Raw genomic sequence first — 72089 nt, forward strand, 5'->3', positions numbered from 1 at the left:
TGTGAGCCCCACGTGGGACAACCTGATTCCCCTGTGTCTACCCCAGCGCTTAGAACAGTGCTCGGCACATAGTAAGCGCTTAACAAATACCAACATTATTATTATTATTATTATATCCATTCCATTCCTAGCTTGGGCAGGGGCTAGCAAGTGGAAGGCAATCTGTTACAGGTCAAAACTCACCTGTGCTGGGCAACAGCATCATAGAAGAGAGTCGAGGGCAGAGACTCAAGCTTAATGCATGGACAGAGACAATGATAAACCATTTACATATGTTTTTACCAAGAAAATTCTATGGATTCACTACCAGAACGATTGCAGATGGAGGTGGGGCATTCTGGGAGAGTTGTGTCCATGGTATCACTATGGATCGGAGACAACTTGATAGAATAGGACAAGACAAAAGGAGTCCATGACTTGGAGTTATCTCAAAAGTGCACTAAACTGCAAAGTAGTTTCTTTGCAACTATTGTGGAATTTGATCAAATGGAGGTTTGGGTTATAAAGAGTTCATTATAAACAAGCTTCACTGTAATTCAAATTTCACTCCAGGTCAACTCCATTCCAAAATTCAACTAAGTCATCTTCCAAATATGTGAATTGGGCAGTTCTGTAAAAAGCTAGAGATTGGAAAAGTATCATTTTCATCCTCCTTGATCAATGAATTTCAAAAATTGTATTTTAATAAATAAATAAAACAAACCACTATTTAATTTAAACATGTTAGCTATAATTTCACTTGAATATTTCATACCCAGCTTCTATCTCTCGAAGATCACCATGGAAACTGCATTGAATCACTATTCAGGCTTTCCTGAAGCACAGTTAAGTAGCTAGCCAATAGAAAATATGAAATAAACACTAAAAAATGATAAAATATGCATCATTAGACTGTAAGAGCTATAGTTTTCTTTTGCATTAATGTATGTTTCATGAAAAGACGGGGTAGTAGGGTAAATGAAATTCATTATCTTCAAAGAAAACTATATAGTTTGAATACAGAATTATGTGATGAGGAGATGGAGCTCCATAAACTCAAAATTGGTGAGAACAAAAATAACTCATATAATGAGATGGCAAATGCATGTAGGCAGAGAAAGATGTATTCTTTTAACTACGGTATTCCCTGGAAAACCAGTGAAAGTCAATGTATTTTAATTGAGGCAAATGAAAAAGTTAAAAGTTGAAGTCTAAAGCATCTCTAGTTGAGAGTAATTATAAAGGGACTCCAGGCTTGTCTGTGTACTGCTACCCATGTCTTGTTTTATGCTGTCGAGTCATCTCTGACCCAAAGAGACTCCAAGTACACATCTTGCAGAATGCCTCACTTCCATCTGTAATCGTTCTGATAGTGTATCCATAGAGTTTTCTTGGTAAAAAAAAATGGAAGTGGTATACCTTTGCCTTCTTCAACACAATAAACTTGAATCTCCACCCTCGATTCTCTCCCATGCACAGGTGACTTGCAACAATTTGCCTTCCACTCTCTAGCAGTTGTCCAAACTAGGAATGGAATGGTTATGCCTCTGCTTGACTCTCCTTCCCATAGCTGAGACTGGAAGAGTAATAGAAACTCTCCAAGTGTTATCCTGAGAGGGCACTACTACCCTTAGGTAGGCTGAATTCATCTGACTTCATTAGCAAAAGACATAAAAGCAGAAATTTTATTTTTCTAACAGTGAATAAGTGGAGAAAAGTGATATTTTAATTAAACTGTCCTCTTACCAAAGAAAAAGAGGATGACTTAAAGGACATTTCAAGTTAGTTCATAGATTTTTCCTGAAATTAAGAGACTGAAAATTAAGAGACTCTTAATTTTAGTGTTTTGCTTTAGTTGGAGCCTCCTCAGCTTAATACAGTTCTTTGCGCTCAGTGAGAATTCAGTATACCACTGATCAAATCAATCAACCAATCAGTGGTATTTATTGAGCGCTACTGCATGCAGAGCAATGTACTGAGCACTTGGGAGAGTTGGTAGATACATTCCCTGACCACAAGGATCTTACAGTATAGAAGGGGATGATGATTTATGATGATGCATATTTTTCAATAACTTTATTCACAATGTAAGTTAGTGCAAATTGGGACTGAAGATGGTTTATATATACATGTATCTTCATATATACATTTATACGTATATTAACTTCGTATTCACATGGATATAGATACATATATATATAATTTACCAAAGCTTTATTTAAATTTTGAAGTACGAGTTTTAAATGGACCACCTATTCAAGATTTTCTCTTTCTAAAGCTTGATGCGATCCTGATCCTTGCCAGGGGGGCACCTGGAGGAATCTAATGGAAATAAGAAATTCCCTTTGCATAGTCAAACAATCAATGGTATTTATTTGGTGCTTACTGTGTGCAGAGCACTATACTCAGGACTTGGGAGAGTACAATTCAACAGGGATGGTAAACATGTTCCATGCCTAGAGGAGCTTGCAACCTACAATTTTGAGTCCAATTTAGAGCCAGATTTTGAGCCAAATCTGAGTTCTTCACTGCTCCAGGAAAACAGTTCTCATTGCAAAACTGCCATGGACTTTCTGCCATTCGAACTGGAGCATCTCCCTCTGGCAGGGAGTGGGGCTAGGCTGTTACTGTCTCTACATTTGTTGTCTCCAGCCAGTGGATGGAGGGGTCTGCTTGTCCGCAAAGGTCAATCATCCCTCTCCTTAGTCACTTAGTATTGAGTTCACCATGGCCAAATTTGAATTACAATATTTGCTACAATATTTGCTACCCCTCAATTTTTTTTCCCAAAAGATCCCTCTCCAAACAGACCCAGTCAGAACTGGCTTAGTGGATATAGCATGGGCCTAAAAGTCAGAGCTCATGGTTTCTAAGCCTGTCTCTGCCACTTGTCTACTGTGTGAACTTGGGCTAGTCACTTCACTTCTCTGGTCTAGTAAAATGGGGATTGAGATTGTGCATCCCACATGGAACAGGGACTTGTCTAGCTCTATTTGCTTGTCTACCCCAGCACAATCATCATTATTATAATAAATGGAAGGAAACAGAGCTTTCTCTCCTTCTGTTAGTCAGTTAAATAAGAAGACACCACCACCACAAAACATTCAGCACGTCACCCACCTTTTAAAAAATTCCAGTGATTGCCCATTCACCTCCACATCAAACAAAAACTCCTAACCATTGACTTTAAAATATTCCACCACCTTGGCTCCTCCTACCTCACCTCACCTTCTTTCCTTCTCCCACCCAGCCCACACACTTCCCTCCTCTGGTGCTGACCTTCTCACAGCGCCTCAATCACGGCTATCTTGCCGCCTACCCCAGTCCATGTCCTGCCTCTGGCCTGGAAAGCCCTCCCTCCTCAAATCCAACAGACAATTACTCTCCCCCCAGTCAAAGCCTTGATGAAAACATATCTCCTCCAAAAGGTCTTCCCAGGCTAAATCCACCTTTCCTCATCTCCCACTCCTTTCTGTGTCACCTTTGCTCTTCCCCCGTCCCAGCCTCACAGCACTTATATACATATCTGTAATTTTATTTATTTGTATTCACATCTATCTCCTCCCTGCTAGACTGTAAACCCATTGTGGGAATGTACACTCTTAGTACAGTGTGCTCTGCACATAGTAAGCGCTCAATAAATATGATTAAATGAATGAATGAATGAATTTCTCAGAGGGCAGCAGGGGAAGATTGTCGACTAAAGACAAGCAGAAGCTCAAATGGATGGGAAAAGAGCTGTCACAGCCACTGGATTATCATCATCATCATCCACATCATTATACTTGTTAAGCACTTACTATGTCTTAAGCCCTGATCTAAGTGCTGGGTAGATACAAGCAAATCAGGTTGCACACAGATCCTGTCCCACATGAGTCTCACAGTCTAAATAGGAAGGAGAACAGGTATTAATAATAATAATGAATGTGTTATTTGTTAAGCCCTTACTATATGCCAAGCTCTATACAGTGCTGTGGTGGATGCAAGCAAATCAGCTTGGACTCAGTCCCTGTCATTCATTCAATCATTCAATCATAATAATGTTGGTATTTGTTAAGTACTTACTGTGTGCAGAGCACTGTTCTAAGCGCTGGGGTAGATATAGGGTAATCAGGTTGTCCCACGTGAGGCTCACAGTCTTCATCTCCATTTTACAGATGAGGTAACTGAGGGACCGAGAAGTTAAGTGACTTGCCCACAGTCACACAGCTGTCAGGTGGCAGATCCGGGACTCGAACCCATGACCTCTGACTCCCAAGACCGTGCTCTTTCCACTGACATACTGTTTCTTCTAAATCATCATCAATCATCATCATCATCGTCATCTAAATCATCATTAATCATATTCATTGAATGCTTACTGCATGCAGAGCACTGTACTAAATGCTTGGAAAGTACAATTCAGCAACCCACCTGGGGCTCACAGTCTCAATCGCCATTGAGAAGTGACTTACCCAAAGTTACACAGCAGACATGTTGTGGATCCAGGATTAGAACCTATGACCTTCTGACTCCCAGACTTGTACTCTATCCATTACACCATGCTGCTTCTCATTTGAAGAATCCCCATTTTGTAGGTAGGTGAGCAAACTGGAGCAGAGAGAACTTAAATGACTTGCCCAAGGTCACATAGCAGAAAGTGTCAGAGCCAGAATTAGAACCTGGATGCCCTGACTCTCAGGCCCATGCTCTTTCCACTAAGCCACAAGCTTCTCATCTGGCAGGACTATATAGAATTAGTCTTCTCTTCCTAATGGTTTGAAGGTTGATGGATCTGGCCCAGAAAGGCTTCCTGGAAAAAAGGCAAGACTTGAAAAAAGGAAAACTTGTAAAGAAAGCCTGGGTCTTCCTGCCTGAGGAAGTGAATTGTGTGATGGTGTATAGGCAAGAGAAGGTGAAGTGTCATATAGGAAACACTTGTAGATATTTCTGGTTGGTACAGAGACATGGGTTGGCATGCAGCTGGGAGATGAGGGTCAGTAGGTAACAGAGGACAAATCAGAAAAGGGTTTTAAACTCCACAGTAAAGAGTTTTTGTTTGATGAAAGTAAAAATGCAAGGAATAGCTGTTGAAGTGCTCTAAAAAGAAGGCAATGTAATCAAAACGGCACTTAAAGTAAATAATCCTTGTTGCTGGAAGTAGGATAGGCTGGAGTCAGGGTAGAGAAAATGCTGAATTAATCCATAAATGAGATGTAGTTAATGTCTGTTTTTCACTCTAACATCAACATCATTCATATTTTTCAGTGACTATTGTCTTGTTTTTATTTCGTTCTGTTTTACTCTGCTGTCTGACTCCCCCGATTAGACTGTGAGCCTGTCACTGGACAGGGATTTTCTCTATCTGTTGCTGAATTGTCCATTCCAAGCGCTTAGTACAGTGCTCTGCACATAGTAAGCGCTCAATAAATACTATTGAATGAATTTAAACAGAATATTCATTCATTCATTCAATAGTATTTATTGAGCGCTTACTATGTGCAGAGCACTGTACTAAGTGCTTGGAATGGACAATTCGGCAACAGAGACAATCCCTTCCCAATGACAGGATCACAGTAATATCGGGGGAGACAGACAGCAGAGCAAAACAGAAAGACACTGTACTCATCATTTTGGAAAATGCAATATAATTTTTAAAAAATGGTCCCTACCTTCCAGGACCTTGTAAACTAATGGGAAAGAAAGGCAGACTCAAATAAATTATAAAGAGACGATGGGAACAAAAGGGAAAACATGGAATATACTTGAATGAAATTCATTCAGCTGATGCCTGCAAGTGAGCAGTTGGATAAGCTTTGGATTTGATTGCAGATGCAAGAAGGAATAACCGTTTTGGATGTCACAGTCATGAAAATTAACTCTCTCCAGGTCTTACTGGAAGAGAAACAAAAGTCTCTTCTGGCTCCTTGATCCCTTGAGTAGGTGCAAATCACCATGGAGGTGTCCATATTTTCCAGTTCTACTTGAAAGGAATCTTTGGCCCTCACCACTCCCCCTCTGCTTGCTCTCTCCACAAACACTAAAAGTTGAATGTCAAATAAAGTAAATTAAGGAAAATAACTGTGGTATTTGTTAAGGGCTTACTAGGTGCCATACACTGTCCTAAGCACTAGTGTAGATACAAGACAAGCAGGCCCCATATAGGACTCACAGTAAGAAGAACAGGTATTGAATCCTCAATGTTTTATAAATGAGAAAACCGAGGCTCAGAGTGGCTAAGAGTCTTACTCAGGGTCACACAGCAGGCAACTGAGAGAGACAGGATTTAATCCGGTGCTCTGACTCTCAGGCATTTCAGATAATAATAATAATAATGATAACGATGGTATTTGATACATTCCTCAAAAGTCCAAGAGTTATACCTGCTAGAGCTGGGTTATAACAAGGTTGAAAAGATCCTTATTTCAGGCCTCTATGTTGCATTTTGAAGATTCCAAACTTAGACCGATATTAACTAGCTACTTCCTAAGCTAGAAGAACCCGGAAAAGACGGCTCTTTATCCTAATACCCAATGTTAGTACCTACAAAAGACAGTTTAACTTGAAGGAGAATTTTAATTAATTAATTGTGGTATTTGTTAAGTGCTTACTGTGTGCCAGGCCCTGTACTAAGTGCTGGGGTGGATACAAGCAAATTGAGCTGGACACAGTCACTGTCTTAATCTCCCATTTACAGATGAAGAATCTGAGGCACAGAGAAGTTAAGTGACTTGCCAGGCCACACAGCAGACAAGTGCTGGAGTTGGATTTAGAGCCCAGGTCCTCCTGATTCCCAGGCCCATACTAATTCCACTAGGCTACACTGCTTCTCTGCCCACATAGAAAGGCAAAATAGAGTAGTTAGGGGTGAGCATGTATGTGTGTGTGTATGTGTATGTCTGTGTGTGGTGCATGGGTGTGTGATTTTATGCGCATGAATGGGTTTAAATTTCCTATCCAGTAGATTTGTTCCATTTGTTTCATTTATCTAAGCTTACATTTCTTGGTGTATTTGAACTCGAGGAAATAGACAAGAGTATGCATGGTAGAGGAAATAGAAAGGAAGTGCAGTTTGTACCCACAGAGTACAAACATCATAGACATCCTACTGAGTAATTTACCTTTCTCAGGAAACAAGAATTCATGCTTTTCCACAAGTGCAAAAACAATATCATTCCCCTATTATGGTGCATTATATGAAGTGTTTTCAATTGTGGGGAAAAACATTTCTCTTCCGTTAATATTTGAAATCTGTTGACAAAGACTCTTTTCATTTCTTCTAGGTATAACTAAAGATTTGCCAAATCCCCTTCTGTAGCTTATGAAGTTTATAGATGGCTTCTAACCAGAAGGATCAAAATGAGTTTTATCATCTTCCAGCAACATGGGAAAATTCCCACTAAATGAAAAACTCTTTTCTCTGGCTATCTCTGTGGAAATATTTTCTTGAAGTAAATAGACACCTGGCTCATATAACCGTAGCATGAGAGCATTAAAGACTTGAAAATGGTTTATTTTTTTTCCCAGCTCTGCTTAGTGATAAAGGGAAAAGAGCAGGAGCAAGGAATCTGCACATTAGAGTATCAATCATTCAGTAGCATTTATTGATGCAACTGCATGCAGAAGACTCCACTAAGTCCTTGGGAGGATACATCAAAATAGGTCTTCAAGGAGTTTATAATCTAGCAAGAAAAATAGATGTTGAAAGAAATTATAGGGAGGAGGAAATATAGCATAAAACGATATGACATAAGTGGTACAGGAGTTAGGTGTGAGTACTGCAACTGCTTAGTTGATATGGAAGTGCTGAGGTAGCAAGAGGGGAGGAAATAGGATAGCGAGATGAGAAATGAATCAGGGAAGTCCTTCTGGATGTGATGAGATTTTAGAAGGGCTCTGAAGGTGGGGAGAGCAGTGGTCTGTCAGAAATGAGTGGGGAGGGAGGGAGTTTCAGGCAAATGGAAAGGAATATGTAAGAGGTTGGAGGAAAGAAAGTCTTGCCTGCTTTGTGGCCTAGGACAAGTCATTTCACTTCCTTGTGCCTCAGTTTTCTTGACCGTGAAATAGGGATTCAATACCAGTTCTTCCTTCCCAATCAATCAATAGTATTTATTGAGAACTTACAGTGTGAAGAGCACTGATTAAGTGCTTGGAAGAATACAATACAGCAGAGTTGGCAGACACGTTCCCTGTTGGTAAGGAGCTCACAGTCTAGAGGGGGAGACAGACATTAAAATAAATTAGAGATATGTAGAGAAGTGCTGAGGGGAGAGGGTGAGGTGAATATCAAGTGCTTAAAGGATACAGATCCAATTGCATAATGACGCAGAAGTGAAAGGGAGCAAAAGAGATAAGGGAATAGTCGGGGAAGGTAATGAGGAGGAGATGTGATTTTAAAAAGGTGGGGAGAGTCGTGGTTTGCCAGATATGAAGTGGGGAGGAAGTTCCACACCAGAGGTAGGACAGTGGTGAGGGGTCAATAGTGAGAAAGATGAGACTCAGGGATGGGGAGCAGGTCGGTGTTAAAGAAACAAAGTGTATGGGCTGAGTTGTAGTAGGAAATAGGAGGGTGTGAGCTGATTAAGTGATTTAAAGCCAATGGTGAAGAGTTTCTGTTTGATGCAGAGCTGGATAGGAAACACTGGGGGTTCTAGAGGAGTGGGGAAACATGGACTGAACTTTATTAAATGATCCAGGCAGCAGAATGAAGTATGGACTGGAGTGGGGAGAGACAGGAAGTAGAGAGGTCAGTGAGGAGGCAGATATTAGAATCAAGGTAGGATATGTGCTTGGATCAGCAGAGTAGCAATTTGGATGGCGAGGAAAGGGAGGATTATAGCAATGTTTTAGAGGTAAAACCAACAGGCTTTAGTGATAGAATTAATGTGGTTAAAAGAAAGAGATGAACCAAGGATAATTCCATGGTTATGGGCTTGGGAGACAGGGAGGATAATGTTGTTTTCTACAGTGATGGGAAAGACAAGGGGAGGACTGGTTGTGGGTGAGATGCAGCATGACCCAGTGGATAAAACATGTGCCTGGGAATCAGAAGGACCTGGATTCTAATCTCCACTCTGCCACTTGTCTGAATGTGTGACTCTGGGCAAGTCATTTCATTTCTCTGTGTCCCAGTTACTTCATCTGAAAAATGAGAATTAAAACTGTGAGCCCCATGTGGGACATAGATTGTGTCCAACCTAATTAGCTTGTTTCTACCCTAGTGCTTAGCACAGGCCCTGTTACATAATAAGCACTTAACAAATAGCATTAAAAAATGAGGAATCTTGTTTTGTACATGTTAAGTTTGAGATGTCAGCGGGACAGCCATGTAGAGATCAATCATTGTTTTTCATTGAGCACTTACTGTATGTAGACTTGTTAGACATGCTACTGTCCACAGTATAGAGCTGTCCTGAAGGCAGGAAGAAATATGAAATTGCAGAAAAGGAGAGAGAAGTTGGGCCTGAAGAGATAAATTTGGGATCCATGAAGAGATAGTAGTTGAAGCCATGAAAGTGAATGAGATCTCCAAGGGAGTGGGGCAGATGGAGAATAGAAGGGGACCCAGAACTGAGCCTTGAGGCACTCCCATGGTTAGGGGGTGGGAGGCAGAGGAGTAGCCCACAAAGCTCAGAAAGAGCTCAGCTCGGAAAGAGACTGAGAATGATTGGCCAGAGAAAGAGGAGGAAAACCAGGAGAGGACAATGTCAGTGAAGCCAAGGTTAGATAATGTTTCAAGGAGAAGGGAATGGACCACAGTGTTCAAGGCAGCTAAGTTTGAGGAGGACTAAAATGGAGTAGAGGCTGTTGGATTTGGCTAGAAGGAGGTCATTGGTTATCTTAGTGTGGTGTCTGTGAAATGAAGGGGACAATAGCCAGCCTGGAGGAGATCAAGGAGACAACTGGAGGAGAGGAAGTGGGGGCAGTGGATGTAGACAACTCTTTCAAGAAGTCTGGAGGGAATGGTAGGAGAAAGATGGAATGATAACTGGAGAGAGCTGTGGAATCGAGAGTTGTTTTTTTCTTAGGATAGGGCATATGTGAACATGTTTGAAAACCTTGGGGAAGGAGCCATTGAAAAGTGAAAGTCTGAAGATGGTGGTCAGTGAGGACAGAAGGGAGAGGGTAAGTATTTTGATAAGAAGTGAAGGGGTGGAGTAGGGAAGGGGAAGAGACTGTTTCTGATTGAACAATGCTAGGCACATAGTGGGTGCTTAACAAAATCACAATTATTATTATTAGAGAAGAGAACGAGGCACATGAATGATCAGATATCCTGGATTATGTGATGTATTCAAAATTTCAGGTTATTGTCTTGCCACCTGAAAGCTGAAGGTGAGCTCTTCATTAGATTGGGTGGGATAAAAAAAGGACCCTTGAGCCACAACACTTGGCAGTAGGGCAGTAGTACATCAGTGGAGAATGAGGAAGAGGACAAAGACAAGGATGCAGAAAGGGAGGCAACTGGCATCATCTCACCAACATGGCTCAACTGCCCAACTGGAGATATGCATGACTGCATTTTCTAGCATGGCTGGAGCAGCGTGTTTCCAGTTGTGCTGATAGCTCCCATTTCCTTAATGTCCAGTCAATCAATCAATGGTTTTATGAAAGTCTACCACACGCATATTCCTAAACTAAGCACCTGGAAGAGTGAGGAAGACAGAATCCCTGTCCAAGGAAGCATGTCCTACAAGCGGTGTGGTTTAGTGGAAAGAACATGGGCCTGAGAGTCAGAGGACCTGGATTCTAATTCCCACTCCACCATTTGTCTATTTTGTGAACTTGTGCAAGTCACTTAAACTCTCTGTGCCGCAGTTCCCGCATCTGTGAAATGAAGACTCCATACCTGTCCTCCCTTCTACTTAGACTGTGTGCCCCATGTAGGACCTGATTATCTTGTATCCTCCCCAGTGCTTAGTACAGTGATTGGCCCATAGTAAGTTATTATTATTACCACAGTTATTATTACTAGGGAACTACAGTCTAGTGGGCTATGGACCAAGAAAAATGGCCAGATCAGCAGGAGTAGCTGATGTGTCTGTTGCTCTTTCCATCCAGGTGACAGAGGTGATGGTAATAGTAGCCTTGATGGAACTGTCCTGTCCTAAACTATATGGTTGCCTCAGAAGCTGAGGTGGAGAGATAATGAGGTTTTTTGTCTCTTCCTGCACAGCTCTTTCCTTTTCTTTCACCCTAGCCTCCATCCCTTTTCACATATTGTGTCTCCCATTCCTTCTTTCCTCTATCCTATTTAACATCCTTCTGTCTCAGCTCCTTCTTTTAGGCCCACTGCTGCCCTCCTAAGGTCATTTTAGAGTAGGGTGACCAGTTCATTCCACAAAGGACCTCAATGAACAAGAACCCTTACTCAATCACTTAATCAATCTATGATATTTATTGAGCACTAACTGTGTGCAGAGTACTGTACCAAGCTCTTGGGAAAGTACAATACAACGGAGATGGTAGACACATTCCCTGCCCACAACGAGCTTACAGACTAAAGGGGCTTACAGTATAGAAGGTCTTACTCCTTCAGAGTGTTTTAAGTCAGAAGCTTTACAACTCTGGGATGTAAACAGACAAACAATACTGTCTAAGCTGAACCCCATCTCTTTCACCAGGCCTTCCTTGGTTGAGTTGGGATGTTCTGCAGGCCCTAAATGTTCCAGAAGACCTCAGGATGGGTTTGTCAATTGAGGTGATTGCCCTGACCAAAATAATGCCAGGGTGAATGCCCTGATTTTATAATGTTAATACAGGTCACTTCTTACTTGCCCTTTGTCTTGTTAAAACATATTACATTGTGCTGGAGCCTGGATAGAAGGAAATTAACAGTGCATTGTCCTTTCTTTTTTATGAAGTGCAGTGCTCTGCTTACATCAACTGTGAGCCCCATGACGGGCAGGGACTATGTCTAATTTTTACCTGTGTATTCCCTCTCACAGTTTAGTACATTGCTGGGCACACAGTAAACACTTAATAAATACTGTTATCTACTATCACTTCTAAAACTGAGCTTTCAATAAATGAAATAAGATATCTGTATGTTCTTTTGGTGTGCTTAGTTTCCCCAGGTACTTGAAATTCATTAAAGTGCATCCAAAAGAAAATGAAGATGGAAAGATAGAATTCTACCCTTTATTATTATTACGGTATTTGTTAAGCACTTACTACGCATCAAGTACTCTTCTAAGTGTTGGGGTAGATACAAGTTAATCAGTCTGGACATAGTCCTTGACTCATGGGGCTCACAGTTTAAGTAGGAGGGAGAACAGGCATTGAATCCCAATTTTACAAATGAGGAAACTGAATCACAGAAGCAATAAAGGATTTGCCCCAGGTAATACAACAGGCAACTGACAGAGCTGGGATTAGAATCCAGGTCCTCTGACTCCCAGGCCCCTTACCTTTCCACTAGGCCATGCTGCTCCTCACATCTCTGTTTAGTTTTTTTTATTTTCTCTAAGCACTGTACTGTATTTACAAGAGGTAGCAAATCATCAAAAGCCACATTCTAAATGGTACCTATTGACAAATCAGTCATCTAATATTTGGTCATTAACAGGCTAATTTTTGCCAAAATCAAACATCTTTCATTAACCCTAACTGAATTGATAACTTCTAAACTTAACCCTACCCCCAATCTTAACCCAAAACATGAGTCTGATCTTATCACTAGCTCTATCCCTAAATGGATTTTAAAATATTTGACCTTTCCGCTGCTTGGAAACATCAACACCGAGGTGAAGAAAGCTGATATTCAGGAACTTGGTTTTAGGAGATTTGTGGCTGCCCCTTCGAAGTGTCTGGATCCAAATTCTGTGCCCTGAATTTGAATGATTATGTAGACGCTTTGTAGTATGCAAATTTGAAACAAACTCCAATGCCTACCTGCAGTTGATATTTGAGGGTTTCCCACTCACAAGCTGGGATGAGGACTTTACCCACTTGTTCTTCAGATTCAGCTCAATAAAACATCAATGGAACCACCAATCCCTTGACATAGAGCCATGAAGAAAAGGAACCTGTCACTCCTTAGCTGCATTTTTAGAAAGAGACACTTGCCCTCTTAGTCCAGTTGTCATCTGACATCAGTGTGGCTACCAAGTCTAGGGCTGGACTGCAGCTTCAAGTGAAGGATGATGGGTCATCTTGGATGTGAATCTGTTTTGGTTTGCTGTCTACGCTGCCACGATACTGGTTTGGCAAGTGTATTTTAACCTATCTTCCTTCATTTATGATTAGATGGCTGGCACCTAGAGGGCAGGGCCTGAGACATTTACCACTATTGTACTTTCTCCAAGCATCTAGGGGGTTCTCTGTGCCCAGTCATGAAGATTTCCATTAAAAGCTATGAACGATTCTTGGTCCAGAAACCTCAGAACCGAGAACCCGCATGACTGAATTCACTATGGTGTCCCACTCTCACGTTCCTGTCCCTGTCAGCCATGTTCCTGCTGTGATCCAGCCTAGAGTGAGAAAGCAGGAGGGCAAGGGTGCAGCATATTGCAAAGTGCAAGCAACTTTTTTTGTTTTGTTTTTTTCATGAAGGAATCATTTATGGCTGAAGTGACTGCAGTACAAGATTGACCATCAACTTCATCATCATCATCATAAGCAGAGTTGCCTAGTGGTCAGAGTACGGGCCTGAGAGTTAGAGGGCCTGCATTCTAATCCCAGCTCTGCCACATGTCCACTGTGTGACCTTAGGCAAGTCACTTAACTTCTCTGTGTCTCGGTTACCCCATCTGTAAAATGGGGATTAAATCATACTCCTCCCTACTTAGACTGTGAGCCCCATGTGGGACAGTCCAACCTGACTCATTTGTATCTAACCCAGTGCTTAGAACAATGCTTGGCACATAATAGCACTTGATAAATTCCATTATCATCATCATCATTATCAGTGGTGTTTTTGAGCACTAACTGTACAAAGCATTATACTAAGCACTTAGGAGAGAACAACACAACAGAGTTGGTAGATGCCTTCCCATCCCACAACGAGCTTGCAGTTTATAGGACTGAAATTGACAGTGTACCATAGCAGGCAAATCCAGTAAGTTGCTGGGGAAGCTGTAGGGGACTTCATCACCCAGGCTAAACCAGTTACTCTTCAGGATGTCAGGACTCCCTAGCAAAGAGCCACAGGTAGTTCTTTTTTTTAATGGTGTTTGTTAAGCACTTACTGTGTGCCAGGCACTGTTCTAACAACTGGGTCAAATACAAGGTAATCAGGTTGCTCACAGTACCCATCCCACCTGGGGCTCACAGTCTTTAATCCCCATTTAACAGATGAGGCAACTGAGGCACGGAAAAAGGAAGTGACTGGTGCAAGGTCATACAGTAGATGGTGGTGGAGATGGGATTAGAAGAGGTGGGATTAGAACCAAGGTCCTTCCGACTCCCAGAACCATGCTCTAACCTTTAGGCCCGCTGCTTCTCTGCTAGATTTCTTCTATCAGAAATTTTCATCACTGGTGGCATAGCTTCAGCAGGTACTCCCCTACTTGAAGAGCCAGGGCTAAAACCCAAGATCACCCTAATTCTCATGGCCAGGCTCTCTCTACTGAACCAATAACAAGGCAGCAAGAACTCAATACATACTACTGACTGAATAATACCTTACACCCAAATATGAGACCTGTGCCTCCTCTTACTGCCAGTTCAGGGCAGCTGGCTGAAGTGCCCATTCCCAAGCCACTTATTCAATCATTCAATCACTCAATCAAATTTATTGAGCACTTACTGTGTATACAGAGCATTGTATTAAGTGCTTAGGAGAGTAACAGAGTTGTAGAAACCTTCCCTCCTCACTGAGCTTATAGTCTAGAGGGGGAGACAGACATTAATATGAATAAATAATAAATTACAGAGTTAAATGCTGTGGGACTGAGGGAGCGCTGAAAAAAGGGAGCAAATCCAAGTGCAAGGGTGACATAGAAGGTAGTGGAAGAAGAGGAAATGAGGGTTTAGTCAGCTTCCTCTAGACTGTAAGATCATTGTGGGCAGAGAACGTGTCTATTTACTGTTATATCGTACTCTCCCAAGTTCTTAGTACAGTGCTTTTCACACAGTAAGCACTCAGTAAATATGATTAAGTGAATGAATGAATGAACAGAAGCTCTTGGAGGAGATATGCCTTTAATATGAGTTTGAAGATGGAGAGAATAATTGTCTGTCAGATATGAAGAGGAAGCACATTCCAGACCAGCAGCAGAAAGGCCAGGGGAAGGCTACCATTTTCCAGTCCAGGGTTGCTCCCATAGGCGGGATATTTACAGCGTCAGTGTGGAGGGCAGAAACAAAAAATCAATCAATCAACTGTATTTACTGAGTACTTACCGTATCCAGAACACTGAACAAAAGGCTTGGGAGAGTACAACACAACATTATTACAGACACATTCCCTGCCCACAATGAACTTACAGTGTAGAAGGTAGAAGGGGAAGTTACCAACTTTAAGCAAAATTAGGAATCAACCTGTTCTAATGGAAAGAACACCAAGTACCAGGAGTCAGGAGACCTGAATTCTAATCCTGGGTTTGTCACTGACCACAGACAAGTAACTTAATCAATCAATCACATTTATTGAGTGCTTGCTTAGAAAAGCAGCGTGGCTCAGTGGAAAGAGCACGGGCTTTGGAGTCAGAGGTCATGGGTTCGAAGCCTGGCTCTGCCACTTGTCAGCTGTGTGACTGTGAGCAAGTCACTTCACTTCTCTGTGCCTCAGTTACCTCATCTGTAAAATGGGGATTAAGACTGTGAGCCCCACGTGGGACAACCTGATTCCCCTGTGTCTACCCCAGCGCTTAGAACAGTGCTCTGCACATAGTAAGCGCTTAACAAATACCAACATTAACATTACTATGTGCAGACCACGATACTAAGCACTTGGAAGAGTACAATACAACAGAATTAACCTCACAATACCTGTTTCCTAACCCACAAAATGCTTCCTCCTCCTTCTTCATAGGAAATGATTAGGATAAAACGAGATAATGGAGGTCAAAGGGCTTTAGAATACTACCATTTAAGGTCATGATATTCAGTGGGAGAATGGATGCATGCCCCTGGATTTGGGAATTGAAAAATAGTTGAGGACTTTTGGTAGTAGTAGCTAATAGGATTTTCCAGAAATAAGAAGGTAAATATTAGCATTTTGGGGAAGAAGATAGGTTTCTGGGCCTTTTGACCATATTTCTGCCATGGATTTTTTTAACCTAAGGTCACAGGGAGATTGAGGCATAAGGGGACAGGAACTTAAATGGACAGGGGGCTTAAGTGGAGAAATGAAAAGGTAATACAATTCTTGGGACGGCGGAAAAGGGCAGGGCTAGAACAGTTTCCATGAACGATGTGGACTCTGCAGATCCAAAGAGTTCACAAACACACTTAACAGGTTGTTCTCAGACTTGAAATGACTTATTTTGTTCAAAGTTCTTCATTCACCTATGCCATAACCTATGGAAGACTTAGAGCAAAATCACTGTCCAAGTGAATATGCTATTTTTTTAAATGTATTTGTAGAGTCAAGTGGAAGGAAGCTAGCCAATTCTATCTAATCAGGAGGGGAAATGTCTAAAACTTTATAAAACTGAGTCGGAGAAAGAGATCTCAAGTGAAACCTCAGGGTTTCCTGAATTAGAAGTTTCCAAGATTCAGAGGCTGTGGGTTAACTCTGAACCTAGATGGCTTTGCTTCCCTTGTTTTACTGCAAGTGGCATTGCAGAACATGTGTTTGAAACAGAGCCTGGATCTCTATGAACAGGGAAGAGCACACACCTTTAAGGTGCAATTAGCTTAGAAACTGTTATTTCACTTTGCTTGATTTTTTTCTTTGTGCATTTTGAGGGCTCTGCTTTCCACTGAGGATCTGATTTGTGATTCTAGCACTCCTGACTGTGGAATGTTTTGCTGGCATAACCAACAAATTTTTCAAGGAGGGAGAAGGTTATGAATCTGCCAACATTGGGACAGGTGAGTGTGTGTGTGTGTTTGTGTGTGTGTGTGTGTGTGTGTTCTCATTAAGGGACGATTCGTGATTTGACAGTTTTCATGCTGCTCTCTGGTCTGTCATAGCCTGGAGAGGGCTAAGAGGGTGGAGAGGCTGGAGGAACTGCAGTTCTGTTTGACTGATCTCTTTGTGGAATAAAGTGCAGACGGGATTTCCTGCAGAATTGGAAAGTTGGATCTGTTATCCTGTCCATCCACCCGGAAGCCAGAAGACCCTGGCAAGCAGAAGGTAAGTGAAACTTGTCTTTCTAGGGTTTGGAGGGAGGGCGAGAAGGGAGAAAAACGAGGATTAAAAATAGGGATCTCTTCCTGAAACAGGAGCTCAGGGAACAAAATTGCTAAAAAAAAAAATAGAAAAAACCCACCACCAGAAGAGTCCTCACGGATTCTTCTCCCTTGTGCCCTTTTCACCTACTTCATGCCTCTCCCACATTGTGATCCCTTACTCTGCTAGCTGCAAGGGAGAAGTTTGGCTGTTTTCACTTAAAGCTTTGGGCTCTGTTTTTTCTTCCCATTGGGGACCTCAGGAGAAGCTTCTTTTTTCTCTTCTAGTCAGTATAGCCAGTAAGGGACAAACCCCTGCTTCAGACTGATTTTATTCCTTCCAGGTGTTCAGACTCTCAGCATGAGTCAGAGAGAATCTTCCCTAAGAGAGGATCAAGAAATCCATTTTGCAAGTGATTTGGGGGGGGGGGTACAGTCGAGGTTAGGCAAGAAAGAATCATCTGGGTGAGGAAGGGGATCTTGAGTTCAGTTGGTGCTAAGGGGAATGATTCTGTTTCTGACAATTACCTGTTGGGGTTACTTTGTTACAGGAGACCTAGAGATTGATCTGAAAGTCGAGATCCAGAAAGAGGGGATGTGCTGAAAAGAAACTACCCACAGTAGAAGCTCAGAGTCAGTGAAGATGGAAAACGAGACGGGCAGTGGACAGAACCAGACCCAGCTTCAGGCCCAGGAGATGGTTTCCCTTGAATACCAAGTGGTAACTATTCTCTTGGTGCTCCTAATCTGTGGACTGGGAATTGTGGGAAACATCATGGTGGTCCTGGTGGTGATGAGAACCAAGCATATGAGGACCCCTACTAACTGCTACCTAGTGAGCCTGGCGGTTGCCGACCTCATGGTGTTGGTGGCTGCAGGTCTTCCCAACATCACTGATAGCGTCTACAGGTCTTGGGTCTATGGCTATGCTGGATGCCTTTGCATCACGTATCTCCAGTACTTAGGAATCAATGCTTCTTCCTGCTCAATAACAGCCTTCACGATTGAAAGGTACATAGCCATCTGCCACCCAATTAAAGCTCAGTTTCTCTGCACTTTTTCAAGAGCCAAAAAGATAATTATCTTCGTGTGGGCTTTCACCTCTATTTACTGCCTGCTCTGGTTTTTCCTCCTTGATCTCAATACGGTCACCTACCGAGATGCCGTTGTTGTGTCCTGTGGCTATAAAGTCTCGAGAAACTATTATTCACCCATTTACCTTATGGACTTTTCTGTATTTTATGTTGTCCCGATGATATTAGCCACCGTCCTCTATGGACTCATAGCCAGAATATTGTTCCTGAATCCCATTCCTTCAGATCCTAAAGAAAGCTCTAAGACATGGAGGAATGACTCAACTCATCACAACAAGAGTTTGAATTCTAAGACATCCAGCAGATGTTTCAACAGTACTATTTCCTCAAGGAAACAGGTAAGAATTCTAATGGAAAACAAATGATGTGGAAAGGAGAAAGGAGAATAAAGACAGTGAACTGAGGTATTTTCTCACCCTCCCATCATTCTCACATTTACATCTTTAAATATTTTTAGAAATCAAGTACATTTTTAAATGTTTAAATATATCAGCACCAAAAAGGGTGATATAGGCACCTAGGCTTGTTATTATTGATAATGTTTTAAGGTACACACCAACCTCAAAGTTCTAAAACTTTTCCTTTTAGATTTTATGCTCGTAGATAAAGTATTGTTTGGTTTAGTTTGCTCCCAGCTGCAGGAAACAAGTGAAGAAATGTGGCATGCTACTGTATGTCAACTATCTGACAAGATGATGCTAGGGAAAATAATGGATCAAAACTCTAACAGTAAGAAGCTACTTTTGGTGTCTGTTTGCTGCTCGCTATTCAAACATGACGCCTCTGTGCACTCTTTTAAGGGCAGTAGGAAGATGGAAGGAAGTGCAAGGCAGGAATCTCTCTCCCTGTCCAAAAAGACTGAATCTGCTTTTGATCCAGAAATGGGGTAAGGCGATAGTGTGTAGCAGTTTCAAGCTAGCTCTGCCGAAATCAGTAATTACTTTTTACAGAATGTCGGTCAGTCTTGCTAACTCCATTCTAAAAAAGTCTCATCAGATGATCTAAAATTACATTTGGTTGTAACCATGTGAGCATCATAGATTAACCCTATACAAGCAAAAGTTGTGAAGTAGATATTGTTTATAAAAACAGATATAGGGACACTGTGTATGTGTTTTCCACAGAAATCAGCATTGATTGTAAATATATGCAATATACCATTTAAACAGAGGTAGATCTTTTTAAGTCTACTAAATGGAGTGCAAAACACACAGTAAGTGTTTATTCACCGAAAAAATGAATATTTAACTCAAAAATTTTGCTGTTTCAGTGAAAAACACTGGCAATAGATTAATTACAATGATTATTCCAGCCTTTTACTGAGTGCCTATAATTTTCCATGTAATTCATATAATATGTGAATTATATATCCATGCATTAATTATATTTTAAAATAGTTCACCCTCTACTTAATTCATAAATGGACAGCTATTAATTTCCTATTCAAGGAAATTTCTCCTTAAAAGCAACTGTTTTTCTCAGGTACGTAGGCAATGAACAGCAAGCAGCTGGACTGTGAGGTGGCTAATAATATGTCATGTTTAAAAAAGTGTCAGCCTTTTAAAAGCTCCAATTCTGTGTTATATCCTGTGTACTTCTACATGAGATTCAGTAGTAGATATCAAATGCCTATAATCAAACAGGTACGAGATCCTATCTCCCCTATCCATGGGATTGGAAGAAAGAGGGAAAAAAAAAACTTTTCTAGGAAAGCTATCCAACCTTTTGCCAGGATATTTTTTTCCTATGATAATTTTGTTCAAGGTTTATAAGCAAAGAACCAAAAGACTTTCTTGAGCTTGAGTCTTCCCTCTGTACTGGAGAATGCCATCTCCTTGGGGTGGTGGGAGACATCAATCCTCATGGGTTTCCAGCTGTGGAGATGAGCTTCTCATTCTCGCTCCCAGGGATCTAGGGACTGGACTGATACTGGCTTAATCATTAGATGAAACCTGAGAGCTTCTGCACAGAGCTGAAATCAAGTCTCCAACTCACTAGCAATTTGATACTAAAGAAGCAGCAGTTTGAGAAGCAGCATGGCCTAATGAAAAGCAACATGGCCTAGTAGATAGAGCCTGGACCTGGGTGTCAGAGGACCTGGATTCTAATCCCAGCTCTGCCGCTTGACTGCTACATGACCTTGGGCAAGTCAGTTAACTTCTCCAGGGTTCATTCACCTCATCTGTAAAATGAGGATTAAGAACGTGAGCCCCATATGGGACAAGGACCATGGCCAACCTAATTTGCTTGTATTCACCCCAGAGCTTAGTACGGTGTCTGACATATAATAAGTACTTAACAAATACCATTATTATTACTATTAATTATACCTATTCCATCCCATTGTGCTCCCATGAAGTTGGCTGTCAAGGTTAAAGCAGATCCCTAACTCAGACAGCCTCCTACCCTTTCCCCTTCCCCACTTCCTTACCATATCATCCCTGATTCCTGCCTTTGCTTGACCTTCTGCCCAAGGTGGATGGGGAACAGAGAATCTGCTAGCCTTCCCTGAAGAGATTCACACCTGACACTCTTAGAAGCACACAGAGCCAGAAAACTCATCCCCAGGAATTCATGGGGACACAGAGTACAGACCAAAACCACCTCAGGAGCTCTACAATCAATCCCAGAAGGCCCTGGGTGCAGTGGTCATCTCAGAGTTGCCTCCACTCCATCCAGGGCTGAGAAATTCCCTCCCTCCATCCCCAGTGGTGGCCATAAGTGCTCATCTTCTCCTAGAAGGTGCAGGGCATAATCGTGCTTAAGATCCTTAGACTGAATACCTTCTTAGCTTTCTGCATCCCTTTCTCAGAACAAACTCTCTAATATAAATGTTTTCTTGAGTTTCTGGAAAGTCAAAGGACTCTCACTGACATCTTGCATTGTTTCCATCTGGTCCAGTGGCAGGTTTCAGGGTTGTTTCTGGTCCCAAACTCTTCTTATTTTCTGAGCAACTGATTGCAGTAGGCCCAGGGACTCCAGCGTAAATCTTGTCTCTGCCTCTAGGCCAGAGTGACAGACAGACCTAATTTATCACTGAACAAAACCCTGTCTCAGCTAGCTCCTGCTTCTAACCAAATTGTTCAAGTTGGAAATACATGGTTTTAAGGAAAGTCTTTGGAAAGGAAATTAAAGAGCCTTTCTAGGAAAGCTGATGGCCCAAGAGATTGAAAATTGGAGTTTTGACTGAGCTGCACACATAGATGATTCTCCTTGGCTATAAATCCTGACCACTGCAACTATAATTTCAATTGTAAGCCAACAGAAGTATGTCTTCAAGAGGCAGGATTTTGGTATCATTTACCAGCCTTATGGGAAAGCTTTGTGAATGGAGAGGTTGATTTCCTCTGAATCATTAAGAATTTTACCTAAATCAGAATACCCAAAATGGCCAGGCCCCTGATCAGATTCAGTGGAGCATAACCAGTACCTAGGCCAAGATGAGATTATTTTTCTACCATGGTATTTCTATGAAAAAAAATGTTTTTACTTTTAAAAAATGTGCCTTCCCTCTTAAAATCTCTGGAGAGGTTTCTTCTCTTCCCCGCCCTCCTCTCCCCCGCTCCCCCGCTGCCCCACTGCAACTTTGAACTGTCTCTAAGAAGAACAGAAAACATGTTTAGAGGTCCATAAACTCAGTGTGGTGAAATGGTTCACTTGTTTATTTACCTTCTTCTCAATCCCTTTTTTTTCTCTCTTATGATGTTCAGTAGGAACTTTAGGAACTATTCGTTGACTGGGGAAGATCATGAGTCAAACTCCTGGCAGAGAGAAATGTAGCATGGCCTAGTAGAAAGGACACAGACCCAAAAGTCAGGGGAGTTGGGTTCTAATTTTGGTTCTGCCACTTGCATGTTGTGTGACCTCAGGCAAGTCACTTAACTTCTCAGATCAGTTTTCTCATCTGTAAAATGGGAATGAAATACCTGTTCTCCTTCCTACTGGGATTGTGAGCCCCACGTGGGGCACTGACTCTGTCTGACTTGATTATCTTGTACCTACCCCAGAGCACAGTGCTTGGAACATTGTAAGCACTTAATAAATACTTTATTAGAGGGGGAAGACTCATTTTATTCTGGCACAATGACCTTAAAAATATGGCTAAACCCTCCCCAGAACAGAGGAGAAGGCTTTGGAATAGTAGTTCTTGATGTTGTTCATTTCACTTCAGAACTGTCCCTTCTCATTTTCCAAAATAGATAAAAGTCTTTCTGATAGTCCTTCATAATTCATCTCTCTGTGGTACACCAGGGTGCCATGATTCCTTCTGCTTTTATTCTTACTAGGACTCTGGCTCTATGATTTATTTCTTGCCATAGTTAGATGGTGGGGCAGCTGATCAACAGATAAAGAAAGCAGATGGATGTTAAATTCAGTTTAGTTAAGTTGACTGGAGGATTGCGACATCCTGGAAGGAAAACTCAAGAAATGTTGTGAAAGTTCCTGTCTTGAAGCTCTTAAGGGGTCCAGGTGTAGTCCACATTGGAGGCAGGAAGTGATCATTTGTGAAACAAATTCCTAAAAAAAAAATTCTAACACCCCACACCAGCATTGACTGGGAATGTAATCTATGGAACTATGATAGAGGGAGGGAGGACATACAAGTGAAATTCCATGTCCAGATTCTCAGGCCCTTTCATGGAGTAAAAAGCCATAAAACAAAGAGCCAAATTTAATTTGATCTGATGTATTGCCATTGGGCTATGATTTCTGTAATTGGTAGCAGGCTTCCAGCTATGGTGCTGACCCAGAAATCAATATGGTTTCAAACCAATCCCTCAATAATACATCTCTTCTAAAAAATAAATCAAAAAATAAATCAAATCACATACATAGGTAATATATTCTTCCCTTGGCTATGGTCATATTTCCTCTGGAATGATTTGTTTAGTTTTCTCCATCTGGAACGTACGGGTGATGACTTTATCTTGCTTCTCCATCCCCCAAAACTACTTTTTCCCACACTCATGTTTTCCCTTAACTCTCATTAAGGTGATCCCTGAAGCAAATGGTGTTAGGAATATTTTCAAATTAGTCTTGAAATAAGAAGATAAAAATCAGTTTTTTACTTCTCTGAATCCCACCTTGAAAGAGAATCAATCAGTGGTATTTATTGAGTACTTACTGTGTGCAGACCGCTGAACTAGGCACTTGGAAGAGCACACTACAATAAAGTAGGTAGACACAATCCCCACTTACAATCTAGAGAGGTAAAAAAAAGAGTTGAAGGTCAAATTCCTCCTTCCCACTCAGGTTATTGTGGCGAGGAACAGTGCTTGGTACACAGTAAGTGCTTAACAAATCAGTGCTTGGTACACAGTAAGTGCTTAACAAATACCATAATTACTATACATGCACTAAATTATTTTCATACAGTGTGACTTTCAAAGTATTTCTGAGATTTAGGTTTGACATCACACAGGAAAACAAAATAGTATTGGAAGTACCAGAGAGACATGCTGAGCTCACATGGCATCACTTTCATTTAGACAACATAGTTGTACCACTCTGGCAGATAAGCAGTTTGGCATAATGGAAAGCGCAGAGGACTGGGAGTCAAGGGACCTGGGCTCTAATCTCAGCACCACCACTTGTCTGCTATGTGTCCTTGGACAAGTTACTTAACTTCCCAATGCCTCTAATAGTAATACATAATGTGGCCTAGTGGATAGAGCATGGATTTAGAAGTCAGAAGGTCGTGGGCTCTCATCCCAGCTCTGCCACTTGTCTGCTGGGTGATGTTGGGCAAGTCACTTCACTTATCTGGGCCTCAGTATGACCTCATCTGTAAAATTGGGATTAAGACTGTGAGCCCCATGTGGGACAACCTGATCACCTTGTATCCCCCCAGCGCTTACAACAGTGCTTTGCACATAGTAAGTGCATAACAAATACCATCATTATCATTATTATTATCAGTTAAACACTTCCATTGTGCCAGGCACTTGTCTAAGTGTTAGGCTAGATACAAAATAATCCAGTTGGACACAGTCCCTGTCCCACATAGGGTTCAATCCCCATTTTAATCCCTATTTTACAGATGAGGGAACTGAGGTACAGGGAAGTTAAATGACTTGCCCAAGTTCACACAGCAGACAAGTGGCAGAGCTGGAATTAGAACCCAGGTTCTTGTGACTCTCCAGGGCTATGCTCTATCCACTAGACGACTCTGTCTCTGTTTCCTCATCTATCAAATGGGAATTAAATACCTGTTTCCTTCACTCTTAGATTTTGAGTCCCTCTTGGGAAAGAAACTGTCTCTAATCTGTTATCTTGTGTCATCATCATCATCACCTTCCTCATTATCAATGGTACTTATTGAGTACTGAGTACTTTTAGAAAACCAATTTGGGCTGAAGAGCGAAGTATGGACAGGAGAAGGAAGAGATTGGAGGCAGGGAGAACAGTGAGGAGGCAGATGACCTAATCAAACCAGGGTAAGACAGTTTATTTGGACCACTGTATTGTCAATTTGGATGGAGAAAGGGGTGGATTCTGGGAGTGTTATATGGAAAGAATAGTCAGGATTTGGTGACTGACTGACTATGTGGGTTGAAAGAGAGAGAGGAGTTCAGGATAATGCCAGTGTTGTAGGCTTCGAAGACTAAAAGGATGGTGATATTGTCCCCAGAGATGGGGAAGGTGGAGGTGAGAGTTTGAAAAGAAAGATGAAGAGGTCAGTTTTAGACACATTGTTCTTAAAGTGCTGCCAGGGCATCATACCAACAAAGAGAGAAATGTAAGACTGCAGGGGAGTTAAGATTAATCAACAAGTCAATCAATAGTATTTATCAAACTAAGCACTTGGGAGAGTACAATACAACAGAGTTAGTAGACATGTTTCCTGCCCAGAATGTGTTTACAGTCTAGAGATATCAGGATTAGTGAAGTAGATTTGAGACGTCATATGAGTAGTATTTGAAGTCATTGAAGCTGATTAGCTCCCAGAGGGAGTGAGGGAAAATAGACAAAGAGATGAAGATGCAGAACAGAGCCTTGACAGACACCCTCAGATAAGAGATTTAAAGTTGGAGTAAGATCTTGTCAAGGAGCCTGAGAAGGAGCAGTGAAAGAAGTAAGAAGAGAAATGTATTGGAAAAAAACAAAGCTAAATAGGGTTTCCAAGAGAAAGAACTATGTACAATATGAAAGGAAGATTAGAGAAGTTAAATGACCCACTCTAGGTCATTAAAATAATAGCAGAACTGGAAGTAGAATCCTGGTCTTTTACCCTAGCCCCTTTGATTTAGAAGATGCATACTTAACCCAAGGGATGCAATTTTTACATTCCCGAGAATGCTTGATTCTTTATTGTTCACTCTGTGATAGGTCACCTTTCCAGACCTCATAACGCCCCTTAATGAGTACTTAAATCAGACTCACTGCCTTCATAAGCTAGCTGTGATTATGAACTACTGTCTGAAGCCTTGGTCCTACGTAAAATGACTGTTTGCTCATTCCATAGGGACTACTCTTTCCTTACTGACGCACACACTATTATCCATTCTTAAAGTTTGATGCAGGTAGTTGAAAGGCTCCTCCAACCTCTTTCTAGTCATTTATTGCAGCTTCCATAAAAGAAATGTGAGTTCTGTGCCCCAACAGTGAGCCCCATGTGGGACAGGGACTGTGTCCACCGTGATTAACTTGTATCTATCCCAGCACTTTGTACAGCACTTTGCACATAGTAAGCTATTAACAAATATCAAAATCACCATCATTATCATCAACAGATGAATTAAGCTCTCTGTGATTCGAGTTCCTGGGAGTTCATGGGAAATGGAGTTTTTCAGTAATTATGCCATAACTTTCCAAACAAATGAGGTTTCTATGTCAAACCTTATTTAAATGAAGGTTTTAAATGAAATGTAACCTGTGGAAAAGCTCATCTGAGTTATTACGCATTATTTGTCAGAAGGTTGAGCCTTCAGAACTATGCCTGAATGAAATCCTTGCCCTCTTCAGGTCCTGAAATAATTATTAAATGTTCAAAAACTAGTAACAATGACACTTATTAAGCTTCTTTTATGTGAAATGCTAGGAAAGGATACAAGGGTGAGAATTAGATGTGATCTCTGGTCTTCAAGGAACTCATAATCTAAGAACAAATTGGGGAGAAGGGACTGGCACCAGTCATTAAGGAAAAAGAAAGCAATAAAAGCAAAAAATGCCCTAAAATGGGGAGAAAGAAAAAGTCCTACTAGACTATAAATTCCTTGAGGGCAGGTAGCATACTTACCAATTCTACCTTATTGTCTCTTCCAAGCCCTTAATACAGTGCTCTGCATAAATGCTATTGATTGACTAATTGATTGATTGATAGATGAAAAAAAGAGACATAACGTATTTTGGCTGGGCCTGGGAACACAGGCCTGGAAATCAGGAGACCTAGGTTCTAATCCCAGCTTTACTGCTTACCTGCTGTGATCTTGGATGAGTCATTAAACTTCCCTATGCTTCAGTTTCCTCAACTGTAAAATGAGGATTCAGTGCCTGTCCTTTCTCCCCATTAGAAATGTGTCTGACTTGATTATCTTGTATCTACCCCAGAGATACACATGAAGGTGTTAAATGAAATGTAACCTGTGGAAAAGCTTATTTGAGTTATTACATGTTATTTATCAGAAGGTCAAGCCTTCAGAAAAATTCCTGAATGAGCTAGGTACATAATAATAATTATTATTATTATGGAATTTGTTACACTCTTACTGTGTGCCGAACAATATACTGAAGCGCTGGGGTAGATTCAAGGTAATCAGGTTGAACACAGTTCCTATCCCACACAGGGCTCACAGTCTTAATCCATTTTAGAGATGAGGTAACTGAGGCACAGAGAAGTGAAGTGACTTGCCCAGGGATCACAAAGCAGACAGGTGGCAGAGTCAGGATTAGAACCTATGTCCTCTGACTCCCAAGCCCGAGCTCTTGCCATTAGGCCATGCTGCTTCCTGTAAGTGCTTAACAAAACCAATTTTTAAATTTATTATTCCCAGGTCGGAAGGTGAGCCTTGAGGTGGGGGAGGTGGAAGGGAGTGGCACTGGAGTTCCTAGTGGTAATTTGGGAGGGCTGAGTACACTATGATACCACTGCTTGACCTAACCAGCCACATTTCAGAAAGACCAGCTCTTGGGAAGCAAAGACCTAATGAGCAATTTATTATTAGCATCCACCAAACATCACGTCACACCTTTAATCTTCTAAAGGGATACAGGTAAATCTAATCTAATTTGATTGTTTTTATTAACTCTGATTAACCTATTACCAGCTAAGCATATGTAGACCAGAGCTGGTGTACAAGAGACCCAGATCAACCTGCAGAATGGAAATGTTCAAAAAAAACACAAAACTGGGGAATTGCTCTAACATAGTCAAAACTAATGTGATAGATATATCAAATTATTTAATTGTCCCAGGGACTTAGTCACATACTTTGGAAAATATGCAAGTGTTGAGTCTCATTGTTGGAGTTTGAATTTCAAAACTTTTTTAGGTGAGCAAATAGGATCAGGAATAGGACATTAGTAGGAAGGACATGAGGGAAGGATAATCTAAGGTGCCACGAAGCTCAAGCAAGCTGGTCTCCAAAAGACAGCACTGCAGGCTCAAATACCATATTTACTCCAATACAAGGGAAGAATAAGGGCATCAGATGCCAATTCACTATTTTTATGTCGATTATGTTTCCCTAATCTTCCATCACATTTTATCCCAATCACAAAACCAAAAATGTGTATTCTAGCCCAAATGATTGTTCAATGGTTGGGACAGTCTGCCAGTCTCATTTCTACATGAAATGGCATCACCACTTTCCACCAAAATGGCAGTCGAAGCCACAACCTACCTTACCACTGGGGGATGCAGTGAATGGAAGTCCAAGAAGCTTACTGGATGGTGGTGTTCTCACTTTCTATAATTCTAGTTGGACTGGATCCGAGAAGCAGCAGGGCCTAATGGAAAGAGTTCAGGCCTGGGAGTCAGGGAACCTGGGTTTTAATCCCAGCTCTGCCACTCGTCTGCTGTGTGACTTGGGTAAATCACTTCAATTGTCTGAGCCTCAGTTCTCCCATCTGCAAAAAGAGGATGCAATACTTGTTGTCCCTCCTACTTAGAATGTGAGCCCCATGTGGGAGCTCATTATCTTATATTTACCCCAGCACTTAGTACAGTGCTTGATACATAGTAAGTGTTTGACAATAGTGCAATTATTATAATGCAGATCTAGGACCAGATGGGAGAAGCAGTATGGACAGAAAACAGTGAAGGCACAGCTCAGAGTGATACCACCCTCAAGTGAGGGAGAGATGGGGAACCTCTCCCTCTAGAGACAGGGGCATCCCACTTGGTTTGGTGAGAAATCTGATAGTGCAAATAAGGGCTCAAGTTGGACTTCTTAGCAGAGAAGCCATTTCCCTTATCTGTAGTTTATTTTAATGTCCGTCTCCCCTTCTAGACTATGTGCAGGGATTCTCCCAAGCACTTATAGTACAGTGCTCTGCAAATAGCAAACATTCGATAAATACCATTGATTGACTGATCAAGCACTTCCACTTGGCAAGTTCCTTACCCAAGTTGCTCACTGAGTTCAGAATTAAGCATTGTTTTCAAAACTGAAATGGTGTTCTCATTTGAACTGCAGTGCTTTCAGTTGAGTTTTTCCCTTCCCAACGGGAATAACATGCTCACCAGATTCTGCCTTCTGCAATCTAAAAAAAGCCTAAACCACAGGTAGGAAGCCCAGTTTGAATTATCCACACTAGGTGGCTCAGTGATCAATATCCAAACCAGCAGGATACTCTTATTGAGGTCGTTTATAGTTCTTTAACAGCAGATATGGCACTACAGGCTGCTACTTGTCTTTTCTGCAGAAGAATGCCTTTGTCAGAAACACAAAAGAATATTTGTTGTCAAGGATGAAACTTGGATATCAAAACAAAGCAACCCGCTTAGAAATATGTCTCAGCAGACTTTAGAAATAGGATTACCAATTTTACTTCCCAACTTTGGGCACCAAATTCATTTTTCAGACTCCCTTTCAACTTTTAACTGAGTTAATCTTTCACTGATACCCTATTATAAATTGTGAGCTCCATTCTCTATTTGAAGGAAGTGTAAATTGATAGCTTATTAGAATGTAAACCCCTGGAGGGCAGGAGCCATGTCTATTACTCTTATTGTGTGTTCCTGAGTTAATACAGAGCTCTGCAAACAGTAGGTGCTAGGTAAAATATTGATGAATGAATGCTCTGTGGATTGCATAAGACAAAGTCTCTAGAAATACATACATACCACTATTATGGACCGATGACCAAGCCCTCTGTAAATCAACAAGCATTCGTTGGTAGTTATTGAGCACCTACAGAGAGCTCTGCACTCAATAAGTGTACTCTACACACAGTTTAGTGTGCAGTATGTGTTATTTGTAAGATTCTTAAAGGCAAGAATTGTTTCTACCAACCCTATTGCATTGTACTCATGCAAGCACTATTATAGTGCTCTGAACAGAGTAAGCATTCAATAAATACCATTGATTGATTGATTGATTACTGTGTGCAGGATACTGTACTAAGCAACTGGGAGAGTGCAACACCATAAACTTGGTAGACATAATCCCTGCCCTTAAGGAATTTAGAGTCTAGAGAAAGAGACAGACATTTAAAGACATTAGAGATACGGGGGAGCAGAAGAGTATTAAGAAACACAAATGCTGTGGGAGTGAGGTGAAAGCTCAAAGTCCATTTATATAAAAGTTTCTTAAATTAAGCACAAGGAACCATAAGGAGAAGTATTCTGCTAGTATTCCCAATCCTCTCCCAGGCATCTCAGAGGTGAATCTTGTAGTTCTATACTCCTATCTCTGTTCATTAGTTGTCCACTCAGGACACACGGGGGAGCCTCTTTGAGGAGTGACTTGCCAGCAAAAATGATGGCTATTACAGTCAGCAGGGACTTTGCATTTAAGGAACAAAATTTATATTCATGTCAATCGATCAGTCAACCATATTTATTCATTCAATCATATTTATTGAGCGCTTACTATGTGCAGAGCACTGTACTGAGCACTTGGGAGAGTACAGTATGACAGAGTTGTTTGATCTTTTCCCTGCCCATAGTGATCCTCTCAGAGCCAGGTGTAGGGCTGGGCCACTTACAGGTGAGTGTGTGTTGGCCCCTGTATGGAGAAAACAGAGCAGCCCCAGAGTAGCCACCATCCTGGGAAGATGAATTTCAGGGAAGCCAGGTGTTTAGGGATCAGAACAAGTAGGCACAAAGCATGAGGGCATGGCTGGGTGACAGGTGGCAACTACGGGGTTGATTTTCTGTCATCCAGAGCTAATCTTTATTTCAGAACCTCATGTCAGGGAAGAAACAGGGGTGACTGCAGTGCGACAATTTCTAAAGCATCAGGAAGGCGGGCACCTGGATCCAGGATGGATAGGGAAGGCACCTAATCTTTACAACATGCTATGTCCATTAATTTTATTTTAATTTTCTTGCAATGGAAACAATCATACAATCTCTTCATTAGGTTCTTGAAAAAGGGAGCCCAGAGGAGTCAATCAATATTGTACACTTATTTTTTGGAGACCACTGTATCAAACAATCAATTAACCAATCATATTGATTGAGCACTTAATATGTGCAGAGCAGTATTAAGAACTTGGGAGAGTACAATACAACAGAGTAGGCAGACATATTTCTTCCCCACAAGGAGTTAAGAGTCTAAACCACAGACCTTTAATCAGGTCTGGTTGGAGCTGAAATTTTTAAAAACATCTTTTTTTCCATCCTGCTCCCATATTCTTTCCCTCCCCTCTCGATTCCACCTCTCCCCTCCCATCTAGGTAGTTGCATTAATTATCTCCTCAATTCTATTCATTCATCTACCTTAACATTCCTTATCTGAAAATCTCCAGTCAGGGAATAGGACTTTTAGGAAGCTCAGATACAATTCCTTTCTCGTCAGCAAAATTTCAGTATCTCTAGTGTTGATATGCGGCATCATGATTGTATTGACTTTTGCCCAACTGGGTCAGAGATTATAGGAGGGTCACTATTGGCATTTGGAGTTTGATCACATGTTAGCCTAGCCTAACTACCCAATCATGTTTTCTCCCTCTTCTTTCCCACTTTCTTGTTCTCTTGAAATCACTTTCAAGACCCTCTAGTTTCCTTGCTTATTCATTTTTCAGTGGTATTTTTAAGCACTTGCTATATGCCAGGGCCTGCACTTACTGCTAGGGCAGGTACAATATAATCAAATTGAATTATCTTGTACAAGATATCCCACTTAGGGTTCTCAGTCTTAAGCCTCATTTTACAGATGAGGTAATTGAGGGAAGAGAAGTTAAATGACTTGCCCAGGGTGACACCTCAGACAAGTGGTGGAACTAGACTTAGAAAACAGGTCCTCTGACTCTCAGGCCCGGGTTCTTTCCACTAGGCCATACTGCTTCTGTGATTGAAGTTCTTTGATTGAAGTTTCCATTAAAACTAAGTTGCTTTTGTCACAGTTTGACTTAGGGGAAAGAAAACTTGTTCATTAGATTTTGTGGGTCCTTTCCAAGAAAGAAAATCAGTCAATCAATCAATGGTATTTTTTGAATGGTTACCATTGGTTGATTGATAGTGTGTACTAAACACTTGGGAGAATACAATACGATAAAGTTGGCAGACACGATCCCTGCCATGCTTCTCGGGGGCCTAACATCTGTTCATTGCTGGGATAAAGTCCAAATGAAACTCATCTGCAAGATGTTGATACAAAGTCCTCAGATCACTGGACTGTCATTGCTCATTCATATCTATTTCACTGCTGAATCAAGTAAAATTAATCTGGCAGATGAAAAGTTCCATTGATCTCTATTATTCCCCTTTACTATCAATCAATCAATAGGAGTTATTGAATACTTACTCTATGCAGAATACTAAGCACTTGGAGGAGTTCAAAAGAGTTATTATGTGTGATCTTTGTCCTAAAGGAGAGATACTAAAAGAAATAACAGGTAAGGGGAAGTAATAGAGTATAACTCAATCAACATAATTTACTGAGTACTTACCCTAGGATGCACACTGTACTAAGCACTTGGGAGAGTACAGTAGAGTTAGAGAAGAGAAGCAGTGTGGTATAGTGGAAAGAGCATGGGCTTGAGCATCAGAGGATATGTGTTCTAATCCCAGCTCTGCCACTTGTCTGCTGTGTGACCTTGGGCAAATCACTTCACTTCTCTGGGCTTCAATTACTTCATCTGTAAAATGGGGATTAAAAGTGTGAGCCCCTCATGGGACAACCTGATTACTCTGTATCTAACCTAGAGTTTAGAACAGTACTTGGTACATAGTAAGCACTTAACAAATACCATAGTTATTATTATTATTAATATGATACTTGTCCTTAAGAAGGTTACAACCTAATTGGAAAGATAGATACTAAATTAAATTAGATAGGGGCAACAATAGAGTTTAAAGCTAAGTGCTATGGGATTGGGGGAGTGAGTATCCAACCGCTTAAGTGAGGCAGAAATGCTGAACTGGCATTAGAGGGGAAATGGGGAGGGAGATGTGAGGTTAACCAGGGAAGGCCTCCTGGAGTAAGTGTGATTTGATGATGATGAGAGCAGCATTCTACAGGATGTGAAAGCAGAGGGAGTTCCAGGCAGAAGCGAGAGCATGAGCAATGGGTTGGTGGTGACAGAGATGAGAACAAGGCACATTGTGTATGTTGGTTTGAGAGGAGTGAAGTGTGCAAACTGGGAGGTAGTGGAAAAGGAGCAAGGATAAGTATAGGAGAGAATACTGATCAAGTGCCTTAAATCCAATGGTCAGGGGCTCTCTGCTTCATGAACAGAGGAATGGGCAACTATCGGAATGTTTTGATCAGTGGAGACATGTGAACCAAACAGTGTTTTTAAAAAAATTGATATAGACGGCAGCATGAAGTTTGGACTGGAGTGGGGAGAAACTGGAGGCAGTGAGGTTCATGAGGTTGACACAGTGGTCTACTCCGAAAATGGGAATTGCTTGGACCAGTGTGGTATAACTTTGGATGGAGAGGAAGGAGCAGATTCTGTAGTTGTTGTGGAGGAAGAATTGACGTGATTTGATGAAAGACTGATTATGGAGATTGAAAGAGAGATAAGTCAAAGATACTGATGATGTTGTGGGTTTCAGAGATGAGAAGGATGGTGGTATCACAAATGATGGTTAGGTTAGGTGGACAAGAAGATTTTAGAGGGAAGGTGAGAAGCTCAATTTTTGACATGTTGAGCCTCAAGTGCCTTGGGGCATCCATTTACAGATATTTTGGATATGGAAGGAAATGTGAGATTTCAGAGAAGGAGAAAGATATGGAAGTCATCCACACAGAAGGTGAGATTGCAGAGAAGGAGAAAGATTTGGAAGTCATCCACACAGAAGGAGTAGCTGAAGCCATGAGAGTGGATGGGGAAACTTGGGCATCTTTGAAAGCACTGGTTAAAGAGCCATCAGAGAGTGAGTGGTTGAAATAGCTCTCTCATTCACTCCACACATCCAATCCATCACCAAGGCCTGCCGGTCTCACCTTTACAATATTGCCAAGATCCGCCCTTTCTTCTCCATCCAAATGGCTATCTTATTGGTACAGGCTCTCATAATATCCCAGCTGGATTACTGTGTCAGCCTTCTCTCTGATCTCCCTTCCTCCTCTCTCTCCCCACTCCAGTCTATTCTTCATTCTGCTGCCCGGATCATCTTCCTGCAGAAACGCTCTGGGCATGTTACTCCCCTCCTTAAAAACCTTCAATGGTTGCCTATCAACCTCCGCATGAAACAAACACTTCTCACTTTAGGCTTCAAGGCTCTCTATCACCTTGCCCCCCCCACCTCTTCTCCCTTCTCTCTTTCTACTGCCCACCCTGCACGCTCCATTCCTCTGCCACCTACCTCCTCACCATCCCCCATTCTTGCCTATCCCGCTGTCGACCCCTGGCCCACGTCCTCCCGCTGTCCTGAAATGCCCTCCCTCCTCACCTTCGCCAAACTAACTCTCTTCCCCCTTCAAAGCCCTACTGAGAGCTCACCTCCTCCAAGATGCCATCCCAGACTGAGCTTCCCCTTTTCCCTCTGCTCCCTCTCTGCCCCCTCCTTCCCCTCCCCTCAGCTAAGCTCTCTTTCCCCCCTTTCCCTCTGCTCCTCCTCCTCTCCCTTTCCCTCCCCTCAGCACTGTGCTCATTTGTATATATTTTTATTACCCTATTTATTTTATTAATGAGGTGTACATCCCCTTGATTCTATTTATTGCTATTAAGTTGTCTTGTTTTTGTCCGTCTGTCTCCCCCGACTAGACTGTAAACCCGTCAATGGACAGGGATTGTCTCTCTCTGTTGCCGAATTGAACATTCTAAGTGCTTAGAACAGTGCTCTGTCCGTAGTAAGCACGCAATAAATACTACTGAATGAATGAATGTATGTATGTATGTATGTATGTATGTATGTATGAATGAATGAATGAATGAATGAATGAATGAATGAATGAAGCTGGTGGTCAAGTAGAGAAGAAGAGAGGGACTAAGTATCTATATGAGGTGTGAAGAGATGGGGTTGGAAGTACAGATGTGGGGGTAGATATCAAAAGCCAACAGGAGATACTCTCTTAAGAGACAGGTAAGTAGGAAGGGAGAGAGTAAATGGAGGACTAAGAAGGAGCTGTAGAGGAGAGGTGGAGTTTTGTGGAGTTTCACTTGAAATTTTCAATTTTATCAACAAAGTATTTGGCAAGGTTATCTGGGGCAAGAGAGAGGGCAAGTGGGGCCACTGGAGGTTTAATGAAGGAGTTAAAGGTCTGGAGTAGTTGGTGCAACATGGAATTGGAATAGGTAAACAAGGGGAAATGGTGTTGCTGAGCAGAGGAGAGGGAAGATTAGTTGGTGAGGATAAAACGAAGATGACCGACATCAGCCTGGTACTAAGCACTTGGGAGAGTACAATAAAGTTGGATTTAGTCACAGTATGATACTTGTCCTTAAGAAGGTTACAGTCTCATAGGAAAGATAGATACTAAATTAAATTAGATAGAGGAAGCAATAGAGTTTAAAGCTAAATGCTGTGAGATTGGGGGAGTGAGTAGCCAACTGCTTAAGTGAAGCAGAAGTGCACAGATTCTGTTGCACAGATTCTCAGAGCATTGTGGCATAAGTATTTCAGAAGAGAAAGTGTATTATAGGGATGATCTAGGGCTAGGGGTTGGTGATGTAAGGGATGTAAGTGCAAGAGAGTTGAGTTTGGCAGAGAGGACATGGTTGAGGGCATGTATTTCTGCATCAACAGATTTGGTAGGGAGCCCAAAAGAGACATAAGAGGCTGGGATAAGTGGAGGGGCCCATGAGGTCAGAGGTTTCTGTAGGAGGGTCAAAGGGGTGGTGGGATAATTTCACTAGAACACTTAGTTAATATGCAGCAATGGACTGAGCCTTAACAGAGCACATTTTTTAGAGAAATATTAAGAATTATTTTTTTAAATACTAAATCAGCATTTAAAAGAGATAAGGGTCCAAAATGGTGGAAGGCACACTGGGGCACTTCACCATATTATTTAAAGCACATTAAATCCCTAACCTAGACTGGGAGTCCTCAGAACTCTGCAATCATTTTCAATATTTGTACTTAAGAACAATTTGTACTTCAAACGTATTATACAATATGCTCAGCCAAAGAGAGTGCAGTCTACAGCTTGCTTCCTCGTCATAAATTGTTTTTGGCGCAGTACAGCATTTTGGAAACCAAGTTGATACATATGCTGCATTTGTCATATTATGCCTAAAGATACTTCTGGAAAAATAATTGATCCTGGAATAGGGGCCAAGATTGGGCAGCAAAATTCAGGAAAATGCTTAAGGAATCCACTGCCAAATGGTCTTTTAAGTCCACCGGTCTCATAGACTGCATTTGTCGTAACTCAATTTCATCTACTACGTATCAGTGAAATGCATTAAACATGAGCGAGGAACCAAATCTAAACCTATATTTCAGGAGCAGCTTTCTTCCTACCAGAGTCACTTTTAAACTTGTCCAATTATCTCAAGTATCTTTTCTAGTTCCATGCCCAAATTTTAAAATTGACTTTGTTTTCAAGAAAGAATAGCAAAATGAAAGTGACAAGGGGATCGGCCTCAATCATTGTCATGGTCATTTTAGATTCTGTTATTTGCAGGCTAGTACTTGCCTTGACTCTGTGGACTCCCAGAAAGGTTCAGTAGACATTTGAATACTTGTCTTGACTCTGTGGACTCCCAGAAAGGTTCAGTACACATTTGACCTTGCGGTTGGCCTCCAGACATCTCAGGCTATCGATCCCAGGACTCCAATTCCTCACAAAATCCCTTCTGCTTCATGCAGAAACATTCCTAGGACTTTGGAAGTTCTTCTAAATCTCCTTTATTTTTAGCTTCCTAAGCAAAATTTTCACAGACTATCACATTTCAAATGTTTCCAAAGACAGCACTAAGCCAGTGGAATTGTCAATTCCTCTTCTGTGGCCGGATAGTAGTACTTTCCATGTACTGTTTTAAGTGCTGGGAGAGGACACAAAAGTGGGAGTCAGACATGGTAGATGGACAACTGGTCCTATTTCCAATTACCACAAAAACATAAAATCATTAGTCTGATATGAAGTCACTGTGTTGATGCCCAAGAAACAGATGCTGTTTACTATGCTTTGAATATTTTTGAATCTTTCATTAACCTAAGATCCAGTGAGTTGAAGCACTTAATATGTCCCTCAGAGTTATACATGTGGGAAGCTGTATATGAATTTGAAGAAACACAAATTTGTATCTATTAGTGGAAGGGGTGGATACTTTGGCACTACTGCTCGGATCATTTTCTTTAAGCAATTCTTGGCCATTATTTTTCCACTCCTCAAAGGCAAAGTTTAATTACACATGATATAAGACCTTGAACTGCAACAGTGGCTATTTGGGGTAGAGGGAGGGGCAGATCTGGAAATGTGGTGAGCAGGATTTAGAAGCTGATTAGATGCAGTGAGAATTTGAGGGTGACACCAAGGTTACAGGCATCTGGGATTGAGAGGCTGGTGATGTCATCAACAGAGATGGACAAATAGAAGGGAAAGCGGGTTTAGAACAGAAGAGAAGTTTACTTTTAGGCATGTTCAGGTTGCTGACAAGACAATCAGGTAGAGGTCTTCTGGAGGCAAGAAGAAATGCAATTTAAATGGAGGTAGAAAGGTAAATTTAGCAGTTAACCACAGAGAGGTAGTAGTTGAAGCCAATCATTAATCAATTGCATTTCTTGAATGCTTATCATGTGCAGAACACCATGCTACAAACCTGGAAGAGTACAATTCAACAGAGTTGGTAGACATGTTTCTTGCCTACAAGGAGCATATTGTCTAAAGGAAGGAGCTTACAGCCTAGAGGGAGTTTACAGTCTAGAAGCCTGCAGTTAAATAAGCAGATGGTCTCCCTGTGAGTGAATGTGAAGCAGGGGAGAGCAGGGAACCCAAAACAGAAGCTTCAGGGAAATGAGAGGCGGCATCAGTACTAACAAATAAGGCTGGAATGAGCAGTCCGAAAGAGAGGAGGAGAATTAGGCGAGTACCATGTCAATGAAACTAAGGGCTGAAACTGTGTCAAAATCATGGAGGATTAAGATTAGGTCACACTGTAGTAGGGAGAGGCACTGGGCTCCAGCTGAGGGGCAGAGAGAGAGAGAGAGAGAGAGAAAGAGAGTCATGTCTCAAAGTGGATGAAGGCAACAAACCATGTCAGTTCTTGACAGGCTGTGACAGCTGACAAGATCAGCCAAGCATGTTGCTGTGGCCCAAAACACTGAATGTGCCACAAACTCCATCCTATTACATGGCCATTCAGTGGTCTACCCAGAGAGTTTAGGGAACCTCCTTTGCTAGAGGTTTTGAAGAAAAAGCTTATGTATCACCTGCCTGAAAAAGACTTGTGTTGGTCCTACTTAAAGGCAGGGAGGTGAGGTAGATGAACCTATCAAGGCCCTTCCCATCCCTATGAATCTATAAAACCTCAGCCTTCGCAAATTCATAGCTTGCGTCTGGGATGAGGACGTAATGAATACCAATCGTGCCCAGTAGAGATGATAACAATTACTTCCAACATCCATTTCATGAAAATCATGAAAACAAAGGAAATGGTCCATTGCTTTGAATGCTCTGAAATAAAGATGCTAAATTCATGTACAACACCATGTTATCATAAGCCAGTTATTACTGGCAGTGATTTTGTGCTTTATTGCTGATGAGCAATCTTCTGTGACACGAGCCCAATCTTCATATTGCCTAAGTACTTTTGGAAGCTGCATTCACTTCTTTATTCCTATTCATAAATTGTTTTAATGTTTACCTCCCTCTGTAAACTGTAAGATCTTTGTGGACAGTAATCCAGACTACCAACTCTGTTTACACTATACTTTCAACCCAGCACTTAATTCAGTACACCACACACCGTAAGCACTCAGTGAATACCAATGACTGCTTGCTTGATTGATTGATATGCCTTTAAGGAATCTCTTGAGACTGTGGAAGGAGGAAGGGGGAGTGCTCAGCATACAGTAAGAGCTCAATACATACCATTGATTGATTGAATGATTGGCTGATTTAGTTGGGCTCTTACGCATGAAGAAACCCAAGGTCTCCCAAACAAATCTATTTTTTTCCTGTTGAAATATTCAGGCTGGCAAATCATTTTAGTCATTTAAGATTGTTCTGGGTCCCCATGGGATCTCTCTCTCTCTAAGCCTTCCTCCTCCTCTTATCACCCTACCCAGCCCCTTATCTGAAACTCATTTGGTCTCACCAAGTCTAATGTATCAGGCTCCCCTCATAGGCTTCTCTACTGCTACCTCAGGACAAACCACTTCAGAAATCGTCATAGAGTAGTAAAGTCCTTCAGGGGCATTATATCATCTGCCATACTTTCCATTTGTTGTTAGGTGGTTTCCTTAGCCTCAAATGAATAAGGTTTTGCAGAACCAGATTAACTCTAATGTGCCCATAGCAGAGAAAACCTGGTGTGTCCTGTACACAGTTCATCCATGCCCACACCTCTCTTTTCTGACACTGCTGTGGTAGACGTGTTCCCTTCCCACAAGGAGTTAACAGCAGTGAACCAATATTTAAATAAATCACGGATATGTTTTAGTGCTGTGGGATTGAAGATGGGGTGACACAGAAGGGAGAGCAAAACCTCTTCAAAACCCTACTTAAAACTCACCTCCTCCAAGAGGCCTTCCCAGACTGAGCTCCTCTTCTCCCTCTACTCCCTCTGCCATCCCCCCTTTACCTCTCCGCAGCTAAAGCCTCATTTTCCCCTTTTCCCCCTGCTCCTCCACCTCTCCCTTCCCATCCCCACAACACTGTACTCGTCCGCTCAACTGTATATATTTCCATTACCCTATTTATTTTGTTAATGAATTGTACATCGCCTTGATTCTATTTAGTTGCCATTGTTTTTACGAGATGTTCTTCCCCTTGACTCTATTTATTGCCATTGTTCTTGTCTGTCCATCTCCCCCGATTAGACTGTAAGCCCGTCAAACGGCAGGGACTGTCTCTATCTGTTGCCGACTTGTTCATCCCAAGCGCTTAGTACAGTGCTCTGCACATAGTAAGCGCTCAATAAATACTATTGAATTAATGAATTAATGAATGAATGAATGAATGAATGAATGAATAGGAGGAAAGAGGGTTTAGTTGGGGAAGACCCCTTGGAGGAGATGTGATTTTAAAGCTTTGTAGATGGGGAGAGAGGTGGTCAGTCGGAAAGGAAGGGGGAGGGCATTCCAGGGCAAAGTCAGGACGTAGATGAAGGATTAGAGATGAGAAAGGTGAGATTGAGGTAAAAGTGAATAAAATGAGTGAAACGAGTGCTTGGTCCAGGACTCCAGGGTGGCCCAGGGAATGGGCTGTCCTGCCCTGGTGGAGCTGTGGGTGCCAGCATTCAGAGGTGGCACTGGCCCCACCCGAGGCTGGGAGCAGGGACTGAGCCAGAGGATGTCAGACAGTGGTCGGCCACCTGCAGTGAGTCAAGCCCGCTTGGCTCCAGGCGGAGGCTGAGGCAGAGGTGATAGGGATGGATGCTCCCAGAGGGAAGGACAGGAGGAAGCTGGCCCAAGCTCTGCTGCTTTAGCTCCAGGGGGACATAGTCTCTGGCCAGGGAACTGTGGGGCCCTCCTTGTCTTCATCCAGTCACGAGGGAAGCCACAGATGCTTCTCTGCCCCTCTGACAGCCCATTGGGTCAGAAGGGCTGGGCGTTTAAAAGTGTCTCAGCCCCCATCTTACCCACCTCAGGGATCTGTTTCCTTCTATCATGTGCTCGGAAGCAGTAATTCTCTCGGTGCACATTCGGGACCCAGAATGATTCATTCAACTTCCAAAAGGGCCCAGCTGACTGCTTGTGAGTGATTCACCCTCCACCGCCACGGACAAATCTGACTCATTAATATCTACAGCACTTTGGATGCCTTAAGAACAGGCCCTCTAGAAAAATAATGTAAAAGGATCAGTTGGCACCCAGCCTTCTGCTCCCTTCAGCCTTCCTTCCGTTCTTCTCTCTCTGCTCTCTCAACATTTTGCAGAAATAGACTGTCTACAGGCAAGAATCAAGACATGCACACAAATTGTTCACTTTTCAATTGTTTACACAGCCCTATCCTTCTTTGTTTTCCTATCTTCCAATTTCTTTGAAAACTAATTTAATACTTTAGTGCCTAACGGCACCTACTCCATCCCCCCTTGATGGATGATGGATAATTCACAGCCAGAACACTGAGTTCAAATCTATCCAGTTTCTCAGAGCAGCAAATCAATTCATAAGTAAATCACCACACGAGACATTTTGAACTATGCTTCATTTATAATGTGCCGAGATCAAGCAGACCCTTATCAAACTACCCACAATTGATTTGGCTTGATTACAAATTGCCTCCACTGAGACCAGAACAACTTTGTTGCTATCGCTACGGATTGTGCCCATCACTTAATTTATCCCTGCATTTCCCAAACACTTGCCACTATTACAGCTAAGTGCTAGATCTTACTCTTTATTTATTTATCTAATGCCATCTTAGCTCTCTTCTGCCTTTTTACATTCAGGAGATAGAACTACACTGAAGGAACTACACTACAGCAATCCTAAAGCAGTAGCATAGATTCTGATCTCAAGGTGTCTGGATTCATGTCAAAGGAATGGAAACTTTCTCCTTTGAGGAAGAGTCCTTAGCAGTTGGGGCAGATGGTCATGCCCCCCTGTAAGCAGCAAGGCTCTGAAAAATTCAGTGGTGCAGGAATTAAAGTGTTTTTTCCTGTTAAGAAGGCAGGGAGGCCTCATGGAAAGAGAATGGGACTGGACCTGAGGAGAACTGAGTACTAATGCCAGGTCTGCTCTTTACCTACTGATTGTCCTTTGGGAAGTAATAATAATGTTGGTATTTGTTAAGTGCTTACTATGTGCCGAGCACTGTTCTAAGCGCTGGGGTAGACACAGGGGAATCAGGTTGTCCCACGTGGGGCTCACAGTCTTAATCCCCATTTTACAGATGAGGGAACTGAGGCACAGAGAAGTTAAGTGACTTGCCCACAGTCACACAGCTGACAAGTGGCAGAGCTGGGATTCGAACTCATGAGCCCTGACTCCAAAGCCCGTGCTCTTTCCACTGAGCCACGCTGCTTCTCTAGAACTGGGAAGTAGTTTAACCTCCCTGTGCCTCTATTCCTCAGCTGTTAAATGGGGGTAAGGAAGTTGTTCTCCCTCCTCTTAGATTGCGTGCCCTCCATCAGGGACTGTGTCAAATTTTGTCATTTTGTATCTAACCTCCTCCCTTGCCTCCTCTCTAAATCTACCACCTCCACCTGTGATTCTAGCCCCATTCCTTCATACCTTTTTCAAACACTCACCCCACTCTTCTTACTTCCTTGACTGCCATCTTCAACCATTCACTTTCCAATGGCATCTTTCCCACTACTTTCAAGCAAGCTTATATATCCCCTATATATACCCATATATATATGGAGAGAGAGAGAGAGCTATATATATAAAACCCCTTCACTGAGCCCACAGCTCCCTCCAGTTGCTATCCCAATCTGCCTCCCACCATTACTCTTCAAACTTCTTAGGAGAGTTGTTAATGCCCACTGTCTCCACTTTCTCTTCTCCAATTTTCTCCTTTATCCCTTCCAATCTGTCTTCTGTGCCATTCACTCCCCGAAAACAGCCCTCTCTAAGGTAACTGTTGACCTTTTTCTCACCATATCTGATGGCCTCTACTTTATCTTAATCCTCCTAGATCTCTCAACTGTCTTCAACACTTTAAAAAAAACTCTTCTTCTTGAAACTTTATCCAACCTCATCTTCAGACACTGTCCTCTCTTGGCTCTCATCCTATCTTTAACTGCTTCCCCTCAGTCTCTTTAGCAGGTTTCTACTTTGACTCCCACCCTCTGACAGTGGAGGGTCCCTCAAGGTTAGTTCTAGATCCCCTTCTATTCTCCATCTACACCCTGTTTCTTTTAGAACGAATTTGCTCCCATGGCTTCAATGTGGATGATTCCTAAATCTACATCTCTACCCCTGACCTCTCTCTTTCTCTGCAATCTCTCATTTCCTCCTGCCTTCAGGATAACTCTACCTGATTGACCCGCTGATATCTCAAATTGAACATGTCCAAAACTGAACTCATCTTCCCACCCAAATCCTTCCCTTGCTCTGTTTTTCCCATCATTGTAGACAATACCACTACCGTCCATATCTCACAAGCTCATAACCTTGGGGTTGTTCTTGACTCTTGTCTCTCATTCCATCCACATAGTCAATCTGTCACCAAATTCTGTCAGTTCTATCTTTACAATATTATTAAAATCTACCCTTTCCTCTCCATCTAAACTGCTGCCATGCCCGATCCAAGCACTTAGCCTATTCTGCCTTGTATACTGCATCTGTTTCCTGTCTCTCCCCATTCCACCAGTCCATGGATCATTTTTCTACCAAAAATATTTAGTCCATGTTTCCCCACTCCTCTAGACCTTCTACTGTTTGCCCATCCAACTCTGCATCAAACAGAAACTCCCTACCATTGGCTTTATACCACTAAATGAACTCACCCACTCCTACCTCACATCACCGATCTCCAACCCACTGTCTCAAATACCTCTCCTCCAATTCTCTCCTTGATACCTCCCAATCTGGCTTCCATCCTCTTCACTCCACAGAAACCGCCCTCTCAAAGGTCACAGATGAACTCCTTCTTGTCAAATCCAATGGCCTCTACTCCATCTTAATCCCCCTCGACCTCTCAGCTGTCTTTGAAACTGTTGACCACTCCTTCTCCTGGAAACATTATCCAACTTCGGCTTCAACGACACTGTCCTCTTCTTGTTTTCCTATCTCTATGGACACTTATTCTTATTCTCTCTTGTGCCGTTCCTCCTACCCTCTAACTGTGAGGATGTCCATAAAGGTTCAATTCTGGGTCCCCTTCTATTCTCCATCTACACCCACTCCCTTGGAGAATTCATTTGCTCCCATAGCTTCAACTACACCCCTATTAAAATGATTACCAAATCTACATCTGCAACCCTGATCTCTCTCATCTCTGCAATCTCACATTTCCTCCTGCTTTCAAGATATCTCTACTTGGACATCCTGCCATTACCTCAAAGTTAATATATCCAAAATAGAACTCCTTATCTTCCCAACCACACCCTGTCCTGCTCCTGACTTTCCTGTCACTATAGAGCACACCACCATCCTCCCTCTCACAAGCCCAAAACTTTGTCAGTATCCTCGACTCATCTTTTTCATTCCACCCACATATTCAATCTGTCACTAAATCTTGTCAGTTCAACCTTCATAACATCTCTAAAGTCTGCCCTTTCCTTTCCCTCTTAACTGCTTCCACATTAATCCAAGGATTTATTCTATCCCACCTTGATAGAAGCAGCATGGCCTAGTGGATAGAGCATGGGCCTGGGAGACAGAAAGATCTGGGTTTTAATCCCAGTTCTGCCACTTGTCTGTCGTGTGACCTTGGGCAAATCACTTAATTTATCTATGCCTCAGTTACCTCATCTGTAAAATGGTGATTAAGATTGTGAGCACCATGTGGGACAGGGACTGTTTCCACCCCAATTGCTTGTATCCACCCCAGTGCTTAGAACAGTGTATGGCACATAGTAAGCACTTAAATACCGCAAATATTAGTATTTATATTCTCATTTCCTCCTGCCCTCAGTATAATTCTACCTGAATGACCCGCTGATATCTCAAATTAAACATGTCCAAAACTGAACTCCTTATCTTCCCACCCAAATCCTTCCCTTGCTCTGTTTTTCCCATCACTGTAGACAATACTACTACCCTCCATATCTCACAAGCTCATAACCTTGGGGTTGTTCTCGACTCTTGTCTCTCATTCCATCCACATAGTCAATCTGTCACCAAATTCTGTCAGTTCTACCTCCTTGCTGACCTCCCTACCTCCTGTCTCTGCCCAATCCAGTCTATACTTCACTCTGCTGCCTGGTTCACTTTTCTACAAAAACTTTCAGTCAATATTTCTCACTCCTCAAGATCCTCCAGTGGTTGCTCATTCACTGCCACATCTAACAGAAAGTCTTTTACAATCATCTTTAAAGCACTCAATCACCTTTCCCCCTCCTACCTCACCTTGCTACTCACCTACTACAACCCAGCCTGCACACCTCACTTCTCTGATGCTAACCTTCTCGCTCTACCTTAATTTCATCTGTCTCACCACAGACCTCTTGCTCATGTCCTGCCTCGGGCCTGGAATGCCCTCCCTCTTTATATCTGACAATTACTCTCCCCACCTTCAAAGCTTTAGTAAAGGCACATCTCCTCCAGGAGGCCTTCTCTGATTAAGCTCTCATTTCCTCTTTTCCCATTTCCTTCTGTGTTGCCCAGCCCCACAGCACTTATGTACACATCTATAATTCATTTATTTTTATTAATGTCTATCTGCACCTCTAGACTGTAAGCTTGTTGTGGGCAGGGAATGTATCTATTATATTATTGTGTTCTGCTCTCCGAAGCACTTAGTACAGTGTCCTGCACACAGTAAGTACTCATTAAATATGATCTATTTTTTGGTTGCAACTTAAAAGTAATGGAAACCGAGTAAACTCCCCCCATTAGTCTATAAGAAAGGTTCTACAAGCAGTTTCCATTTTATGTTGTTCCTGATCTTCAGAGAGATATATTTGTATGGACCCAGAAACATTTTGGGAAATAAGAGTATTTGTCAAACACTTACAAAGTGCCAATCACGGGTGTAGATAAAACACAGATTAGACACACTCTTTGTTCCAAATGGGGCTCACTGCCTGGGCAGGGAACGTGACTACTAGTTTTGCTGTATTGTACTCTCCCAAGCACTTGGTTAGTACAGTGCTCTGCCCCTAGTAAGCACTCAATAAATGCCATTGATTGATTGATCATGAGGCAGCCATTTAATCCCCAGTTTACAGAGGAGGAAATTGAGGCACATAGAAGGTAAGGTCACACAGCAGAGCTGGGCTGCCAAGTCTCCTGTTTCTCAGTCTTATGTTCCTTCTATCATTTAGAACAGGGCCCAGTACTTAGAACAGTGCTAGACACATAGTAAGATCATAACAAACACCATTAAAAAAATTAGATCATATTACTTTTCTATCTAGCCTGGGTTAACATGAGCCCAATTCCATTTGTTTCAGTGCTGTTCTCAAATGTCCAAGGATGACTCCCATGAAAGTAATTTGTTCCCTACTGGGTATTGCTTATGGATTCATCAACCTTAGCTTTCTGTGCCCTGGTAATTAGTGGATCTCCTAGGAGAACGGGAAATGTTTCCAAAGGAAACCTACATGGGAAGATTCAGAGAGTCCTAAATCCTTTGTACATCCTGTCCCTGGAGAGTTCTATGCTTTGAAGGAGCTAAGGAGGGTCAGTTTTGTTTGGAGGCCAAAACTCTACAAATATTCCCTCCGGGAGAAAATATTTTCCAAAGGTATATTTTGTATCGGTGCTTGGAATAGCTAGAAAATGAACTCTGGCTACTTAAAGTTTTATTTTTCATCAGAGAGCTGTTCTTTCCTATATCACTTGGTGTCTTTCTGTTCCCTACAGGTTACTAAGATGCTGGCAGTGGTTGTGATCCTGTTTGCCCTTTTGTGGATGCCTTACCGAACCCTTGTGGTGGTCAACTCATTCCTCTCCACCCCCTTCCAAGAAAATTGGTTTCTGCTCTTTTGTAGACTATGCATTTACCTCAACAGCGCGATCAACCCAGTCATTTATAATCTCATGTCTCAGAAATTCCAAGCAGCTTTCAGGAAACTCTGCAACTGTAAGCAGAAACGATTGGAGAAACCTGCCAACTACAGCGTGGCTCTAAATTACAGTGTTATCAAAGAGTCGGATCATTTCAGTACCGAGCTTGACGACATCACTATTACAGACACTTATCTGTCCAATACAAAAGTGTCCTTTGATGATACCTGTTTATCTGATGAGGTAACATATAGCAGAACCTGATGTGTAATATATAAGCAAGTAGACCTAAAAACAGGAGATATGATTATGAGGTAGGTACAGTGTTAGAAAGAACTGCAAAGGGGGGTTGTTCTGTAAGAGAATAGAGAAAAAGGATTTTATCTTGATTCCTTAGTGCTCCTCTCAACTCCCATGTGAACTTACAGATACCATTCCTAACAAGAATAATTCTGATTTTCTTTCATGCACAGCTTCTTCAAAAAACATGGCGTGTCTCTCAGAAATGAGCGAACATTCCAACTAGACAATTCATCCTCTCCTGGTGAAATTTGTGGATTCAATAATTTTTTCAAACATCAATTATGTGGATCTTCTGCATGAAACCTGGTACAATCATTTTTCTCAAATACAGTGATTCATACTGTCTTGTCAATGGAAAAAACTGTTTTATGTGTCTGAATTACTGCAGGAAGTATAAATCAAATTGGTTGTTTCAGGTAAAAACTATCAATCTGTCATATTTATAGAGCACTTACTGCGTGTAGAACATTGTATTAAGCACTTGGGAGAGTATAATATAGCAGAGTTGGTAGACATGTTCCCTGCCCATATTGAGCTTACAGTCAGAGGGGGTTGCCGAGAGTAATATAAATAAATAAATTACAGATATGTACATAGGTCCTAAGGGGCTGAGGGAGGGGTGAATAAAGGGTGTAAATCCAAGTTCAAAGGAGGTACAGAAGAGAGTGGGAAAAGAGGAGAGGGCTTAGTTAGGAAGGCCATTTGGAGGAGTTGTGCCTTTAATAAGGCTTTGAAAGTAGGGAGAATGATCATCTCTCAGATACCAATCAATCAGTCAATCAACTATCAATCAATCCAAGAAGTTATTGAGTACCAGCAATTGACAAAGAACTGTATTAAGCATTTGGGAGGATACAATATAATTTCTGGGTATGATCCCAGCCTTTTAAGAATTTCTAGTTGGGAAGGCAGACATTAAAATTAATTACAGATAGGAGGAAGTAAACCTCAAGTGCTTAGTGGACTTCCTCAGGACATAGTTATAAAATTCTAATGTGCCTTGCTAATGATTTGTAAATAAAATGTTTACAGATTATTATTGAACCTTTGCATAAAGGTTTGCACATGTGAACTCTTTGACTAACTGAGACCCAGAGAAGGTTCATTATGCTTAATTGTCCAAATATTTCAGACCAAAAGGACATTCACTTGAAGAATAATTGAGTCAAAGTGTAATTTTTGTTTCCAGTGATATGAATAATTGGAAATAATTACTTCCAGCCAATGTCAACAGAACCCGAATATTTTAGATTGAGGGAGTAAGATTGAGTGGAATTTGCTGGAAGATGAATTCTCAAACTCTGTCCAAGTCCATGATAGATTTAGGGACAGAACATAGAAAAAGTTTTAGTGATTCAAGTGGAATAGATGTGGTCATAACTCATTAAAGAAAACTATGATCTAAATCAGACTAAATATTTCAAATTGTTTTACTTTTCCTTTTCTAATTTTTGGGAAAACTCATGCTTTGATATTTATAACTGCTGTGCTTTATCAGGGTGCTTCTTCCCTCTGAAACTAACTACAGCATGAATCATTTATGAGGATGATATTAGTTGGTATTCTGTCTGCACAGTTTGGATAGTATAATCCAGAATATGGACTGCCCACGGACCATTCTGTTCTTTCTATTTTTACCTGTCTGCAATTGTCTTTACTTGCCTATTGTATGTCAACTCCCCTAAATTAAATTGCCTTCTGATATATGAGATATTGCGTGTACCTTGTTCTATTCAAATCACTGTAAGATTTTCTGTAGGATTTCATTTTTCAGCATAATTTAAACCAATTGCTATATATTTTGGCTGTAGTTTCAGTTCTTGTTGCTACTTTTCGGTACATGATCTCTGTCCTGATGTACGTGAGGCTTCTTGTGCTGTGATGAAGGTGGGGTACAGAGAGGAGAAATCAAGACAGCTCTAAAATGGAGATGAAAATAGGACTTTGGAGGCAGAGCAAACCAGAGCAGTAAATCATTTCTGGATCCTAGAGTTCCAACGATTTATCTAAAGTGAAGAAATAAACAAAGATTATCTTTATCTTCTCTTTGAAAAATAAATAATAGCTTGTGCAATCTATAAGATACTATTACTGGGTGAAAAACTCTGGAATTAGTACCCCAAGTTATGAAAAGCTGGTATTGCAGCACAATATAAGGAATATTGTTGCCTTTCCTAAGAGGTCCAGGACGGATGGATGTGAATGAGACCAGAAGAGTTTGGGATTCATTCATTCATTCATTCATTCATTCATTCATTCGTATTTATTGAGCAGTTGCCATGTGTAGAGCACTTGTATTAAGTACTTGGGAGAGAACAACATAATATCATGACATATTCCATTCCCTCATTCATTCATTCAATAGTATTTATTGAGTGCTTACTATCTGCAGAGCACTACGTCTACTTCACACAAAGTCGATCCCCATACAATCCGTTTTTCATTGGCTGACATTGAAGTTAGTCATGGCTCATAGTAAGGTGGGTCAGGTTATTCACCTATCTCACTAGTCTACAAGTTATACGGGCTGAAACACGACCCATTTGAAATGATACAGTTGTTTCAAGCGGAGCAAGACTAGGTCCTAAACCTCAGGTGCGTAGATTAACAGGAAAAATTGGTTGGCCCAAGGTTTAATACCATCTTAATTAAGGAGTTGAAGGTGTGGTATCTCTGCTTTCTCTTTGCCTCTGTTCATTCTCCTCCTGAACAAAAACAAGACTTTCAGGAAACCTATTTACTTGTCCATCACATGTTCCTCTTCAAAGAATGCCATACGCAAGGAACAGAGGGGGCTCCTTCCACCGAACCCCCACATTGAGGTGGACTGTGGAGACTTTGTTCTACCAAAGTGGGTTCCTAGACTCTAAGCTCCTTGTGGACAGGAAATGTGTCTACCAACTCTCTTGTACTGTATTCTCCCAAGCACTTAGTACAGTGTTCTGCACATAGAAAAAACACTCAATAAATACCATTGATTGATCAACTGATTGGTCACTAGACTGAAAGATTTGCATCCCATTGCACCAAATGGTTTGAGCGATTGCTTATTCTCTCCTGAGAGAAGCCCCTTCAATCTTGTGGAGACTAATGAGCAACCTTCCACCCCACTAAAATACTGATCTCTAAAAGACAAACCACAAAGGAACCCAAGAGTGAAAAGGCCAGATCTACTAACATCTTTAATTAGTATCTTTACTTCACTGGGTCCCATCAGTCCCTAACTTCCTTTAGGAACTGGACACGGTATGACTAGAGCTTGTTTTCCTGATTGCCTCAGATTACTGAAGAAATCAGAAGGAGAACAAAATTTGCCCTTTAAATATGGAGTGTAAGGAGGTAGGGGGCTGGAGGGGCGGGTCACACAGGGTAAACTCCAGTGATGATGTCCAGCCATAACAGTAGTACATGTAACTTGTTCAGTGAAGGGAAAATATCGCTTTTCTCTCCATCCCCCAGAATCTAATATACAGGTTCAGCTCAGTTCATTCTTAACTCTCTTCCAAAGTGTTATGAGCCGAGAGCCAATCAGCTTTTTGGCCACAGGGGAAATTGAAAAGAACAGTTCTCCACATGTTTGAACTTCAAAGTAAATGCTTTTATAAAGTCAACTGTTCCTGAGAAATCCTTATAAACATCTGTGTTTACCCAAAAAAGATGACACACTATAAATATTAGTCATCTCACAATGCTAAATCATTAAAAGTTTCCATAAATAATCAAAATCCAATATACAGCAAAATGAAAAATCAGGACCAGAGTTGCAGAGTGAAATGAGATGCCAGTTTCGGAGGACGTCACACTGAAATGTCCCCTGGGTACCAACTTCGTTATCCCTAGCTAACGTATGTGCATCCAAGTTGTCAGATCACAAATGCTGTGTGGAGAACCAAAGGACTTTCTCAGAGCACATTTTTCCTACAGCCAACCAAGAGGTAATGGTGGCCAAACCTATTCCGACAAAATTCCTTTCTCACAAAAACTTCTCTGTAGAGATTTTTGCCCTCGGTCCCGGCCTCCCACTGTATAAATTAACACAAATGTAAGAAGCCTTTTACTACTTTACTAGCCTATATAATGAAACCACCTAAAATTCAACTATTTAGTTTCATAACAAACATAACAATATGTTTCCTGCAACATATGAGGTTGAGATAAAAATGGAGTCAGTGAGGTGATCCAAAGCATAGCCTTATTTGCAATCTCTAGCTGTAAGAGAGACATTTGAAAATGGTGAAGGAATAGATTGTATATAAGCTTAGCCTGCTGCCTCTTTTTTAGAGAACCAACAGGGCCTTAGTAGACAGAGAATGAGCCTGGGAGTCAGAGGATCTGGGTTCTAATCCTGAATCTGCCACTTGCCTGCTGTGGGACCTAGGGCAAGTCACTCAATCAATCAATGGTATATATTGAGCACTTACCGTGTGCAGAGCACTGTACTAAGCAATTGGGAGAGTACAACACATCAGACTTGGTAGACATGTTCTCCGCCCAGAAGAAGCTTACTGTGCCTCAGTTTCCTCATCTGTAAGCTGTGGAGTAAGCACCTGTTCTCCCTCCTACTTAGTCTGTGAACCCTACGAAGGACATTGACTATAGCTGCTCTGATTGTCTTGTACTGACTCCAGCTTTTAGAACAATGCTAGGCACATAGTAAGCACCTAACAAATAGGATTATTATGATTGTTAATCTTGTATCATCTACAGAGTAGGTCTTCCCAGGGGTAGGATTTTGCTGAAACTTCAACTAGTGGAGGGCTGGTCTTTTCCCCTGGCATATAGCATTGGTACCAAATAGCATGCCTGGATATTTTTCACCTTTTTTATACACTTCTTTGAGATTACTTCACCTTTTTGTTCCCTTCTCTCTTTTCTTCCCCAGATCCTGCCTGCTCTATTTCCATAAAACAAAGGAAAATAGGAAATAGGGGGGAAATATGATTAGATCACATAGTTTACCATTTCCACCTCCACTTTGGATTATTAGGATAGAAGCCATGTAAGGCAACCATCCTTTCGTTTCTCCCAGCATCCTTTGGTGTCACTGTCAGGATCAGAATACTGGGCTAGATGAACCATTGGTCTGACCTACTAAGGGTTTTTCACACAGCCTTGTGTTATCATGTTGGGATATCAGGCTTGGGAGTCAGAGGTCATGAGTTCGAATCCCAGATCTACCACTTGTCAGCTATGTGACTGTGGGCAAGTCACTTAACTTCTCTGTGCCTCAGTTACCTCATCTGTAAAATGGGGATTAACTGTGAGCCTCACGCAGGACAACCTGATTACCCTGTATCTACCCCAGCGCTTAGAACAGTGCTCTGCACATAGTAAGCGCTTAACAAATACCAACATTATTATCATGTCACTACATCCGGATAACTGGGCCATGAGGAGGAACTTTCACCCAGAGGGGTTTGCCACTGCCTAGAGGATTCTATGGGGTTAGAACAACACAGAGAAAGGGAATATGGGAGCATAACCTAGTCTCTTCTGCCTGGAGTGCTTCCCCCTGCCTATCTCTGCCCACAGTCCTCTCACTACTGCCTCTAGGACTATTTTTGTACAAGTAGCGGCCGCTGCAGAGGTAAGGGGGAAGGGAGATTGTACAAGGGATCTGCCCTCTGCCCAGGCCAGTTTTCTGGTTGTTAGGGGTGTTCTGTCTGCCAGCCTGCAAGGCTGGATTTTGTAGTGGTTGTGTCCTAGCTGTGGGTATGGACTAAAGTGGAAAGTAAATGAATAATGAAATTACTTTGGTTGGCAGTTTTGCCTTTTGAGAGTGATACACCCTTTCCACAAGAAAGCATTATGGCCTCCTTTGGATATTTCTAGGAGTCAGATGGAGTTTGATGCTGGAGGGGAGGGGGACTGTGGGCCTAAGAGGAAATGAGATTGCCAAGTCCACACCACTGAGGTCTCCAGGGCTCCCAGCCCAGGTATGTGGACCGCTCTGGGGCCAGAGCAGGAGGTGATCTTGATGGTCTGGCCTCAGTGGATTGTGGGAATAGAGATGGGGAGCTAAAAGCCACTATTGCCCAAGGTTCATAGAAAACTCTACCACACTACCACCCCATCAGGCTGTTCCAGCCAAGGACTGGCATGTCTGCCACTGCCTTCTACCTTTTCCTGCCCCACTGGAGTGCTCAAACCACTGCTCAAAAAGTCTGCAGAAATGGCAGTGGTGCTCACATAGGCTGTCCTGCAGCAAACCCTGAGGCTACCTCAAATTTCTTGACTGGCACAGAGCTTCACTGGTTAAGGGTTTGAGATATTGGTGGTCCCTTCTTCAAGGTCCCCTTGTCCAGACCTAGAGGACTTCCTCTCAACTTGATTCTTCAAGTCCCAAGTGTTAAATATTTAGTCTTAGAAGTGGCCTTCCATTGCTCCACGAGCACTTACTGTGCACAGAACACTGTACTAGGTGCTTGGGAGAGTACAATACAGTAGAGTTGGTAGATGCATTCCCTGCCCAGAACAAGCTTACAGTCTAGGTGGGGAGAGAGACATTAATATGAATAAATAGAGATAGTATACAATTTATAGATCTGTACATAAGTGCTGTGAGGCTGAAGGTGAGGTGAATACCAAATCACCAAAGGTCACAGATCCAAAAGCATAGTTGACACAGAAAGGAAAGGGAGCTGGGGAAAGCAGGGCTTAATCAAGGAAGACTACTTGAAGGAGATGTTACCTTAATAAGGTTTTGAAGATGGACTGAGTGGTGGTCTAACTTACTTAGGCAGAGAGGGAGTTCCAGGACAGAGGGAGGATGTGGGAAAGAGGTTGGTGGCATTTCATTTGCCAAAGCTATCCCAAGAGCAAGATTTGAAGATGTATCATGCTACAGGGTTGGAGTCCTCTCCTCTTGGGCTTCTTGCCTGATTGTGCAGCAGGGTCTTGAGAAAAAAGAAAATAGGGTCCATGGTAGGGTTCCATGAGAAAAATCTATGATTTCTCTCAATAAATACCACTGATTGATTGAAGACTCTCAGCCTTCATCATAGAGCACAAAGTGTTTTGAGTTACACCTGGATGATCTTCATTCATTGTGTGAAAATAATTGTACCTTTGAATTTCTGTATGACTGCATAATTGTTCTTTGATCCCTACTTCACAGTCCTTCTGTCATCCAGCTATGTACTCTGCTTTATGTTCTCCCTTTAAGAAAGTTAAGTGGGAGTCACTAGGGTTTTCTCTGACATTTATGATACATCCTTGACTAACATCACCAGTTGCAAAGGTGGTTGTCAGCTTGCTTGTCTGATTCAATCAATCGGTGATATTTATTGAGCACTTACTGTGAGCACTGTACTGCCCCTCTGCCTCTATTGTATCACTAACCTGTAGCTCAAAGTCATTTAAACAGTCCACTCGCTACACCACGTGCTTGTTCTGCAGAGCACTGCTGGCAGAAATCCAGACATCAGGTTGACCTTGTCAATCTGAAATTCATCTTCACTTGTTTGAGTTCTGCCCTCTCCTCTGGCCTGTAACAACACTCCTCCATCCGTACTGACTCCCAGTACCCATTATCCATGCAAACTGTTCCAGATGCTTAACTCCCTTTCAAAGTTACAGTCTACTTGCCAAATCCAATGACCTCAACTCCACCTTTATTCTCTTTGACATCTTAGGGGTCTTCAACACTGTGGATCACCCCCTTCTCCTCGAAATATTATCCAACCTTGGCTTCACTGACATTGTTCTCTTTTGGTTCTCCTTTACCTCTCTGGCTATTCCTTTTCAGTTTTTTTCACCAACTCCTCCTCTGCTTCCCACCCTCTGACTGTGGGAGTCCCTTGAGGCTCTGTTCTGGGTCTCCTTCTATTCTCCTTCTATACCCACTCCCATGGAGAATTAATTCACTCCCATGGCTTTAACTACAATCTCTATGTGGATGATTCCCAAATCTATATTTCCAGGTCTGATCTCTCTCTTTTTCTGCGGTCTCAAATTTCCTCCAGCCTTCAGGACAACTCTAGCTTGATATCGCACTGACACCACAAATTTAACATGTCCAAAACAGAGCTTCTTTTATCCCACCCAAACGCATGTTCCCCATGAATTTCCCTTCATTATAGACAACACCACGATCCTCCCTGTCTCACAAGCCCATAACCTTGGCATTATTCTTGACTCATCTCTTTCATTTAACCCACATATTCTGTCACCAAATCCTGTTTGTTCAATCTTTGTGACATCACTAAAATCTGCCCTTTCCTTTCCATCCAAACTGCTACCACGTTGATCCAAGCACTTATCCCACCCCACCTTTATTACTGCATCACTGTCCTTGCTGACCTCCCTGCCTCCTGTCTCTCTCCATTTGAATCCATACTTCACTCTGCTGACTGGATCATTTTTCTACAGAGCTATTCAGTCCATGTTTCCCCACTCAAGAACTCCACCTCCTCATCAAACAGTAACTCCTTACTATTGGTTTTAAAACATTCAATCACCTTGCTCCCTCCTATCTTACCTCATTTATTTCCTACTACAACCCAGCACGTTCACTTTGCTCCCCTAATACCAACCTATTTCCTGTACCTCTTACTCACCTTACCTCGATCTCATCTATCTCACCACCAAATCCCTGCCCACGCCCTCTCTGTAGCCTGTAACTCCTTAGTCCTTCATATATGACAAATCACCACCCTCTCCACCTTCAAAGCCTTACTAAACTCACATCTCCCCCAAGGGGCCTTCCCTGATTCCTTTCCCCTACTTCCTCTCCCACTTGGATCTGTACACTTTAAGCACTTGATATTAACCCTCCCCTCAGTCCCAGTGAACTTATATACAGATCAATTATTCATTGATTTATTTCAGTGCTTGCCTCTCCTTCTATTCTGTCAGCTCCTTCTGGATAGGGAACAAGTCTACTAACTCTGTTATATTGTATTCTCCCAAGCACTTAATACAGTGCTCATCACATAGGAAGCATTCGATGAATACCATTCATTGACTGTTACAATACAGCAGAGTTGGTAGACATGTTCCCTTCTCATAAGGAGCTGACTGTCTAGGAGGGCTTCAAAGTCTTCAGAGGCTAAATCTGAATACTTATAGTCACTGTTTAAAGCATGTTAACTGAGTAGAGCTTAAGCATTTTCTTTCATCTTTTTATTATAATAATAATTACATTTGTTAAGTGTTTACTATGTTTAAAGCATCATGCTAAGCTATGGGGTAGTTAATCAGATTGGACACAGTCCTTGGCCCCACTTGGGGGTCACAGTCTAAATAGGAGGAAATAGGACTTAATTCCCACTTTACAGGTGAGGAAACTGAGGCCCAAAGAAGTTAAAGTGATTTGCCCAAGTCTACACAGTAAACCAATGATAGTGCTGGATTTAGAACCCAGGTCCTCTGACTCCCAGGCCCATGTCCTTTCCATTAGGCTTCTCCAGAGGTAGGTTTTTCCATGAAATTTAGAATAGAGCTTTTGGCAAAAGTTCTGGGAAGTTGTTTAGTGATCCACTTCCTATTGACAGCTAAGGAATCAGACACAGAGAGGAAGAAGGTCTTTCCCAGAGACTCACAGCAGGCCACAGTTAGAGTGGGGATTCAGACACAGGGCTTATCTCTGTAGGTCCCCCAAGATTTCACATTCTGTTTTTCCGATTAGTGGGGAAGATGAGCATCCAGTAGATGCTTCATCAACAGACAAGAACCAGATTTGGAAAAGAACGTGGAGGGAGGACAAGAAGGTGGAACAGAGGAGGAGGAGGAGACTGTGTAAAGGGCTTTGTTCCCGTTGCACCTCCAAATAATGATGCACAGCCCTCCAGATCTGGAATCTGGAATCAGCATTATTGAGTAACTGTACAGCAGTCTCTTCTGCAAATCACATATCTGGTGGGAACTCCAAAGCCAACAATTCAAATCAGATCCAGTCTCTGGCCCATATGGGGCTGATAGTCTAAGAGGGAGGGAGGGAGAATAGGCATTTCATTCCCTTTTTACTGATGAGGAAACTGAGGCACAAAGAGGTTGAATAAATTACCCAAGGTCACATGGCAAGCCAGAACCAGGACTAGAAGCCAGGGCTCATGACTTCCAGGACCACACTCTGTTTGTATTCCTAGCCTATTGATCCAGCATCTTCCAAATTAGTTGGGAAGTTATCATACCTGCCTCCAACCAGACAAAACTGAATTTACTGATTGCAGGACATAAATTAATTTAATTGGCCATTTTGATCTACTGGAATTTAAAGTGTCCATTCATTCATTCTATTTATTGAGAGCTTACTGTGTGCACAGCACTGTACTTAGCCCTTGGGAAAGTACAATACAACAATAAACAGACACATTCCCCACCTATAACAAGTTTACTGTTCTTTTTATTTAAGATGTGATTTTAAATTGTGGCATTTTAATTTCTAGACTGTCATGGTTTATCTACTGTAATCCATAGTTTAAGTTTCAGTCTGGTGCTTTCGTAGTAATTCTGTAAAGGGCATAGTTAAATGAATTAAGACTCCATAAACCCAGAGTTCTTTTAATTTTTTACATCAATATTCCACCTAAATTTCATGAAAATAACCTACCTCTAGATCTTTCCCAGGCCTATAACTATTCAAGCCTTCAATAGGTGGTTTGGTACAGACTCCTAGAACAGCTCTTCGAAACTAGAAGGAAGGGTGGCCTGTGAATAACAATCCTTTTCAACTGTAGACTCTAACCATCCTATCATCTGCCTCTCTTTAGGATTAAATTAAGAATCTCTTTCATCTGATTAGGAGACCAAGTGTCTTTGATTCCCACTTCAACAAGGTGGGAATGTCACTCCAGGAACCTGCAAATTTTACTGTCTTCTGATTTCTTCTTACCCCATCATTATTTAGAGTGAGTAGTTTTGTTTTTTTCTTAACTGGGAGAATCTGAGCCAGGGATTAGATGGGGAAGGAGTAGTAATTAATAAAGTGACCATAATCTTTTGGAGAATATATACCCTATGCACAAGGTACAGCTCATCTAAATGCCACACTGAACCTCAGACACTGTAGACAACACATTGGGTTAATCTTTGGCGGTATCTGCTTTAGGGCCCAAACTTCCTGGATCCACTTTTTTATGATATTTTCAAATAATTACTATGTGTCAAGCACTTTTCTAAATGCTGAGTTGATACAAGTCAATGGGGTTGGACACATTTCTTGTCCCACCCAGGGCTCTCATTCTAAGTAAGTTGCAGAACAGGTATTGAACTCTCATTTGTAGTTGAGGGAACTGTGTTTCAGAGATATTAAGTGATTTGCTCAAGGTCACATAGCAGGCAAATGGTGGAGCTGGGATTAAAGCCAGGAACCCTTTCTCACATAGCCAATTGAGTCATTCAGTATCTTTCTCCTAAAAAATTGTCTAATGGATCTAAATATAGCTCACAAACAATATTCACTCACCATTTAATGATATTTACCCAGACAATTCCCAAGTCTCCATCACCAGCTCTGATTTTCCTCCTGCCTTCAGGATATCTCTACTTGGATGTCCTACCCACACCTCCAATTTAATATGTCCTAAACAGAATTCCTCTTCTACCTACTAAACTAGGCATCTTTCTGGATGGTGTTTTGGTGCCTTCTGGAAGGCTTTAAAACACTCAATCATCTTGCCCCTTCCTGCTCTTACTTCACTGATTTCCTACCACCACCCAGCCTGCACACGTCTCTTCTGGAAGGAAGTCTTATTCATGGAGCACCAGACTAATGGTTTGGAGACATACATTTATGCTACTGCTCAGATTACTTGAATTATTGTCTCACTCCCCATCCTGTCCCCAGGAATGGGAAGGTGACACCTTCACAGTTACACAGTGTCCAAGTTTTTGTCAGCCGCAGTAACCCACCACAAAAGAGGAGTAAATAGGGGTGGAGCTGGTTGGTGGAAAAAAAGGAGAATTCGTTGTCTCCTACAGGGCACGCAACTTGGCCACGATTGCTGGGTGGCCATCACATGCCAGTCACTCTGTCAAGAGGAAGAATATCAGTCAAGGATACCCTTACCGTGTGTAGAGTACTGTAGTAAGTGATTGGAAGAGTATTCATTCTTCAATCGTATTTCTTGAGAGCTTTCTGGGTGCAAAGCACTGTACTAAGCACTTGGGAGAGTACAATATTACAATAAACAGGCACAATCCTTGCCCACAGAAGCTTACATTCTAAAGAATATCAAGACATTTACCCTAAGCAATAACACCAGAAAAGGAAGAGGAGAGTCAACTTTGAAAAAGAATTCTGTTCACAGCATTCAACCTTGCCAGGCTTCCAGAAAGTGGAGACTGTATTATCTACAAGCTTCACGGAACTGTTGTTCTAAATCAAATCAGTGGAGCATAGTAAAAGCATGGGCCTGGGAGTCTGAAGACCTGGGTTTTAATCTAATTAATCAATCAATCATTGGTATTGATTGAGTGCTTACTGTGTGCAGAGGACTGTATTAAGCACTTGGGAGAGTAAAATACAACAGAGCTGGCAGCCATGTTCCCTGCCGCAAGGACTTTATAGACTAAAGGGGAAGACAGACAAAATAAATTATAGATTTGCCCATAAGTGCTGGGGGGCTAAGAGTGGAGTGAATATCATGTGCTAAAGAATACAAATCCAAGTGCAAGGTGACAGAGAAGGGAGAGGAAGTAGGGGAGATGAGAGCTTAATTCAGGAAGGCCTCTTGAAGGAGATGTGATTTTAATGAGGCTTTGAAGGTGAGGAGAGTGGTAATCTGTGGGATATGAATTGGGAGAGATCATTTACCATTCTTAGATTGTGAGCTCTGGTTGGGACAGAGTTTGAGTCTGATCTGATTACCTTGTATCTTCTCCAGCGTTTAGAACAATGTTTGACACACAGCAAATGTTAACAAATACCATTCTCATTATCACATCATCATCATAATCATCATTATTATTATATGACCTCCAGACCAGAGAGAGGTCATGGACAAGGGGTCAGTGGCAAGATAGACGAGATCGAGATACATTGAGTAGGTTGGCATTAGTGGAGTGAATTGTACAGGCTGGATAGCAGTAAGAAATCAGGGAAGTAAGATGGGAACTGTAAGAGGACTGACTGTTTTGAAGTCTATGGTAAGAATTTTCTGTTTGATGAGGCAGTGGTTAGGCAGCCACTGGAGGTTCTTGAGGAATGGAGAAACATGGACTGAATTTTTTTTTTCAGAAAAATGATTTGAGCAACAGAGTGAAGTGGGCACTGGATTGATGGGGAGACAAGAGGCAGGGAGGTCAGTAAAAAGCCTGATACAGTAGTCAAGGTGACATATAAGTGCTTGGATCAGCATAGTAGCAGTTTGGATGGGAAGGAAAGGGTGGATTTTAGTGATATTGTGAAAGTAAAATGGACAGGATTTGGTGACGGACTTACTCTGTGGGTTGAATGAGAGAGATGAGTCAAGGTCTGCCATATGCCTGCTTTGTGAGCTTGGAAAAGTCATTTATCCTCTCAGTTTCCTCATCTGTAAAATGGGGATTTAAGGTCTGTTCTCCTTCCTATTTATACTGTGAGCCCCGGGGGGTCAGGGACTGTGTCTAACCTGATTAATCCCTACTCCAGCAGTTTAGAACAATGCTATACACATAGTAAGCACTTAACAAATACTATAATAATAATAATGGTTAGTCCCCAAATAGGTTTTATTAAATGTGTGGGCACTATAACTAGCCATAAATGAGAAACAAGTTGAACCATTTAGTAGAGAACAAGAGCTCAAAGAAGTCTTAGAATGATTTTTACACAACTCTAACATGATGAGCTTCATTTCTTTTCATGTCTTTCATTTCAACACACCCCAAAGAAATTAAGCAGAGAACGTAAGACAGAAACCACTCAGTCCAAATAGCTCAACTAACTTTTCTTTGCAAAAGTTGACTTTTTTGACTTATTCAAAACAAGAATAAAACAGAGTCTTTCTTAAAATTTTTAATTTCCTTTGTCTGAGGCAACCATAAAGGGAAACCGGAACACATTGAGTGGATTACAGAAAACATTGCTCCTGGAGTTCAGGTTGTTTTTCAGTACCTATGGATATTGTACCCTACTAGGAGAGTTTTTCAGTTTCAAACAGAGTCTCCAAAAGCATTTACCTTTGCCAATTTTTATGGACCATGCTATGAATCATTCTTCCCCCCTTCAAAGCCCTACTGAAGGCTCGCCTCCTCCAAGAGGCCTTCCCAGACTAAGGCCCCCTTTTCCGCAGCTCCCCCCGCTTCCCCAACACCTCGACTCACTCCCTTTGCTCTTCCCTTCTTCTCCTCATCCCACAGCACTTTTGTATATGTGTATATGTCTATAATTCAATTTATTTATGTTGATGCCTGTTTACTTGTTTTGATGTCTGTCTCCCCACTTCTATACTGAAAGCCCAGTGTGAGCAGGGAGTGTCTCTCTTTATTGCTGAATTGTATGTTCCAAGCGCTTAGTACAGTGCTCTGCACACATTAAGTGCTCAATAAATATGAATGAATGAATGAATGAATGAATGAATAGGAAAAAAAGACTTTAATCTCTCTAGACTGTGAGGTCGTTATGGGCAGGAAATGTGTTTTCCAACTCTATTGTATTTTCCCAAATGCTTAGTACAGTGCTCTTCACCCAGTAATTGTTCAGTAAATTCAATTAATTGCTTGATTGACTGATGATCCCAAGTCCTGTGGACTGTAAATAGAATTTTTCAGATATTTGTTGTTTTAAAGTATGAGTGTAAGGATTCATATGGCTATTGTGTTTGAACATTCTGTGGAACCAGAACCTCCCAGTGTCCAAAGCATTATTTCTTCAGACCCCTAAGGCATGATAGTAAAGCATTAATTGATAGTTATGTGGCCTTAAAGACTTAATGCCTCTCCCTATGCCTAACTTGAGAAGCAGTGTGCCCTAGTGGATAGAGAATGGTCCTGAAAGTCAGAAGGACTTAGATTCCAATCCTGGAACCATCACTTGTCTGCTGCGTGAACTTGGGTAACTTAACTTCTCTGTGCCTCAGTTCCCCCACCTGTAAAATTGGAATTAAGACTGTGAGCCCCGTTTGGGACATGGATTATGTCCAACCTGATTAGCTTGTATCTGTACTCCAGCACTTAGTACAGTGCCTGGCATAAAGTAAGCACTAAATAAATACCATTAAAAAAAACAGTTATTCAGACACAGATAAATTTCCACCCATCTGTGTTGCTCCAAATCATTGTGGACATAAAAAGAAAAAGAGTTAAACTAGTTAAGTATGGTTAAACCTACAAGGTTTACCAGTTTAGAACTAAACAATGCATTTTGGAGTGTAATTTTCCCATCACTTCTAAGATAAATCAATGTGGCCCTTGGAGCACATTGTAATCATTCAAACTATGAGGATGATTGTTTCTTCATTGGAATGAATTGTCACTAAATAACTTCCAATGCTACTATGTGGGAAAAAGTAAGTGCTTATTTCCACATTTATCCATTTTCCCTTCAAGGTTTCATCCAAAAGCAGGGTAGGAATGGGTGACTTAGTCATGTATAAAACAGCCATTTGTAGCACCTTCCAACGTTCAAATGAGTATAATGCCAAAGCCATCATATTTACATAAGGACTAGATTGATTCTAAAGAGTCCATGTACTGATATAGAAGAGTGGGCAAAAGATATTTTCTGATAAAAATTATGAAATCACTCAAATATTATTCAAATATTATTAAGCTCATTGTGGGCACGGAATGGACCTACCAACTTTATTATATTGTACTCTCCCGTTCACTTAGTACAGTGCTCTGCACACAGGAAGTGCTCAAAACATATGATTGACTGTTAAACTTCCTTTTTCCAAGGCATGAGGTTTTAGTCCACCAGGAGACAAGATCTGAAATAGTCTATAATCTTAGTTCATCCTTCTGAATATGATTAAAGGTCAATCAAGATTCTGCCTTCTAGAGCATATTCCATCTCCATCTCTTAATTTTGTAGCATTCTAGGTAACGGGTGTCATTTTACTTCCCTAGGTAAGCTCCGAAAGTAATTACTTTGCAAAATTGCTGGCATAGCTTTTAGTGAGCAGTGCCACCACCAGCTAGACCATGCAAGCTCCAACATAATGTTCAGGACCTGCTGTACCCATCGAATTTACATTTCAATGTGAAGTAATTTCAAGTGATGTGACCTCTCACTGTAGTTACCCCGACTATTTACTTTCTCCCGGTACGCAGTTAGCTTCTTCCAAGACATTCTGATTTTTGTAATCATGACTCAAAATAGGAGGGAGAGTGATGAAAAGAATGCCTCTACTTGGGAAGCATAATCTGATCCAGGTGATAGAAGGACACTGAACCACTTTGCTCCCCCTGAACACCAACTGTCCAAGCTCGTTACCTCTAGCTAACCTGGCTAGGAAACACAGAGAGCAGAGTTCATCAAAGCTCGTTTAATGATACATGGCCAAATGGATTCCACAGTAAACATGTTCCAAGTTAAAGCATTAGGAGAAAACTAGGTCAGTTTTATATTCATAAAGAAATATTGTCTTCTAGACTGTAAGCTCATTGTTGGCAGGGAACATGTCTACCAAGTCTGTTATATTGAGCCTCGCAAGTCTTTGTACAGTCCTCTGCACACAATAAGCTCTTAATAAATACAATTGATTGTTCGTAATTACACAAGGGTATTAGGCAAAAGAGTTGTTCATAACCAGGTGTATTTACTTCTATATATCAAGTGATGTATTTATTTTCTGTCTAATAGATATTGCGTTTTTTATTCTAAATATACTATTATAGTGATGGAAGTAATTTAAAAGTTTTTGTTTTTAACATTTCTGCTCAAGAAAAACAGTTTTGTTTCCTGTTTGTTCTTGCACTCTCTGGCTATGTACATATGTATTTAATGGGGTCCTTAAACTAGGTCTGGATTTATTGAGTGGCAGCATGAACTAGTGGAAAGAGCATGGGCCTGGGAGTCAAAAGGCTTGGGTTCTAGTCCCAGCTCTGCTATGGTCTGCTGTGTAAATCACAACCTGTAAATCAGTAAATCACAACCTCTCTGGGCCTTGGTTTCCTGATTTGTAAAATGGAAATAAGAAAATCTGCCTCTCTCTTCCTAACAGGGATGTTGTGAGGATATAATAAGTAAATGATGTGAAAGTGCTGTGTAAATCTAAAAGTGCTCTATAATAAAAAGCAAAGCATTATTGCTATTCTTTTTAAGACATGATGAATTGGTCCACTGAAGGACCTAGAATGTCAGTGAATTTAGGTTTTGAATATACACCATAAAAAACTCTTAAATAAATGTCCCGTGGATGCCTCAGTTTAGTTTGGACCCATTTTCCCCTTGCATGTGATTTAGTACAAGATTATGAAACCTAGGGTTATAAATGTGAAATCCTTTCTTGCTGCTTTAAAAACAAATGTGCTGATTTACATTGCCTTTTAATTATTGCCTCTGTATGGGAAAATTATTGTTCTTTTAGAAAATATGTGCACTCTGCTAAGAAAATTGCCTGTACTTGTGCAGTGAGCAATAAAGCTTTAACTTGAAAGGCACTGTTTTGTGTTCTTATTCTTGAAAAAAATAATCATATTCTTTACAGGCCTCTAGGATCACTCTTCTAATATGCAACATTCTGGATTAAGAAACCATTTTAAATTATCCCTGAAGTTGTTCTTCTGAAAGCTCCCATGGCCTGCCCCGCAAATCCCGCCAAGATTATATAAGTGATGGAGTCTGCCACTGAGGAGAACCAACGAGTGCTTAGAACTGTTCAGTAAGTTTAGTAAGCGCTCAATCAGTACAACTGAATGAATGAATAAACCAAAAGGCTTCACTTATGGATGTGGTGAGTCCACAACAAGCTGCCTTATTAGTGACTGCTGTGATCCACCAAACAACAACAAAGAAGAGACTGGCAAAGGCACTGATGGGCTTTTCTAGAGGCAGGTGATTTCTGGCTTGTGGAGATGGTGCATGAAGGGAGGCAGGGCTTTCCCTGTTCTACTCAGTAATGGGCCTGGACTAATCACTGACTGTTATGTAGAGCCACAGCTGCCATGCCTAAGGCAGTTAAAAGGTGCTCATTTTGAATTGTGATTTTGGTACTGGGTTCTTGAGAGGTGAAGTGAGTGTATGTATGTATTTGTCACTCCCTTGCATGTTGGTAAAACTATTTAAAAACTTTCCACAGTAATCTTGGTGGTCAGAGGTGTGATTTGAACTCTTCTATGTGACACTGAGGCTCCTCCACTTCGGGAAGGTCCTGATTGGTTTGAACCAGGGGCTTGAAATGACTTCAGGACTGAGAATCTGTGCAAAAAAATTGATTATAGTCAGAGTGACTTGTGCAGTCCCATTCACTCTTTCATCCTTTCCAAGATGGCAATGGAATAAGAGTACAAGGAAGGTGAGATTGTTGGAGAGAATGGAGTTGAGTGAGGGTGATTACTCTGCATCTAGATATGGGAGGTATAGGAGGGTGTCCAGGTGGGGTGAGAGACTAGGATAAATGATGGGATTCTAGAGATTGGAGGTCACAATAGGTGGTGAAGAGCAAGACTGAGGTATACAGACTGTTGGTGAGGAGGCAGGACAGAAGGCTGTGATCAGAAAGTGGGGTTGATGAGATTGAAGAGGATGTTTAGTCAAGCATATGCCTGTGTTAGTGTGGAACTGAGGTGGGCTCTGGTAAGGGGTCAGTACATATTTCTGCCCTTGTCCATCTTTCCTAGACAAGTAAAGAAAGAATAGTGTGATGAAGTGGGAAAATAACCTTGGTGGGAGGGAGGAGGGGAGCATGAAGCATGAAGCAAGCTTAAACACACACTGGGCAGGGTGGGAAGGAAGAAACTTGGGTGCATGTGGTCCCACAGAACTTACTGGGTCCTGATCTTCAATTTGCCCCTTAAAGAGAGTACACCTAAAAATGTCATCATGTAGAATAAACATGTAATAATTATTACACTTCTGATCCTATGGCCTTCATCACAGAGTTTACGGAGCTCTCACTTTACCCAGAGATATATATTTGGTATTCAGGCAACACTGATTTTATGAGTCTCTCAGTAAAGATTTTTTTTCTTCTCAATAACCCTGGCCAAAAAAAAAAAACTCCTGTTGATGAAATGATTCTAAATTTCCATTTATGTATTTCTATTTCAGTAAAATGTCCTCAGCACATTTGATCACTAAAGGCCAGCCTTTGAAAACTAAAGTTTTATCAAAGATTTAAAGGCTGAAACAAAGAACAAGCTGAAGAGAGAATGACCAATCCATAAATGAAGAGCAATCCATTCAATCATTTACTGAGTGCTCAATGTAGAAAAAGCACTGTACTAAGTGCTTGGGGGAGTCCAAGGCAACAATAAACAGACACATTACCCACCCACAATGAGCTTTACTGTCTATATACTGAGCATCTCCCTAGGACCCATCTTTCTCTACCAAACTAAAGTAGTATTGGAAATGGAGTGTAGTACTCAGCCAATAACACCTGTTCATGTCACCATAGGTTTAGTGTCAATGGGAGAGGGCAAAACTATTGCTGACCAATGTCAAAGTTTGTATTGGACAGTCAAGGCTTTGATAAATAGTGTGGCCTAGTTGAAAGAGCCTGGAACAGAGAGTCAGAAGAACCCAACTCTTTCAATTGCCTGCTGTATGATCTTGGGCAAGTCACTTTAATTTTCTTTGCCTCAGTTTCCTCCCCTCTAACATGTGCATCTTCTTAGTTTGTGACTCCTTAGTTTGGGACAGGCACTGTATCTGACTTATCTTCTATCCATTCCAACATTTAGCACAGTATTTACACATAAGCACTTAAATACCCCACTTACTATTAATATCCAAGTAATAATAATTATGGTATTTAAGTGCTTACTATGTGCCAGGCATTGTACTAAACACTGGGGTAGATACAAGGAAATCAGGTTGGCACAGTCCCTGTCCCATGTGGGGTTCACAGTTTCAATCCCCATTTTACAGATGAGGTAACTGAGGTGCAGAGAAGTGAAGTGACTTGCCCAAGGTCACACATCAGACAGTGACAGACCTGGAATTAAAACCCATGACCTCCTGACTCCCAGGCCCATGCTCTATCCCCTATTTCATGCTGCTTCTCATAATTATGGTATTTGTGAAGCACTTACTGTGTGCCAAGCACTGTTATAAGTGCTAGGAAAGATGCAAGGTAATCAGGTTTTCCCACGTGGGGTTCACAGTCTTAATCTCCACTTTATAGATTAGGTCATTAAGGCACAGAGAAGTGAAGTGACTTGCCCAAGGGCACACAGCCAACAAGTGGAGGATCTGGGATTAGAACCCACATCCTCTGACTCCCAAGCCCGTGCTCTTGCCACTAAGCCATGCTGAGAAGCAGGATAGCCTAGTGGAAAGAGCACAGACCTGGGAGTCATGAGGACCTGGTTCTAGTCCCAGATCTGCCAAATGCTTGCTGAAAGTGATCTTGGGCAAGTCACTTCACTTCTTGGTGCCTCAGTTTCCTCATCCGTAAAATGGGGGTTAAATAGCTGTTGTGTCTCTCCTTTAAACTGTGAGCCCCATCTGGTACATGGACTGTAGCTGATCTGGCTATCTACCTCAGCTCTTAGTACAGTGCTTGGCACATAGTAAACACTTAACAAATACAACAGTTATTAGCATTTGTTTTGTGTCCCTGCAGAGACTATTATTAATATCTCCTCTTTGAATTCTCAATACTCCAGTCATATTAATCACTCAATCATATTTATTGAGCACTTACTGTATGCAGAGCACTGTAATAATTGCATGAGGGAGTACAATATAACAGTTGGTAAACGTTTTCCCTGTCCACAATGAACTTATTCTAGTTTATACTCCAAGTCCTAGCCACTTCATCTGCATCAATTTAGTGCATTCAACTACTTCATACCCAATATTTCTTTTGATTTGTTCAGAGATTTCATCCCAACATTTTTTCTCTACTCTCCATGTGACTCTATTTATTCCACTTATAAATAATTTTGCAAATAATGTCATTTCCAGTAGATGGTCAACTCCTTGTGGGCAGGGGATGTGGGTTTTGCTTCTGTTGCACTTTCCCAAGTGTTTAGTACATGTGTTTGTCAGTCATTCAATCATATTTGAATGCTTATTATGTGATTTGCACTGTACTAAGTATTGTTTCACTCAGTGAAACAAGAAATTTTCACTACTACTTTGTACTACTTCCTATGACTTCTGCTACTACTTCCACTACAGTGCAGCGTGGCTTAGTGAAAAGAGCGTGGGCTTGGGAGTCAGAGGTCGTGGGTTCTAACCCCAGCTCTGTCATTTGTCTGCTGTGACCTTGGGCAAGCCACTTAACTTCTCTAGGCCTCGGTTACCTCATCTGGGAAATAGGGATTAAGACTGTGAGCCCCACATGGGAAAACCTGCTTACCTTGTATCTACCCCAGTGCTTAGAACAGTGCTTGGCACATAGTAAGCACTTAATAAATACCATAATTGTTATTAAATCTGGTAGCCATAAACAACACAACTTTGGTTGAAACCAGGGTTGAACTCGTTCCCCAGCAAGAACCAAAAGAGACATCCACCACAGCATTTTAAGGTAAAGCCTGTCATCCTAGAAAAGTTGTTAATACGCTTTGGAAACACGATTCTTTACGCGTACTCATTTTCCATGTAAGAGGCAGCCAGAGGAATTAATAGGAACATCGTTTACATTTAAAAATCTTTCCCCTCCCCACCACAGAAGAATGGGAAGGCAGCAGAGTTGTGAATCACCCAGAGAGAGTTCTATTGCCAGATGGTGAGTCGCTGCTGTTAAAAATTGGCAGAAAGAAATGTTTATAGGAACATACATATCTCCCAGACCTGATGGCAGGTCAGCCTCAGATGAAGGATGTGGCACATTCCAACAGGTCGGCATTTCAGAATTTTCTTTTCCTGGGAGGATGGGATAATTTTTTCCACTGGAAAATGTATTTCTGGCCTATTCAGGCTGGGGCAAAGTTAAGGTTGAGCATCTGCCCTGCCCAGGCAATACAAATAAAGGTGAAGCCTCAGAGTTCTACCAGAACCCCTGGGGTCATTATGTCCCCCCTGCTAATTTTATCATACCCTCTCTAGGGCTCTGCACACTGTTACAGCATTGCCTAGTGGATAGAGCATGGGCCTGGGAGTCAAGAGTGGGGTTCTAATCCTGGCTCTGCAACTTGGCTGCTATGTGAACTTGGGCAACTCACTTAACTTCTCTGTGTCTCAGTCACCTCATCTATAAAATGAGATTTAAGTCTGGGAGCCCCAGGTGGGATTTGGACTGTATTCAACCTGATTAGCTTCTCCCTATCCCAGCGCTTAGTACAGTGCCTGGCATATAGTAAGTGCTTAATAGATACTGTAAAAAAAGAATGAATAAATATTGATAGACTTGAAGGAAGATACTGTCTACCACCTCTACCATATTGTACTCTCCCAAGTGCTTAGTACAGTGCTTAATAAATATCATTGATAGGCTAATGCGGGATTCCTAGTTCCTCTGACACTCAAGTTGTTCTATCCCCACTCTGACCCCAGAGATTCACTAACATATGATGGTATTTCTTTAATGCTTACTTTGTGCCAAGCATTAAGTGCTGAGGTAGGTTTTTTTATGGTATTTGTTAAGCACTTACTATGTGTCAAGCATTTTTTAAGCGCTGGGGTAGATACAAGTTAATTGCATTGGACACGGTCCCTGTCCCACATGGGGCTCACAGTCTAAGTAGGAGGGAGAACTGAGGCTCAGAGGAGTGAAGCTTTTTGCCTAAGGTCACAGAGCAAGCATTCCACAGAGCCAGTATTACAACCCAGGTCTTCTGACTTCCAAGCCTATGCTCTTTCCACTAGGCCATGTTGTTTCAACTGTCAGGGACCTCTGATCTCTAGACCCTTCCATTATTTATAATAGTAGCAGTAATAGTATTAAGTGCCTAGTTTTGGGCAAGGCATGTACTAAGAGTAAGCTCCTTGTGGGCAGAGAATGTATCTACAAAACCTGTTATATTGTACTCTCCCAAGTGCTTAAAAGTAGAGAGCTCTCCATACAAGAAGTACTTGATAAATTTGGGAAGAAATAAACAGCTGAGAAAGCAATTACAACTACTGCATTTATTAAGCACTTACTGTGTGCTAAGTGTTGGGATAGATAGAAAGTTATGAGATCAGACACTATCTTGTCTCACATGGAGTTCACAGACTATCTCATCCCCCATTTACACATAAAGAAATGGAAGCCCAGGGAGGTTAAGTGACTTACCTTAGGTCAGTGGTATAACTGAGTCTCTGACTAGATGTTTCTACTCCCAGGCCTGTGCTCTTTCTCTTTTTTCTTTGAAGATATTGGTTAAGCATTTACCATGTGACAGGCACTGTAATTAGTGCTGGGGTAGATGGAAGCTAATCAGGTTGGACACAGTCTCTGTCCCACATGGGGTTCATCGTCTTAATCCTGGCTCTGCCGCTTTCCAGCTGTGTGACTTTGGGCAAGTCATTTAACTTCTCTGTGCCTCAGTTACCTCATCTGTAAAATGGGGATTAAAACTATGAACCCCACGTGGGACAACCTGATCACCTTGTATCCCCCAGCACTTAGAACAGTGCTTTGCCCGTAGCAAGCACTTAACAAATACCCCCATTTATTTTAATCCCTATTTTCCAGATGAGGCAACTGAGGCAGAGAAGTGAAGTGACTTACCTAAGATCACAAGCAGACAAAGGGAGGAACTGGGATTAAAACTCAGGTCCTTCTGACTTTGGGGCCCGTGCTCTATCTACTAGGCCATGCTGCTTCTAAGGATAAAAGATTAAAAGTGGCAGAGGGGACTGGCCACAGACACACAAGGACAAATAAAACCATAAAAACACAAAAAATAACATAAAAGACAAGGATGAAAACCCAAAATATAACCAGAAAGGTTCATTCATTCATTCATTCAATAGTATTTATTGAGCGCTTACTATGTACAGAGCACTGTACTAAGCGCTTGGGATGAACAAGTCGGCAACAGATAGAGACAGTCCCTGCCGTTTGATGGGCTTACAGTCTAATCGGGGGAGACGGACAGACAAGAACAATGGCAATAAATAGAGTCAAGGGGAAGAACTTCTCGTAAAAACAGAAAGGTCAGTAGTGGGGGTGGTTGCACCTTAGTCTAGTCTCAATTTCAGTGTCAGCCCCAACTAGAGCTGCAGCTTCAGCTTCCACATTCTGAACAATGTGGAGGCCATGTGCTGTTCCTGCTTCAGTTCTCCCCACTGGGCAGGTGCCAGGCAGGTCTGGATGGAGGGCCCCTGATTACATAGACTGTAAACTCACTGTGGCAGGAAACGAAAATACTGACTCTGTTATTCTCTCCCAAATGCTTACTATTGTGCTCTGCTCTCCGTAAGCATTCAATACATACAATTGACTGAGGGGAGACAGCCACCACGTTCCACACAGAGCCCGTCAATGGGCAGGGATTGTCTCTATCTGTTGCCGAATTGTATATTCCAAGTGCTTAGTTCAGTGCTCTGCACATAGTAAGCACTCAATAAATACTATGGAATGAATGAATCTTTTACACCTTTTTACACTTTTTATAGCTCCCTTTCTACTGGAACCAACTCTCTCACTTCCCTCTTCCTCCATAATAATAATAATAATGCTGGTATTTAAGCGCTTACTATGTGCAGAGCACTTTTCTAAGTGCTAGGGTAGATACAGGGGTAATTAGGTTATCCCAGATGGGGCTCACAGTTAATCCCAATTTTACAGATGAGGTAACTGAGGGACCAAGAAATTAAGTGACTTGCCCATAATCACACAGCTGACAAGTGGCAGAGTGGAGATTCGAACCCATGACCTCTCACTTCCAAGCCTGGCTCTTTCCACTGAGCCACGCTGCTTCCATCCATCTCACACTACCAATCCCTAGCCTTAATCCCCTCCACAGTCTGCTACCTTCACTCCTGAACTTGTGCTGTTTTTTTTTTTTTGGTTTTTTTGGCTTTTGGTGAAAATCAAGGTACGAGGCTGAGTTCAGACACATTAAATTCACCCATACTTGCTTTCATTCAGTCATCTTTTATTTCTCTTCCCTCATCAATTCCCATACTCACCACCCCAATCTATTGTTCTAGACCTTTAACTCTGTCCTAAAACCACCAGCACCCCCACCTC

At 41.7% G+C, this 72089-nt stretch overlaps 1 protein-coding gene across 1 annotated transcript; it reads left to right on the forward strand.

The window, feature by feature from the left end:
• Positions 1-17116: 17116 nt before the first annotated feature.
• TRHR (thyrotropin releasing hormone receptor) lies at positions 17117-47404 on the forward strand. Its single transcript, XM_039911991.1, has 3 exons — positions 17117-17203; positions 17790-18670; positions 46480-47404. The coding sequence occupies exons 2-3, from the start codon at positions 17882-17884 to the stop codon at positions 46885-46887; spliced, it is 1197 nt and encodes a 398-aa protein (XP_039767925.1). The 5' UTR covers positions 17117-17203; positions 17790-17881; the 3' UTR covers positions 46888-47404.
• Positions 47405-72089: the final 24685 nt, after the last annotated feature.

Source organism: Ornithorhynchus anatinus, chromosome 4, assembly GCF_004115215.2.
Source record: "Ornithorhynchus anatinus isolate Pmale09 chromosome 4, mOrnAna1.pri.v4, whole genome shotgun sequence".
NCBI lineage: Eukaryota > Metazoa > Chordata > Mammalia > Monotremata > Ornithorhynchidae > Ornithorhynchus > Ornithorhynchus anatinus.

Bases quoted from the DNA above. Each gene is read 5' to 3' on its own strand.
- TRHR (XM_039911991.1), top strand. From the start codon at position 17,882: ATGGAAAACGAGACGGGCAGTGGACAGAACCAGACCCAGCTTCAGGCC. The intron at 18,671-46,479 runs GTAAGAATTCTA...TGTTCCCTACAG, and splicing joins CTATTTCCTCAAGGAAACAG to GTTACTAAGATGCTGGCAGT.